Genomic DNA, 72,089 nt, shown 5'->3' on the forward strand with positions numbered 1-72,089 from the left:
TTTTACTGAAGGGAACTTGATTTATTAATATTTATTTCCAAATTCTGATATTAGATCTGACCAAAGACACTCAAATGTTAGTAGAGTAAATGAATAATGTCCCTCTCCCTGAATCATGATTGTCCTGAGACAGCAGGGCATATGTGTACTTAGTTCCGAAACACTTTGACAATGTCCTTCTCTTACTACCTGGTTTAAACTTGAGGTCATTGTGTACCTATTCATAATTTACTGTCTATCTTCTGTTGGCTCAAAAGTGAATCAAAAGTAAATTTTACATCCACATATTGGATGGGTGCTACTTTGTATCCTATCTTTTTTTCTTTTCTTTTGCTGTATCCTCTTTGATTCAAGTTTAACACTAACAATTTCCTACCCCAAATCCATTTTTCCACCCCATCCTACGTCTATACTTTATACATCCAAATTGAACCCTGTTTATTCCAGGGTCCACTGTCCTCTGTAAACGTGTCCTGAAAATCTTATTTATCTTTCCAAGGGATGGCTTGTTCTGATTCTAAGGCAAAAATGGTGGCTCCATCCCCCATTGTTACCTCAAAATGGTGTGAGATGTGGGTGTGAAGCACAATTTTGACTAGTAATCTTTTGGAAAGGTTTCCTCTCACAAGAAAGGTATCCAGGAAGAAATAATCTCTTGTCCCCTGGCTGTTCCATCTACATTTGAAATCTAGAGCTATTGCCAACATCTTGTGATGCTGAGGGCTACCCTTTGGATGAAGCCAACAGAGGCCAGAATAGCAGGGAAACAGAAGGAGCCCAATCCTTGCTGCCACTGTGGAATCTCTGAAACTACCCCCTCTGCAGCCCTCAGTCTCCTTCTTCTAGTCTTGTAATTATGTTCAACGTGGCTAAAAGGCTCATAATTGGCGCATACAAGAGTAGTGTTGTAATATGAGAGGGCCAAGGCCATTTGTTTAATACACACCATATGGTACTTCAAAGTTAAGTATAAAAATGCTTAAAGTCTACTTGAAATAAGGGCAGAAGCCAAAATGACCACCCAAAATAGATTTCCATTTTATCATTTGCTCGATAAATATGTTGAAGGAATGAATCAATAAACGAATATTCTGTTCAAGAAATTGTACTAAGTGCTTATAAGGAATATGAACTTGAAGTATTCACAGCCCTTCCTGTGTGAGCTAATGGCCTAATTAGTGAGCTGAGGTCATCACCTCAATTACTGTATGATAAAGAAGAAAGTAATAGATATTATAGTAGTGATAATAACATAACATTTATTGAGCAATTACTATGCACCAGGCACTGTTCTAAGTCCTTGCCAAGGACATTTTTTTTTTTTGCATCAGCTACATTTTCTCTCTCAAATATTTCCCTCTCAGACTAATTCTAAGCATAAAAACACTTACATATAAGTCTACTTAGGTAAGTCTTTTTCATTGTGTGCATGCACGTGCCTGTAAGAGAGTAAACCATCATCTTCCCTGACTTCTTTGTTTTCTCTTCAAAATTCCATCTCGTTGCTCTTCACTTTCACCAAGATATTTTAAAATTAAAAAGCTTTAGTCTTCAGAGCAGTTCTAAGTTCACAGCAAAACTGAGCAGAAAGTGCAGATAGCTCCCATGCATCCCTTCCCTAGTGGCCCCTGTCAACATTCAGCACCTCTGTGGGGGCCTTGTTACCACTGATGGGCTCCACTGTTGTTCTCTGTCACTCACGGGCCACAGATGATGTTCAGGTTCATTCTCGGTACTGTGCATTCTGTGGGTTTGGACATACATCCACCATTGCTGTGTCACAGCCCTGAAAATCTTCTGTGCTCTGCCTACTCAGCCTTCCCCTCTTCCTTGACCCAGTTTTCTGAACAAATAAATAAATGATTCCTTCTTCTGCAAGCCTTTGACTCTTCATATTACACTCACTCTTTAATTCACTGAATTTATTTGTATTGCCCACCTTTTCCTGAAACTTCCTTAAAAGGCCACCATTGACCAGGATGCTGTCAATTCAGTGATGTCCTCTGCTGGTTACTTTTTCTGACCTCCCTTCACCAACATGATCTACTTAATTCCCCAAAGCCACTTAGGCCCATGCTTGTCTCTGTTCTTCTTCACTTACTACCTCACTTGGTAATTCTATCTTCAAAGTTTCTGTAGCACAGATTTCTCCCAGGAGAAACTGAATGCACCCTGCCTTCATCTAGCTTCCCACCATCTCTCCTCTGAGTTAGCCTCATGCCAGTCCTCTGCAGTGATATCAGGGTAACTTTCTATCACATCATTCTCTTCTTTGCATTGCCTACTTGAGATCCTTTAACAGCACTTCTTTTCATGGAGTTTAGCATCTAAACTGCTCCACTAGGTCTGTGAGGACCTTCACGATCCTGTAAAGATTGTTACTCTCACAGCTCTGTGGCTTTGCCTAGCCAGTTTCCTCAGTGTGGAATGCTCTCCCTCTCCTATCCATGCAATGGATGTGTTACCCACCTAGGCACATTACAAATGTTTCCTGCTTGCCTATCAATCTTTTCCAGGCCCTTTTTTTTTTCTTAGCATATCTCCTTCATCAAAACTAGTGTGTTATTTTGTGAGCTGAAGTGTGTGGTTTTTGAGACAGGGGACTCTGTGTTATTCTTCTCAGTATCCCCTGCACCTGATTCGCTTCTGTTGAACTAAAGCTGTTGCAATGGTATCAAAAGCCTGGTGGAAGCGCTGAGAAGAAACAGGTAGTTGAAGAGTTTCATTCATTCATTCTGTAAATAGGTGTAGAGAATTTACAATGAGCCCACCATCCTTGTAAGCACTGGACCTCAGAGTGAACAAACAGATGGATGTCTTATACTTTGTGGGACATAACAATCTATTGAGGATTAAGACAGGGAGTGATAAGAGTCAATGATCAACTGGGAAGTCACTGACCTACCCAGAAGCACTTAAACATTCAAACTACATTTATAATAGCAGCTACAGATTACTTGCCCCACTTAGCATATTTTAGGACCATATTGTGCAATGGAAATTTCTTTTAAGGTATCACAAAGGTATCATTGTACCAGGTCTTTTTTGAGAAGCAGGAAGAAGCAATAGATCTTGAACCCTGGCAGAAATTCCCCAGGGGTCTTACTCTGGGTCTGTTGATGACAGCACCCAATTTGTCTTATCATCTTTATCCCGTGCTTGCAACTTTACATATTTTCTCAGCAGCCACAAAGTTGTCCTGAGAAAATGGTCTATTTGTGTTCTTTGGAAGGAATAACTTGTGCTTAAGAATTGAAGGTCCAGAAATCAGAGCTTAACGGAGGAAAAACAAAAACAAACCTGGATTCTCTCATACCAGATTTAGAAGTATGGATGTATTAAAAATAGTTTCTCCAATCATCCTTTAAGTATAGGTAAACAAAGAAGCATGCCATTAATGTGTGTAGGTGTGACTAGATGGTAAAAAAGCATAATATTTCCCTTGTAAACAGACAAGGAAGATACTATTCAGGAATTAGTAACTTACTCAAGGGCGTATACCTCAATACATTAAAATAGTAAGAGTTGGCCATCTTCTCTGTTAGTAGCTCAGGGTTTCAAATAACAGAAACAGATGTAAAATAACAGAAATTGAGGGCTCTAACTGACAGGCAAATTGTATTTTTCCCAATTTCTTTGACCTAAATACTCAGCTCTTTATGAAGAATAGAGGTGGGACAGAGGTGGCTGGAGATGGGTTTGGAGTGATATGAAGAGGGTAGGAAGGTGTGTGAAATTCATTTAACTCTAGCCTGAAAATTAAAGCCAGAGGCTTGCAGAATGACGCATCCTGACAGTGTGTGGGAGAATGGTACTGTTTGTCTATTAATGTATTCATGCATCCATTCATGGATTCATTTCCTCATTCCCAAATGCTCAGTCCTTACTACCCCTTCGTTCTGAGCGAAGTGCTATGGAGGGTATAATGTTGCAGAATGCTTCGCCCTCTATGGGCTCAAAAAGCTCAGGGTCCCATGCAGGAATCAGACATGCAGGCAAATAACTCATCACAGGGCACTGTGACATGCAAACATTGATGTTGTTCCTGAATAAAGGGAAAGCCCACCTGGACTCTGTAGGCAGATTTCTCTGAGTCAAGCGCTGTATTAAAAATTCTTTACTGTACCCAAAGAGTGCACTAATCATCCTCTGAAGAACCTTTCTCCCTCTAGCAAAAATAACCTGCTTAGAAGATATTACGAAGAAGTTCTGTGCTTCTTTGGAAGCTATAATACCCTCCAAGTGACGTACTCTGTTTCTGTTATACTGTTCCCGGAAGGACCAAGGCTCCTGAGTCATAAGATGGCAGTCATACTCTGTAGCCATTGGAGGAGCAGGCATTTCCCTCGTCTGCAAAAGGAGGAATTAACTGCCTGCTCGAATCCACCGTATGTGTGTTGGTTGGGAGTTGTTACGAGACGTACCCCTGACAAGAGCTGAGTTGCCCAGCCAGCCTCCCTCTATCGGATGGGCCAGTGCCAATCATCATTGTTCTTGCAAGGTGATAGCAGGAGTTGTTCCCCGTTAGAAGATGGTGGCATTCTGGCAGGGTCACCGTGGTGTTAAGATGCATAGCATTTGTCAGGTTTGCCTAGGACTTCTGGAGGTTTAGTTATGAAACTTGTTAATTGAGCTATAAATATAGCTGCAGCCTTTGCCTTCCAGTAAGGCAGTGTGTTAATTTGGGTTTGGCAGGGGGATTGTGCAAGCTGCCAATGTTATGTTAGGATTAGTAACGTGCAGTACATTTTAACTCCACTTCCCCATGTGCCACGCTTTCCTCCTCTGTTTGTTATCTTTGTGAGGGAAGAGAGAAGAGGAGAAAGCAAGCTCATCTTCATGGGCATCTTACGTTAAGAATATTTATCTGTGAGCCTACTTTTCACCTTATAGATCTGCAAGTAGCATTAGGAAGATAAATGAAGGAAATCATGTGCCCTACACCAGAGGGCTCAGCCACAGCCTTCTGCCCAAGATTAGTTTGGAACAGGGGTGTTTTGTTCTTGTTCCTTGAAAAGAGCCCCTCCCTGTATTCACAATAGCTCTCTGTACATTAAGGTGAAAGTTATGGTACATATGTTTTCCTTATTTTTTTACATGCATCAAATTACATGTGGGATGGAGTGAATTTGTTTGCTCATTTGCTTGTTTATTCCTCAAATAGTTATTAAAGGGTAGATGGGTCACTTGCTCATCTCACTGAGAAAATCAGTGAGGATTTTAAACTATGCACAAGAGCACCTTTGGCTTCATCCCCTGGGCTCATAAAGGAATGATAGAGGTGCTGCAGAAGCAGTTACCCATTCTGCCTGTGTAGAGATGCTTGATAAAAATCAGGTGAATGAATGAATGAATGGGTAGGTCGTAAGCAGTTTTGAAAGAGCAGCCTTTTCAGATTAGCCAGACAGCCAGGTCTGCTTTCTTTTCTTTAAACATACCAGTGACCTGGAAATAGGTTGGCAGAAATGTAGAATCCTGTTTGTTGGCATTGCAATAGAGGAAAGAGCTAACTTCTAAATAAATGGCAAAGAACATGTCATTTTGTTTTTTCCAAAGCACCCAGCTTGAGGAAGGATGCAGAGGGATATGACGGATACAGAAGCCTAACATCCTGAGATCTCTCTAGAGGCTGTGCTGATCCTGGTCGCCTGGGTGTGAACTGTTAGGGAGACATCATCTAAATATTCTTTATTTTTTATTCTGTTTTTTCCCTTCCTAGGCATGTCTCTCACCTCTGATAAGTAGAATTTTCCACTCCTTTTCATTTTGTTTTATTTAATTAGAGCCCTATGCCTTTTTTTTCTTCCTGGGTTGAAGTCCAGAAATTAAGGTGTTATATCATGGACACAGAAATATGTGCTACTCTAATGAAGATTGTATTTTTTTTTTTGCAATGAACATGGAGCCTGCCTCAACTACACCAGCTGTTAATTGTATTTCCTTAAGTCATTTTGATATTCATTTGAAATGCATTTTATAACCCATCCGGTAACCTTGCTGCTAACCAACAATTACAGTCTGACATCTGAATACAAAGAATGTGGGACAAGCCACAGTTGTACATGGAAACTTTTAAAACAATGTCTCCCTTAATATATTCTTTACTAAAAAACATTGTGAGGAAATGATTATAGCCTCACTAAATTCTGACATGCTGAAAAAAAAAATGGCTGTTCATTCTTTGGAAATTTGTACCAACTTAATGATTGTGAAATTGAGAGAACAATAATAATAATATAAAAAAGCCACAGGCTATGCCAGGCAGTCAACCTTTCCTCAGTTCCACCCCATTCACAGACTTGACACAGCCTGGACCAATATTAATTCCAACTGTTTGAGGTGGACAGTGGGTGGGTGCTCTACACCATGTGGTTACTTTGGAGACTGAAGATTCTGGAATCGAATTGATAGGATTACTAGCAGTCTGAAGCAGGACTGCTATGGGCAGTTGTGGGTTTTTGTACTTAGGCACCCGGCCGAGTAGGCAAGTGTGGGCTGGAAGCTAGCCCCAGTGCTGCTTGCCAAGTTGTGTGCCCCAGGCTGGGGCTGCATTGGCCAGGAGGAAAGGGCCCTTCTGCAATTCATCTGCCAGGGTGGAGTGCCTTTTTGTAACTTGCACAAAGATGCACTGTGTGCTAGAGGTGGCCTTGGCTGGAAATAACTGTTGAGGAGGATCCTGCCTTCCCCATCACTACTGGGTATGTGAAATACTTCTGGGTTCTACCAACTGCTTCACTCACCACTGCCACCCCCGTTAGTGGGAAGATGAATGGGTTATCTGATAGGAGGATCTTGAAAGAGGAACCAACTCTGGGAACCTCTGCCCCTTTGCCATCCTTCTCCCCAGATGCTCATGGGGAGCACATCCCCTTTGGGTGTTTGCCTGAGGTGAGGAGGAGTATAGGAGAGGCCTGACCCAGTCCTCCAGCAATCTTGGAAAATAAAATCTCTAATTCTAGGAATCTCAGCTGTCCATCATTCCCAGCCTTGCTTGCTTCTGCCCAAAAGGTATAATTTAGCCCCTATTTGCTCACCCCTTTGTCTTGTTTTTTTTTTGGGGGGGGTAGTGAATAAAGGGGTAGTGTTTATTACTATTTATTGGATTCCCAACAAAATCTTAGAGACTGTACAGTGCTTCTTCCCTGGTTCCCTGCCACACCCACATTTACAACAGAATTGTTCCTTCCAGCACAAGCCATGAACCCATGGGCCATTGCCCAGATCCACAGCCTACATTGTTTGTTCGGCTCACAGTGTCCTTTGAAAGTAATTGCATCAACATTTAAAAGTGGGAGATTGCATATACACATCAAGAATTCTGGTCTTAAAAAGTGAAGTTGGAAAATCCGGCCGTGCTGGACTTAACTCCTCCCCACGTGGCAGCAATCAGCTAGAGCCGAATTCTCTTTCCAGGAGGCATTTGGTCCCTACTTTTGCTCTGTCTCCTCTGCTCTCTGTTGGCTCTTGGGCTAAAGCTGGGTGTTAGCCACCATTTATCATTCCTCTCACTGTTTTTGTTTCGTGGTAAATGAATATCCCTTTATGTCCTTTTCAAAGGCTGATTGGGCAGGCTCCATTTCTGAAGAAACATGGGAGAGAGGAAATATCTTTATGGAACCTTCGATTCTTTCCATATGTTTAACACATATCTTTTTCCCAGGATGATTCATATATTATGCTACCTACCTGACTCCTGTAGATATTTGGGATTTCTTTAGCATTTCTTAGAGAAGGTCTTTATGTTTCTCTTAAAATAAACCCAGTGAAAAGGAATTTGCTACTTCCCTGGCCAGCTTATTCTGGAAAGCTATATATGGAAGCTCTTCCTTCTCTTTCTTAACTTGATACCCGTTCCCTGCACCTTGCACACAATGACATCAGCTCAGCTGTCTGCAACCAAATGAAGAACTATTCCATGGGTAGTTCTTAAGTTGTTGGCCAGTATTTCTTGTTCTCCTTCTTCTGGACATGGTAGAATTTTACTTCTTTCAACCCCTCAACCAAGGCAGAGAGATTTGCATTGGTCAATGAAACGGCATGGGTCATTTTCAGGAAAGACCTGTCAGAATCAGTGTGAAATGAACAATTCACATCTCTTCTCTCTGCTTATAAATAGAGATCATCCAAGTAGCAGAAACTTATTCAGCCTGTGTCCCTGAGAAAGTTGATTATCCCAATCCCATCTCCACTGCAGATCAGAGATGGACATGTGGAGCTAGAGTGTGTGGTGGGTGACTTTGTCCGCATAAGTTCCAGAGATTCCAAGGTGTGTGTTTGTTTGTTTGTTTTAGTGTAGCAAACCCAACCTGTATTGACTGATGCACCTCTGATTCCCTTTGGCAATTTTTGCATTTGAAGAACATTCCTTTGTGTTTATGTTTCTCTGGAATAAGAGGAGTCCATTAAATATATATATATATGCATATACATACATTATGTGCTTTCTGAATATGTGGCAAGTCCTCATCCAACTCAGTTTTACAAAAATCTCTCTTTAGATGATTATACCTGTGGACATTTCTGCCAACAGCTGCAGGACACTTCAGAACAGGGAGTACAATCTGCCTCAAGGCCAGAAAAAGAATACAGTGACCCATTCCTTATTTAAGAAGATGTCGCATTGGACCTGTTTGTTATTTTAGCTAGTCTGAGTCATCTCTAATAGGGGCACCAAGAAGCACATTAGGGAAAGCACAGTTGTCTTTCATGGCTAGGGAAAAAAAATGGTTATTCTTCAACCCCCCAGAACCCCACTGAGTTCATGCCACTCTTGAATATATCCATACTGTCCTTGAACTCGCTGGTCTATTAGCCTTTCTTTGTAAGCCTTGAGTTATTTGGTAGAGTGAGCTCCAGGGTTTAGACTAGTGTGCAAAGAGATAGTCCCTTTATTGTTTCTGAATGATGTCTTCCAAAATTCAGGAAAGACTCTCTGATTCTGGGACCTTGGTAATTTTATAGTCTGAACTATATAACCCCAAATTACATGAACCTTTCTTATCCTGCCATGAAAAGACTCTCTTTTCCATTGTGGTAGTATTTACAAGGATAAATGCATTTTTAATAATTCATTGAAATATACCATTTTTAAATAAATTTTCTCCCACCAATCCATCTATTTGTCTATTAGTGTCCCTTTTTCTGTTTCTTTCCAAATGTGTCCTTAGGATGGTATGAACAGTAGCAAGGAAGAATTAAATGGGAACTGTAAGGAGGAAACAAAATTCCTTCACCTTTTCCTCGTGATCTCTCCCCTCTCCCTGTCCCCTGTTCATGCTGGTGGAAAGATGAACACTGATGATGCTAAAAGTCAACAAGAAGTCTATGCTCATAACCATCACTTTGGTTGGAAAACCATTGGGATCTCTTACTTGCTAACTGTAACTTTGGGAAAGGCACAGTGGGAAGAACTTTAAATTCTGCAGTGAGAAGTTTCTGGCTCCTGCTCTGGAGGAGTTCAGCCATTTGACTTATCTATGCCTCACTTTCCTTTGTAAGCATTTTTTTTTTTTTTACTCTACCCACCTCACTGAGGTGACCTGAGAGTCAATTTCCACATGAAACCCTTCCCTGAAAGGCTGCTCTGAATGTGCTAAACTGATTTTTATTAGGGTTCTTCCTGGCTTCATGGCAAACGGAAACACACTTATAGGAAGGAATAATTTTCCCCAAAACATTTTGGATGGTCCATTTGGCCTTCTGCCCCTGCTCTGTTTGCCTTCAAACCCTTTTTCTGGGCATAGCCCCAAGGAGTCCTAGTGGGGCTTGTCTTCTGTATCAGGTATCTTTGCCTCTTTTCCCACTTCAAATTCAAGTCCTTAAGAATTCAGGATCTCTGTGCCCCTCCACATGCCGTTTGTTGGGTTTATGGTGGGGGTTGGGGGTCCCAGAGATCTCAGGATGTAGAAAAGCTAATGTCTGAGATGGCCAGGACCAGAATCTGGCTGTGTTCAGAGATTGGACTTCCCTAACACAGGAAGTCTCAATGGGAAGGCCCAGCACCCTGGAGACACCTGGGTACTGAAAGGGTTACCTAAAGGCACCAGAGTGCTCTGGGCCTGCAAATTTTTCCAGCCACTTCTATACCAGAAACTCTTATCTTCCTTCTCCACAGTGGGATGTGTCCCATCAGTCCATCTCCCACATTTCTCCTAAGACACAAATTTTCTTTTTTGGTTTGTAAATCAGACAAGAATGACTTAAGCTTTCTAGGTGCCATCCCGATAAATGGGCATTTGGTCAGAGTCCTTTCTTTGGGCAAGGACCAACCATTTTCCAGTGGGTTTTCTGGATACTCAGAAGTTCCCAGGGCATGACTACTAGAGCCATCTAGAAATCTCCCCTTCCTTCTGAGCTGTGAACTCCTGCACATCATTGATGCCATCTAATTCTCAATTTTAAAAATGAGAATTATGTGGAAGCCAGAACAGCTAGGTTGTGGACTGAACTGCTGAAGGAAAAAGAAAGGATTCCAGATGATTCAGTCAGTCCTCGCTGGAAAAGCAGATGATGGGTGAAAACAAGGGTACAATGAATCAACATATGTTACTTTTTTATTGTCCATATCATAAGCATATTCCCTGTACCAAGCATATATGCTGGAAGGAATATAATGTGATCTTTGCTTTACTTGTACCACCTGGAGTCTCTGCCTCATTAACCTTGCCCTGCCTGTGCCAACTCCATCCTTCCAGAGTAAATAAATGGGGCTCTCAGCTTTTTTTTTTCTTAAGTAACTATCAAAATTTGAGTTGTCATCCAGACATTGCAAGCCCCACTGACACTGTTTTAAGAACATGGGGTTTTCCTGCTACCCTTGACCAAGTCCCCTTCCCCTATCAGCAGTCTCCGAGATGAACGCAGCCACACACACGTTTTCTGCCTTGGCTCCTTCCACCAGTTTCAGAGATGGCGGAGCTCCTGGCCTCTGTTTGTATATAGAGCTGTCTGAAATGCATTCGGGATCTCTTGAGGTGAAAAGAGTTATATAAACAGAGAATGTTATTATGGATTCTTACTACAGATGGAAATGACTGGGTATTCTCAAAATAAATAACATTTCACATTTTTATAGATATGTAACATAATATGCATGTGTGTGTGTATTTATATTCTTTCCATCTTGAATACACAGCCTCTCCTTCCTCAGCACTTGGATAAGCCATTCATTTTGCCTCCTGCTTTTTTGATTCTCTTCTTAAGAATTCATTTAATTGTTGCCAGCATTTGGAGAGTTCGGATGAAGCGGTTATAGGCTTCCTGCTAGCTCCCGCCAGATAAGCCTGCCGTGGCTAGAGCAGTTAGGAGAGCTGAATGCTGAAAACACTTAAGTTCTGTTTTTCCACTTCCCCTCTAAAGAGAGATCAATCAGCTTGTGGCTCAGCATAATTACAAATGGAACTTCCTAGAAGAGGTGCCCAGAGGTAGAGGATTCGGTGTAAAGCACCCAGATCCAGAAGATGCTTGCATAGATATTTAGGGTGTCCCCCCTTCCCCTCTTATGGAATCTGTATATTTATTTTCTTGGAGTTCTGGAGGGCAAAGCGTGCCATGTCTCATTTACATTGATGTACTTTCAACAAAACAAACGTGTGAATGTAGGTAAATGAAAGATGGGATTATCACTTTCCGTTAGGTGCCCATCCCACAAGGAAAATCTCAAGTATTGGGACCCCATGCCTGGGTTTGCAGAAAAGAGCAAAGATGCCAAAGATTTATCCTGAGCCAGGGAGGAGGAAGATTGGCATCCACAAGTCCAGGCAACACAAGGCGGACAACAGCTGGCTTTGCCAGCTCCACCTGGCTCCAATAAAGGACTGGCTAGCATCCTTGGCAGTGGCTGTTGGGAGAGACAGACAGAAGCCAACTGCCCCGAGGCTGGCCAGTTCTGGTGGAAGGAGGTGGAGGAAGGAGAGGTAACTGGGTGAGAGGGCCTCGGGCCCTCAGTATGGTGCTGAGAAAATGACTGACTTCAGGGAATTCAGGCCAATTAGAGAGTGATCCTTTCACACCCAGCCATCTGGAGATGCCTGTAAGGGGACTGAGCCTATAATTGGGAAGCAAACCTAAATGACAACTTCCAAATTTTAAGGGAATTTGATAAAAATTTTAGCTAAGATTTACTAGATGCCTAATACAGAAACAGACCCTTTGCTGGGTGCTGAGGTCAATAACAATAATCATAATAGTCACAATAACAAGATGATGTGATTGTTAACCTTTAATGAGCACTTACTAGGTGCCAGATTCTGTTACATGTGTCAACCCATTTAGTCTTTGCAATCTTCTGTAATGCAAGCATTATTATCATCATCATCATTTTATATGAGGAAATCAAGACTTAGGAAGTCTAAGTAATATTCACAGGGTCACAGAATTCGATGATGTAGCTGGGATGTGGATACAAGCCACTCAACTCTTCTATTCTCAACTAGGCCGGAAAGTAGATGGTCTTGGATTTAAAAAGCAACTAGTCTAGTAAATTAGACAGAGGTAAAAAAAAAAAAAAACAACTACATAATTATTATGAAATAGCTAATAGTAATAATATGATAATATAGTAGAACTCCACAGTAACGCACTATGCAGGAAAGCAAATTCAGATGTAAGGCGATTGACTATTGGATTTCATTCCTGGCTTCAAACTCATCTTTATTCAAGAATTAAATGCACAGAAACTCAACCTGTAATTTTTAGGATTAAATGTTTTGGATCCCATTCACAGAGATATGGAGGAGTGTCACTGTATATTAGTAACATACTAATAGGAATATGGGTGATTTGAATAGTATACAAGAGTAGCTGGTTTTATTGTCATTGCACCATAAAATCGTTATTAGTTCTAGTTTTTACAACCATCCAGTAGAGTAGCTATGTTATCTCTGATGTCCAGATGAAGATCATGAAGCTTACATGATCTGTTCAAGTTCAGGGTTAGTGAAGGGGAGGAGCTGGGACAAATCATGCAGTTTGCAAAAGAAAGAGCTGGGCTTCAAACCCATTTCTTTCTGGCTAATGCTCCATATTTATTTTATAGTCTCAAGGTGTGTTGTTTGAACCGGGTGCAGTGTGGCACATGCCAGTCATCCTAGAGGCTCAGAGGCTGAGGCAGGAGGATGGCAATTTTGAGGGCAGCCTCAACAACTTAGTGAGAGTCTATGCAACTTAGAATCTGTCTCAAAATTAAAAGAGTTGGGGATATAGCTCAGTGGTTAAATGACCCCTGGGTTCAATACCCAGTGCAACAAAGAAAACATAAAGTTGTGTTGCTTGAAGAAACCTAATACTGAGACTGGGAAGGAAATGAATACAAAGAGGATGGATAGAAGATCTGTCAGACACTTCAGATCTGTTCATCTGAGATTGTTCTATTGGCCAAAAAGTTGCTTTCTTTTCATAGACTTTTATGAAAGTTACCAATATTATTATCACCTCTGTGAATTTTTTAAAATATCAGTCAAGAAGGATGATGTTGTAAGTTGAAGCCACATTAGAAACTGAAGAAAATGACCAATTCCACAAAGGTAGAGCTTCTCTCACTTCTTCCATTAGCCAACTTACCTCTAAGTTTAGAAATATTGGAGAATATTCAGAGAAAGGGAGCTGACATTTACTGAGGGCTTACTATGCGCCAGTCTGAGCACATAGTACTGAGCACATAGCACTTTCATTTAATCTTTGTAAAAATGAAGTTAAAGTTTATGGATGAATAGAAGTCACCCCAAGAGGCTGTGGGGAGAGGTAGCCAGTTCAAGCAACAGACTGCCAAGAATGTCCTGTGCTGGTCATGCATGCACAGTGACATCCAGTAGGATGAAAGTCTTACCTGAAATCCTCCTGTCTGGTCCCACCACTGAGCTATCCCCAACTCAAGGAAAGGATCCATTTTTCTAAACTACACGAAAGTGCCCTTTGTGACTTTGGAAGCCATCTTCATGAAAGAAACATCAACAAATTGCCAGTTCTCTTTAAAAATTTGGCCTACCTTCTACATTTTATATTAAGGAGCACCACTGTAGTATCATTTGCATAATTTTTACAATGATAGCATTTAACTTCAAACTTAATGATACTTTCAACCTCTTTACCAAATTGCTGTTAACCTTCCCGTGCATTTTATACTCTTGACATTCCAGATTATTTTGTTGGGTTTTCACTTTTATTTTGTCCTGATAAGTATGGCAGAGAAATGTGATATGGGAGTTAAGGGATTCTCTCTTCTACTCAGTAATTGGCTGAAGTTGGCCACATTAGTTGATTTCTCGGAATTCTACTTCATTCAGTTTTGAGTTGTGCATATTGGTACCTACTTCCTAAGGGTCTTCAGGGGGCAGCGCCTGGATTGGAATGCGTTCAGAAGCAGCCAGTCATTGAAAGATGTTGGTGTGTTACATGGTAGTCAGGATAGCACAGGTGCATCTTCACCCAACCTATGGAGCTGTTATCCTTCCAAGACCCCAAGTGACAGATTTACTCCAGGGACAAATAATGAATCACGGATTTAAAATATGGACATAGGGAGGAGCATGTAAGCACCAGTCTTCTAGATGATTTCCTGACTCCACACCATCTCCAGCACATGCCTTTCGCTAATCTGTTTCTGAATCTTTCTTTAGTGTAAATTCCGTTCCTCGTCCACTTTTTAAGTGATTCAACATGTGTTATATGTACCTAGCTATATATTAATAATATATAAAATTTGATTATATATTAATATTATTAACTAAATTATCTCCTTCAAGTCTTTGAATGTTCCTTCTCAGTGTGGTCTACTGTGACCACCCAATGTCAAATCCAACCTACCCCACAAAACTCCTTCTCCTTTCCAACTTCCTTTTGTTGTTGTTGTTTTGTTTTTAGCATCTCTCACCTTCTAATATATGCATTCCTTGATTGTTATTTTGTTTGTGTTTTCTTTGCCTACCCCCACCATATTAAATGCCCCATGAGGGCAAGGATTTTGATGTCTTCATAGCTTTCCCCCCAGTGCTTAAAGCAGTCCCTGGAATTTAGTAGAAGTTCAATAATGTTACACACACAGAGAACGTTATATCACTGTGACTTTTATCCTTTAATTTTCAGGACCCGGTAGCTTGTTTATTTTGTATAAACTTTTCAATAAAATGCTTTTTTCTTGTAGTCAAGATACAACTCCAGACAGAAAAGCTCTAATTAACATACTCAAAAATTTTCTTTGGCCCATTTTTTTTTAATGAAAATCAAAATTATTTCCCAATTGAGTGATGCTGTTTCCCCTGGGTAAGAGACCTGAAGGTTGCCTTTGTCTATTTCATGGTAAGAAATAAAATTTGGAAATATCTTCCATCTATGATTTTCTTCTCATTTTATTATTAGTAGAGATTTCTAAGATTATAATGTCAGTCTGAGGTATTGCCTAATCGAGAGTAATTAAAGACTTAAATCTTGACTCAAACAATGCAGTGATACTGCTCTGAAAAGGAGAAAGAAAAATTAAAGTCTGTTTCAAATCTCTAGAAGTGAAATACTTGTTTGTAAATTATCAACTCTGTGTGTGTGTGTGTGCGCGCGTGCATGTTGCTTTTAAAATGATGGCTACTTGAGCAGGTTAAGAGCTTTACTTTTGTCATCTATGCATAATATTTATATGGACATGATGAGACTTTTTGGTGACAATCTACCCACTGAATTGTGAGATGCTAGTTACCCGGCTAAGGCAGAGTGAAGTGACAACAGAGATTTGTATAAAATCTGTTTTCAAAGTATGTAATGGAAACACAAATAAATCACAGTGTTTTTGTGTTCTAGAAACATTTAGCAAGACAACATGTAGATGTGGGTGGGTTGCAGGGGAAGAGGGGTAGCCCTGTTCCAGGGAAGTGGAAAATGGCGCATGGTTTAAGATCACATTCTACTTAACACATAAATATAAGAAGAGACAACCCATTTTATTTGCTGATGTCTTGCTCTTCTATCATATCCTGGAACTTCATTTTGTTTAATTAACAACAATTTTCTCTCTGACGCCTTGACAAACTATTTTCCATTCCAGTTTGGGGGGAGTGGAAAGAGGCATAAAATAACAGTAAGAAAAATAAGAGGAAGGGCTAAGCTATCTTTGTCTGTAGATGACAACCTGTGTGTAAGATTGTGAAGGGGTTAAGATCCAGCAGCTCTGGTATCCAGAGAAGGGAGTCATGTTGGCTGGTTCCTGTGTGGAGGGAGCTTTTCAAGCCCAGCACAGAGGGCTTCCCACAGTGCCACCCTCAGCTGGTACAAGCTGAGCTTGGCTTGTAAGCGGTGCATATTATTGTATAAAATTTACTGCAAACGGGAGTGATATGAATAGAGAATGTATACAGTAGCTCACTGCGAGCTAGCAGGTCTTTTCTGGGCTCCTAAATGTTAACTGGATAGTAATGTAAGTTATTACACTCATTAAATTAGGCCACAAACAAGTCAACAGTGATTCAGCAAAATGGCTTTGTTTGTATAGTGCAAGGAAGTCTGATAGATATCCAGTCACACATTTATGGCTAAATGGATGAAGATTTTAACATTACAGCCTAATAAAAACCCCATACTGTGTGATTAAATAAGAGGGAAAGCAGTAAAAAAGAGAACGCGTAATGACGGTAACATGTAGGTCAGTTACAATTTAATTGTCATTGCACTTCATTGCTAACATATCAATTCTCTGCTGCTTAGCTGAGCAGAAAACAACAACTTAACATGTACACTGGGCCCACTGACGAGTCGTCAAACCCCCACTTCCATCACCTGCTTCTGACTACTTCCTTAACAACCGCATGAAGTCTTCCTGCTTTAATAGGATAATCTCGCTGAAAGCTCCTGCTGATTGTTTCTTCCTATGCTCAATGCATCAGTGATCAGTAAATTTACTTCACACTCTACATAGATGCTAAAATTAGATTGTTTGCATTACAACTTTCAATACTTCTGCAACAAGAAACACCTGCCTGCAGATTTATATTGTTTTGTTTAATGATTTAAAATAAGGATAGCCTCGCAGAGGCGATACCTTGATGTACTATATCGGAGGCATACAATGGCTGATCATTTTTCTTACTTATCCAATTTGTACTGTATTTCTTGCCATATAAGGTATGGCTTCATTATCATTAATTGCAGCTTTAGAAAAACCGAGGAAGTATTTATTCTTGCCAACTTTGCTGCAATTTTACTTATTCAGTGCAACTAAGAAAAGGGGGTGGGGGTACAGAAGCACTGTATATTTAACTTTTTTTTTCCCTGAATCTGGATAATTCACGCAGATCTCAAAGGGGCTTTGGCACCTTTTTTAAATGTTAGCTCTAAAGAATTGTCTGTCTAGCACACTTATGCTGATCTATAGTAAAGACTTAACTGAGTACATAACCGAACTATTAATTCAGGTGCCTAAGGTGACATTTTTTATCCAGCCTAGCGTAGTCTATTCCATATAGAATAGAGCACGGCTCCTGTTATAAAAAACGATCCAGCAGAAGCTAGATAACTTTATTAGAATGATTAGAAACATCAACAATTTTTTTTCCTCATTCCAAATCTCATTTTAATTCCGATTTCTGGGAATTGGGCCCATAGATTCCAAATGTCGTTAGTATGTTCTACGGATAGATTTTCTTTTCTTTGCACCTCATTGTACCTATTCAGATAGATAGAATCATGCATCACTAGAGGGCAAGAATACAGGCCTGAAGTTCAAGATCATTGACAAGTGAAGCAAACCCCAGGAATAATCTTCACCTCTAGACTGAGGTCTAGGCACAGTCTCTGAGCAATAAGAATTTTTGGTGTGCCTTGCAAATTTGGGGAGGGCCCATGGTTACTTCTAAGACTGGCAGCTTAAGAATCTTCACTTCTGATTGAAGGGTCAGAAGTGGATAAATACTAATCCAAGACTGTGATCATTAAGAAAAATATTTATAAGAGCCACCTTCCTTGTGTTTTTTCATTTCTTTATTCACGATGGAACAGAAATTCTTTCTTTGAGTTCAACCAGGGAGAAGACCAAAGTAGTACAGTACTTTTGGTTTCCATGGTGCTACTTATAAAGATTATGCAAAGTGCTTAATGAATAAGTAACTCCTCTTAACACTTTGCAGATGAGACACTTAAGAGATTTGGACAAAAATAACAATATGAATAAAAAGTTAGCTTGGTGCACCAAATGCCTGATTTTCTGTGTATACTTAGTCTACTCAATTGCACCAGGAAGGTGGCCATGTTCTTTTGCTATTATTCTTTAATATCCTTTCTAAGGACCAGAACTGGCCCAAATCTGTCCCTCTACCGAGGGCAACTGTCATGTCATTGTGGAGGATCATGCCTATTGGAATTGGCCATGCTCATCCCACTGAGGAATGAGTGCTGGGACCTGCAGAAGTTGCTTGTCTAGGTAGGACATGCTGCAGACTTACCAAACCACAAGGGACAATGCTGAGGAAGACCTGTCATCTCAGAACTACCCCATTAGACTTTTTATTAGTGAAAGTGTCTTTTATCCTTTTATTTTAATTCATTCGTTGAGTGTTCATATACATTTTTCTCTGCCCCTGTTAGGAATAAATTGTAAGTAAAAGACTCATTTTCACAACTAACATATATTATCCAGGGGGGACAAATGCATCGATTTTTCTATAAAATTGAGCTTTGTAGATTTACAAGTGCCTGGCCAGCTATATATAGAAATGTGATAAATCCAAATTTGCAATGGATTTAACAATATTACTGTCCAAAGAGTTCATTTAACCATTTGTTAACTTATTTGAAAATTACTGGAAGAAGGATTGAAGGAAATTGAGTTTTTAGGCATTTTCAGATGATCTTATTGTATCATACTTCCCACTCACTGAACGTTTAAGCCTCAACCGAATCATGCCATGTTCATTTTATCTTTGAATCGAAGAGAACTTGGCAAATTTCCTAATGACAAATTCCATTCAGTGACTTGAAGAAAGGATTCATCAGCCAGAATATTTACTATCTTGATTCTTGATCTACTTAGCTGCCTTAAATGGTGAGGCCAATAATGTTCTCTTGGGGCTATTTTAGATCTGTCTCTCTCAAAGCCATAGATAAGTGTGTAGAGGTGGACATAGGGAAGGGGAGCTCTACTAAACATTGTGTGTGTGTGTGTGTGTGTGTGTGTGTGTGTGTGTGATATGTAATGCTTGGTGAAATGGACAGACTTTCACCTTCTCCAGCTGTTGCCTTTTATAAGCCTATCTGAAACCTTGACACAATTTTTGGAAGCTCATTAGACTTAAGAGTGATTGCAAACGGAAGAGACTGCAAGCTTACTCACTGACATTCATGCCTGCTTTTTAAACCTCATGCTGGATTGTTGCAGATCTTGATTTCACACTCAGATGCTTAACCCCACATTAATATGTGTCTTCTTCCTCAAGATGAACACAGTGGCCTTCTCTGTCTGGCATTATCATTCCTCGCCAACAAAATGGATTGCAGGAAACTTAGCAAGGAAAACAACAACAACAACAACAGCAACAACAATAAAGACGTCTCAAAACTTTAACCATGATTTTTCCATTTACTCTTTAATTCAGTACACATTTTTTGAGTGCTCACGAGAAACAGCCCTGTACCAGGTACCATGTAGCTTCTTTTGGGCAGTTAGTTTCTCAAATAAAATGGCAGGTATTTTCATCTCCCTAGGGTCATGCCAGACGTATATTTCTTTTTATCTTTCCTTATTAAATTATGTTTACCTGAATACATCAGGTTCATTTCACCTAGGCAGGATGTCCCATTAAGCATGACAAGAAGAAGGTTGCAAGATTAATGCCCTTCTTGAGCTTGAATTAGTGTGTCAGCATCTTTCCAGACCTGGGACCGGAGTCTATATAGGAAGTATTCCATAATGGATCTTAGCCTCTAACTGAACTGCTCTAATATTATTCCTATAACAAGACTACTTTTAAAGAGCCTCATTATTGGCTTCATTAGATATGTTACTTGCATCAGTGGCTGTAGTTACGTGTATAATATAGGAGAGGTTAACATAGCATATTTTTTATGTATTATATGGCATACAGCTTGAAGTAGCCAAAAGGTTTATGGCGATGTAATTGGTAGTTAGTGTGAAATTTGTAAGACAAATAGACAATATCTAGGGTAACCCCTCTAATCCTCTTCTTTCAGTTTTTTACAGCCACCAAAGGGCCTCATTAAAACAGCAGTCAGCACCTTAGTGAAAAGATACAGTGCTTAGAGTGCCCAAATGTGACAGAAAATCTGCATTTTGTAAATCTGACACCTTTGATAGATTATACAGTGTGAAGCCATTTCTTCTAAGCATTATGATAACGCTTAAGGTTCTCTTCTGAATCCAACTTTGCTATATTCACTAGCTCTAACAATGTGAAAAAGGGCCGATTGAATAAAACGAAGCTCAGAAGGTGGAGAGGAACCTTTTACTATGGCACAAAGCGCTTACACGCAAAGGCGCTGGGACACAGCCGTTGGCATTTCCAAGGACCACTTAATCCTGGGGGTAACGTTGCTTTAAATATGAGGAGGCTGCTTATGAACACGCCAGCATTTGTGTGAAACAACATGGAGACAGGAATGCTAGTTTTATATTCTGCATGGGAAAGATGACTGGCTTTTCATCTTTTTCTTTTTCTTTTTTTTTTTTAAACAGATTAATGTTTTACAAGTGTACCCTGGCTAAGGGAATTAATGAAAACCTTACTCTTCATTTCACAAAAGAGACCTGTGAAATCTGAGACTTCAGAATGAGGCGATCCAATGCAAATGATGCAAAACTAGGCAAATCTTCTAATTTCGTTCTAGATGACTGCAATAGCAGAGCAGGACATATTTAAATGACACCAGGAATTGTGCAAGCCTTACTGCAGTTATCCAAAGCAAAACTGCCTCCCTGTAAACCCTCATCATCGCCTCTTCCCAAAGCCAACACAAGTGTTTGGCCTGGTGCCTTTCCCTCTGAGTTTAGTCCCCAGTACTCCATTCAGAGAGATTTGTGTGGATGACCAACAACAAAGATGAAAGCTAAAATTGGAAAATCTACATAGATGAAAGAGTCTTTAAAAATTCTCTTATATGTGAATTTACATTGTTACCATAGCCGTAGGGAAGGAAGATGTAGAACAAAACTTTTCTAGGTTAACCCAAGATTTGAAAATGTTTACAAATTTTGATTGGACCAGAAGAGATGACCTTTCTCGAGACCTTTGTCTTTGCCTGGCATCGAGAATTGTCCTTGACAATTATTTCCAACCATTCTAATAAAAATATAAAAGCCTACACCCCACTATCCCAAGCCTTCCATCTTTCTAGTAAATGGTACTAAAATGAAGTGTTTTTGTTTATGGAAACTTTTAAATAGATGGCCAGACCATTTTGACCTATATGCTTTATGCATTTTATGATAACTACAAACAGCTTAACATAGTAGGAGAGTATTCTTATTAAATATTAAAAAGTAGAAAAAGATGACTTGAAAGCATTTTGTGTTATTTATGTTTTTAATCCATAGCATGACAATAGAGTGTTATGTGTTAGCAGTTATAATTCAAATCAAGAAAACACATCTCATCTGATCATTGTTTATATTTTAGTATTGAAAGTCATGGAGGACAGATTGATAATCAGTTTTAAACATGCCAAGGTAATCACCTGTCTATCTTGTTAAATATACACAACCATTTATTCCTACTGAAATTTCCTTTTCAGGATTTGATGTATATTTGTTTTGAATCTATTTACTAAAAGGGTTGGGTTTTCTCTTCATTGTGATAAAAGAGACCAGTTTCCATTTAAATGATTTCCATTCAGATATTTGCAATTATTAATACAGCTTACAAAAGGAAACATTTCAATGACAGGAACCTTGAAATGAATCCTTGAGAATTTGGAATGGATATTGCTTTCTCTTACAATAATGTGGGGCAGGTCTCCACTTTTGTTGAATAGAGTGGGCTTTTTTTTTTTTTTAGGGTCAGCACTATTAAATTTTAGTCAGTTGCTAGAGGGAGTGGCAAGCTTCTTGGCTGAGACATCTACTTGAAATTACTCTTTGGGAGGAAAAAAAGAGAGAGACAGAGAAAATTGCCTCATCAGACCCATCTTTCAACCAACAAATCCTGCGACTCTCACTGTTCTTAATTGTTGACCTCTACCATCTGTGTCATGCAGTGTGGTAGGAACTCTCCCTTCAAATAAAGATCCATGCTACCTCATCAGAATGTACTTGTTAAAAGTGATAATGGTTCACAATCGGTACTTAGCCATGTGAAATACAATATCCTCTTAAAATGTGGAGGTTCCAGGGGGCCTAAATTAATACCTTGGCATGTGAATCATTACATTATCTGAAAATCATTTGATATAAAGGCAAAATATATGTGCAGTGCTTTTGTTATTCAAAGAGTTCGAGCTGCTGAATTTATTTAATTTGGGAGAGGAAGTTACTGTGTGATGTCTGTTGCTAATTGCTGAGTATCCTTTAGCCTTTCAAAACCACCTATGTATAGTTTAAGTGGTACTAGCACCTGAAAAAGGTATTTTTGGAAGTTCTACTTTTTCTCATCAAATTAATATTTGAAATAGAGGTGGCATTATATTTGTGGGGACTGGACTTTTAAAAAATCCCAACCTTTTACAATGAATTCTCTTAGTGTACGTGGCTTGCTTTGCCCTGAAAAATGAATTTAAAGGGGCATCATGAATAGAATGTGTGGGTTTAAAATTCAATGGATTATTCACATCTGTTAGGTGAGAATTAAAGAACGCTGAAATAATGTATTCTTATGTTTTAGAGCTATCACTGCCAAAGGCTACTGACTAGCAAGTATCAACATCTGTGTTACTTCTTCTTTAGATTTCCTGATTCAATGTGTCTAAACATTTCATTTACTATTGGAATTTTTTAAAGTAGTTTTAAGCCTCTGCTTGATGTACTATTTCATTGCAAGTTATTATTAGCAAATATTAGTTAGGGATTATGTGTACAATTAGCCCTAAATAACATTAACCAAATGTTGTGATTCGTATTATTGAAAGGACGTCAGACTCTTGAAACGGTAAATAATGGAATAAAAATAAATAAAGGTACCTGTATTTTGACAGTGATATTCCACCTCTGGTTTCCTCATGCGCAAGCATAAACACACACACACACACACACACATACACACACACGCACTTTCTCTCTCATACACATACTCACACATACACACACAATCATTCAAATGCCTTTTCTTTCTCTGACAAAAATATTCATTAAAAACATTTCACTGTGCTGCCTTTTAATATAGCACGGGCATTCAACCTGCGCGGGAAGCTTCCTGGAACCGCACAAATACTGTGTAATTATCTGGTGGCTCCCTGCTGGCTGCTGCATATTCCAGGCACAAAGTGAGCAGCGCATTTCCAGAGCCGACTCCTGTCTTCATTGTCCCTGCTTGGAATATGAGGGCTCACTTCATTATAGTAGACCTGATCAAACTTGATAGATTTAGCCATTATTCTTGACTGTGTCAACTTTCCACAGTTTTTTTTTTTTTTTTTCCCTCCTTCCTTGGGCTCTTTTGTTTTGCCACCCAGGGAATGCAGAATATTCTGAGTCTGGGTTTCTCTCTTTCTCGCCTCTTCTCTTTCTTCCCTCCCTCCCTCCCTCTCTCCCTCCCTCTCTCTGGGCTCTCTCAACCCCCCTCCTCCTCCCTCCACCCCATTTCTTTCACTCTATCGCCCCCCCTTCCTCTCCCCCCTCCCACCCAAACAAACCAAGGATTCAACAAATAATGTTCCTTCCACATCATGTGATTCAAGGAAAATAAGGCTTGCAATTTTTCTCTCAATTGTCCTCTTTGGTTTTGATTTTTTCAGTTACTATAAAAGAATTCTGCAGCAATGTTGACACACAAGGCAGAAATTCTTTGAAAATCCTTTTATATTTCCTGTTGGTAGCACAGTAACTTTTGCTCTATGATGTTGTTGTGGTGATGGTTGGGGATTTTTTTTTTTTTTTGTCTGTTTTATGACAACTTTCAAGGAGCACTTCAGAGTTCATGTTTTCAAGGATCATCCACATCAGGGTATCTTATCAAATTTTATAAATGTTGCAGTGCATTTTCTTGGCAACAGGCATTAGATCATTCTTTAGGCAACTACAGATGTTGCTACAACTGCTTTAGCATAACGGATTGCTTTGTAGTTTTTTTTTTTTTTAATCATAGTTCTAACAAAAATTTTAAAGTAACAAAAAAAGGAAGCTATATTATCATAATTAGGACCAAGGTCATCTTTCAAACTGTCATGGAACAAGTTAACCAATATGTTAGGAATTGTTATTGAACTTAACATACATATAAGGTCAATTTATCATTAGCCCAGTTAGTGAATATTTTGTGGTGAGATTCTATTACCTAGTTTTATAGTTATTTGTTTCTGAGATTATGCACATACATGCACACGCACACACATGCACATCCCTTTGGTGGACATTTAGTGCTATTTAAAAGCAAAAAAAAAAATGCTTAATATTAAGGTTTATTTATTAAGTGTAGATTATTAATATGTCCACAACTTAAGGGTGGTAGAAAGTCTTCTCACTTTCCACAGGCCCTCCCTACCCCAAGCCACTCCCTGCTCCCTTTCTCTCTCTCTCTCTCTCTCTCTCTCTCTCTCTCTCTCTCTCTCTCTCTATATATATATATATATATATATATATATATTAGTATAGATTAACTGAAATTTGTTCACCCACAGGAATTCATTTCAGTAGCTGCCATCCCTTTTTTATTTTTATTTTTATTTTTTTTGCAAGCGAAAGCCAGGCTCCCAATATGATGCTTTTCAACAAGTTTGCTCATGGGATTCTTATTGTCGCTTCTTGCTTCCGTGCCACAGAAATAAGGTTAAGATGCCAGTGTGGCTTGAATTTAATATTACCCTGCGTAAATTAAAAATAAAATAATTATTTTTAAGAGTGGCATTTTCAGTCACACCAAAAGCTTCATGGCATCTTAAAATGTAAATTGCCGTGAAGCAACACAAAGGAGAAAGGGAAGATTTTGAAGGCAATCGCGCTGATCACTTAATTCACTCGCTGCATATCCACTTGGCATAAGGTAATTAGAGTGCCACATTGCTGTAAAGACAGAAAGCTTAGGGTCCCATTCTGACTCACCCAGACGATAATACATGATTAGAAGTCAGTGACAGATCACAACTGCTGAATGACCCACCAAGGTCTTATCAAGGGCAAATCGCATAATTAGCATGCACTTCTCCAGCAAGGAGTACAGTGCTATTGTTCCCGCACAATCAAATTAGCCCCGCCAATGAGGTCAGTGTTCTGTGACCTTAGAGACATTTTATGTTTTATTCCTCCTCCTTGTCACACATGCACACAGACACACACATACACACACCCATGCAACGTGCTCACATGCATGCACACTTAAACTGAACCTAAGTTCCACAGACACTAAAAACCTGTTATATAGAGGCATTTTGGAAGTACACTCCATTGACTCTTTAGTTCATCATATATGGAATGAGGAAAGCAGCTAATGTAGTCTGACCCTGGGGGACACATATGTAATGGAGCTACTTTGACATAAATTCAAGTATCTAGTGAGGCTTGGATCTCACATTATTTGCTCTTAATACATCTACAGGGTCCCCCGTGTCCTAATGAAGTCTTAATTCAAGCTATAGGTCTCTCCTTCCTTCTAGTAATCAGAGTGACCCGGTTGATCTGTCCATTGTAGTCTCCAGTGCATGTCAATGGCCCTAAGAGTCTCTCAGAAAGGACAATGTATTGGAAATAGCCCAGGCGCCTTATAACTCCAGACTATTATCAAAGTCAGAGTACCACCAGGGGCTTTCCTTGCTAAGTGACTTGTTGGTTTGTGGTCCACAAAGTTGGCACCTTCCTTTCGTGTTCAGCAAGGTGGGGATCCAGGCATAGTCTTTCAGCGGAACTGAGGAGCTCAGAGGCTATTTTGTTTCCCAGCCTGAAAGTCACTTTCCCGTTTGTTCTACACACTTCGTCATGTGTTCACTACACACAAGAAGTCTTTTGGCACTTGGCACTGAGAAGAAGCATATGTTACGCCCTGCCCTGTGGTTTCCATCATCCCTGTACCCTCCCTGAACCAGGACCTCCACTGCCCACACTTCTGGATCCCATTCTGCGGAGGTGACCTGCTACCAAACTTTCCATTGATTTATTTTAAAGACACATTTACATCCTACCAAGTAAAAGCCCAGCTTTGAATCCTTTAATGAGGATAATGAAGATATTTCTTCTCTTAAGAGCTACATAATTTCAAGTTTCCATTCTCTGAATCTTGCCCAAACATGATTCACAATTTACTACTATTAAGATAAGGCTCACATGAGCTGAGATTTCATGACATTTTCGGAAACATCCAGTCCAAATTTTAGTGCTAATGAGAAGTCTGGGGAATATTGATTTGTGTAAAAGGGAGGGGCTCTGGCTTTGGGCTGTTGTTGGGGGAGGGAACTGTAAGAGGTGCAGGAAGCTTTGGCTGAATGGTGCAGTCAAGAAGGACTGGACTGAATATCCATTGACTTGGGTGTCTCATCCTGGCTTTGAACTTGGCCAAGGAAGGCTATTTTTTGTTCTTGGCCTAGATGTCGTCATCTGCGAAATGACTAGATCTGGCAAGAGGCTGTCTCTGATCCCTCCCAGCAATCACATTTTCTATTTCTAAGGCATGTATGAAAACTTTACCCCAGCCCCTCTGGTCGTATGAACTAATCGACTGCGGTCGTCATGGTTTGCACATCAGAACTCTGACCACAGTGATTGACAGCAATACTGAACTAGAGGAAGACCTTGGAAGCCTGACACCCACAAGGAAGAGAGGGAGGTGAGCAGATCTGCTATTTACAGGATTTCATCCCCTCCCATCCTTGACACATACACCTTTTATAAGTAAATACTAAGGAAGGGGAGAAGTTAATGAATGCCCAATTGGCTTTAAGTTTAAATTATATGTTCCCAAAGTGTCATTGAGCAGGCAAGTTCATCTCTGAGCCAATTAAAGAATTCCAGCTCCAACTTGGCCTCTTGTGGAATTGTTCTCTTTTGTGATGCTTACATTTCAATAGGCAGTGAATTTCTGCAATTGTGGTGCTCCCGTGCTTCCAAACATTTTCTTGAGTAAATGAAGACTTGCTTGCCTTCTGAAACTAAACTCCATGGGTATTTTTAGAAAAGGAGATTTAGAATTTAGTAGTACAGGGTCCCCCTTGAGACTTTATTTCTAAAATATATTTTGTTTATTATAAATGCCTTAGCCATTTGTGCCATATGCAGAGATAAAAGTTTTTTTTTTTTTCCAAATAGTACAAAGATAATTTCTAAAGGTCTTGTTGATTGTGCAAACACTGGGACATTGCCCTTCAATGAAAATTAATACTGTGTGTCTATAGAATGGTAGCACTATTCAGCATGCCACAAAAGTTCCTGGAAACATCATATTTATAATGATTGTGATAAGCTATTCCATCCTCCTGGTATTTAGCCTTCATGCTAACTTCTTTTTGATGAAAAAATATAGAGAATTATGCACAAAGGAGCAGTTTTTATACTTGTAATGGAAATATTAAAAAAAGACCCATTTTTACAAATTGTCTATCTAATAGAGATTTTACAGCATCTGTAAAATATAGACACTGCATCTTACAGCACTGTATCTGCTTTTGAGGGTGTGTGCCAATTTTCATAAGGTGTATATTTTCCTATGTGTGCTCTGTGTACATTATATGTATCATATAAATATAAATCATGGTGCCCAAAGTCTCAGGGGGACCCCCGATCTTAGTCATCCAGTGCAAACCATCAAAGTCCCCTAACAAACAGGATTAAAATTCACTCCTTTCAACCATCCCAGGCATTTATTCCTTCCTTTTCATTGAGCTACATTTGTCTGATTTAACAAGATAAGATTTGAGTGCTGATGCAGCCCGTTGTTAATGTAGCAGCCGCATCCACCATACCATCGACACTCGGCATCAGAGGAATGCATAAATCAGGTATTCAAAAAAAATTAGATATGCAGCACACCAGTTTTATAGTCCCAGCCTCAGAAATTGAAATGGCCCAGATTAATGTATTATATCTTACACACTGTCCGAGTGAATCAACTTTAATATATTGAACAGATTCGCAGAACAAGACTTTGTTATCTAAGGAGCACTCGGAAGAAGGAATTGACCTGAGGATTTGATTTGGTTCAGGTAGTTCATGTTGTACAGCAGCATTTGAATAGTTTCACATAAAAATAAAATTTGTATTAGAAATATTTCACATCATTTCTGGGCTCATCCACACAGCAGCTTTGCAGAGGGCCAATATTATAGAAACAATGTCCGGCCAAGATATGATTTTAACCTTTGCTTCTGACATGGCAAAACAATATAATTGTAATTTTAATGCAAGCTGCTGTTTCTCTGCAAGGCAGCCTGTACAGGCTGACTTTAACTGGTTTGGATTTTGACTGGAAATGAAATGCCCATTGAATTGCTCATACAATAGAAGCACCACAATTTGTAGCATTCCATTCCCAAAGGCTCAATCGGGGCTGAAGCTGCTCTGTGAAGAAGCTGCTTTTTGTACTATCGGATGCCATTCCAGGGAAGGATTGGCTTGGGCGCAATGCAAGGTTGTCAGGACAGTAGCTCTTTTCTTTACCAGGCTGGGATGGCCATGATGAGGGAATCGTTTTGGGGTTTGAAGCCAGAGATGATAACATCTTTTCCCTGATTGTCTGGAAAAAAGGAAGGATGGGAAGAAGAAGAGCAAAAATTGAAGTCTGGAGAAAGACAGTCTGCATTTGAGAGAGCATGGCAAAGTATTTCATTCTTCCATGACTTTCTGTTTCAAATGCAAATATTCTAGAGGATTTTCTTGTGTTCCCCAACTCCTGTAAGATCATACTCTGGGCTCCAGTGACAATGGTGCAGTCTGAAATTGCACCTTATACTTCTTGATAACATTGGCTATGGGATCTACTGCAGACTGTCACTTCCACCTACACAGAAATTGGATTCTATCTATTTAATGCATTTGATAGAACAAATACTAGCCAACATGACAGTTTTCTCATTGGACTCAAAACCTTCAGTATTCCTAAAGTGTTTGGAATGAGAGAAATAGGCGGAGACAGCCACTTAATGCCCAGAGAGTAAATAGACACCTAACTGGTCACACACTAGTTTTGTTGCATGAAGGTACCAAGCAAGAGAAAAAGACCTGTGTCATCCCAGGATGGCATTCCCACAATTGTTGGCATACCTACCCATTGTTTTGATTGTTCCTCTAGTTAGTCTTGCTGGTTTTTCATCCTTTTGGTTTATTCTAAATTTTCAGGGTCCAAATAATCTAACCTGGTAATAACGATTATAAGTTCATTCATTCACTCTTGGGGACAGATGACTGATTTCCCTAGTTTTCCTGTGATTGGTGGAGCCATGGAGGAACATGCCTGACATCAGTAATCTGGCTATGTTTGTATGAATATTCTCACTTTTCTTTACATCAGTCTGAGTCTCATTTCGTCTTCAGGTGCCAAGATGTCATTCTTGACTGGGAACCAAACCTCAGTCCTCTTTCCCACCTCCTCTGCCAGGCTGGGTTTGCACCTTGTACTCTCTCATGGCATCCCGAATTACCCTTGCCACAGCCTTTGCCTGAGAGTTTGTACTGCTTTAAGTCTCTTTCTCTTTCCACAGATACAGTCCATATTCTGAGCACAGTGCCTGGCACAAATTAAGGTTTTGTTAGTATCAAGGGTATTCACTCATTCATTTTTGGTTTTTTTTGGTAAATATTTTTGAATGTATCCTGTTAGGCACTGTTCTCAGCTCCAGGGGCACAGCAGTGAGCATTATAAACCCCCTACTCTCATACAGCTTACATTCTAGGGTAGGGGAGAGACATTAAATGAGCCATATGAAATTGCCAATATTTGACCTCATGAGATCTAGAGAAATGACAATTTCATATGGTCTAACCTAATACACCGTATGTCATGTGGAGATAATGAACACATCAGTGCAGTAATAGTGTTTGACAGTATCTGAGCCATGTTACAGTTTGAAAGCTCCTGCTTGAGCTTATTATACTTTAACATGACAAACACAAAAATCATCAGGAAAAAAATTGAGTACCATTAGTCAGGTGGAATATAATAGTTGCTCTAATGATTACTAAAATAGCAATCATGGCATTCTATTATGTATGTGCTATTCCACTCATGTACACGGCACTGCCAAGCCTCCTGGCTTTTGTACTTTCTACTCAGACCCCTGGAGAGCCTTAGTGAGCTTCGTTCCTGTGTCTTGGGCACCTTTGGGTCTGTGACTGACAGAAACCCTTTTTCCTCATAACCTCAGGGCCTTCCCTGCTTTTCTGTAAGTCTGGCTGCTACTCTAAGAAGAATGGATTTGGGGCTGCTAAACCAAGGAGACAGGGCCAGACCCTTTGTCCCCCCCCTTTCTCCTCTTCTTCTCCTGAGCTGAGGAATGGATTCCACGGTCGTAATAATATTGCAAGTGGCAAGTGTGACCTTCACCTCTGCCCTCCATCCTGCACTGTGACCATCTGGAACTCCAATCTGTGTCTTCTGTGGAGTGGCCATTGCATGGTTCTCCCGACTAGGACACCAAAGGGACACAGTTCCCTGTAGCAGGGTGTGTGATTTCTCACAGCGTGTTCTTATAATATCCAGCTTTGACAGCACACAGACTCTGAGTATGTACGGGAAAGTGTCAAAAAAAAAAAAGTGCTAACATTTCTACAAGTTCGGATCATTAATTTTCTCAAGGAATTACTAAATAAAATGACTTTTTACAAAAACCCTCCTACGCTGGCATCTCTGAAGTTTTATTTTAAATACTGTATGCCCTCAAACAGCTTTTAAACCCCCCTCTTACTTAGCATTGTTTTTCCAGATTAAAGTTCATAGGTCTTCTATATAATACTTTGTTGTTGTTGTTTTAATTATACAACAAGCAGTGTTGTTTGGTGGCTTTTGACAGAATTATAAAAACTTACAAAAATAACAAAAATAAAAAGAATAATTAAAATAGTAATAATAGTAATATTAATAATAAAGAAACCCAAAGCAAAGGAAACAGAGGGGAACTGCTACACATGGGGGATTTCTGTCCCTCTCTCATCCAACCTTTAAAATGGGGCTCGTTCTTCCTACTTCCATCTTTTCACCATATCCATTCTTCCCTCAGAATTCAAGCCTCACTTCACCCCTCCCAGTTCACAGAGGAAAGCTGAAAATCCCTGTAAAAGTTATTCTGCAGAGTGATTTAACACTAGCTTTTCTCATTCTACATTTTGAATTGGTCTCTAGCAAAACCAAAAGGACCCACTAAATTGGCCATCTTCAACCAACAACATCTGCCACTGAGATGACTTGGGGGGGTTTCCCAGCCAGGATGAGTGCTCCAGTCACCTAATGTTTTGTATGGCATTTGCTCTTGGTACTGACTTCCACTCTCCTAGACCAATCTTGGTTTACCGGATGCCAGGGATCAGCAAGGAGCATGTCCTCTCCTTTCCTCAACCTCCTGTACATGCGCACACTTTGTTAACATCTTCCTGAGTCCAGAAACCAGGCTTAGGGATGCCTTGAAATCATTATTCTCCATAGGGACCAAGAGCTAGTTTTTGACTCAGTGCTGAGCCTGTTTTGCTTTTCTCTCTGCTCAGCTACTAGGTGATACAAATGCCACATGAACATGAACATAAGTCATTTCTTCCTATCCCAAACTAGTCTAGTCTTGATTTATTGTAACTCACATGTAAATAAGCCATCCAGGTGCCTTAACTAATCTGAAAGGCAACTGAATGTCAAAGACTATGTATAGTGATAATAATATAAATAACTACCACTTATTAAACAATTTCTACGTGAAGGCTACTATGTCTCGCATGCATCATTGAAGTTTTATCAAGCAATATGTGATAGACACTGTTAGCCTATTTTAAAGGTGAAGAAACTGAAGTACCCAGAGTTTCACAATTTGCACAAAGTTAGAGAGAAGAAACAAGAGGCAGGATTAGAACGTGACTCTTGGTTTCCAGAGTACAACTTCCTAGCCATTCTTCTCTATCACCTGGCTACACAGTTGATAAGTGGCTGTCTTCACATGTGAAGCAAATGGTTCCCATGGACTTAGGTTAGTAACAGGGAAATTCTAAAATCCATTAAAGCCACCTAAAGGGAAAAGGAGGTGCCATAGAGTCAAGCAGTTTATTTGACCCAAGAAAGCTTATCTTAGATGTAATTACTTATTGGAACAGTCTTTTGTATTCACTTAATAATCTAGTTTTATCAGAACATCTTATAACAACTTATTGCTTATTCATTTCCCTTTGTGTTTCTCCAGAAATTTCTTGTAGCATGTCCTAGCGTGAAGATCACCAAATGAGTCAATTTTCAATTCCAAATCAAGCATTGGGATAATGTCCAAGATAGCTAGTTGTGGGCGTTTATAGTCGATTTTATGGTGCTTCTAAAGGATGATGTTTGGACTGTGACTCAGAACTCTCTTTGCTGCTTATCTTACATATGCAGAATGTTTGAACTGCGCTTACCTGAACAGCATGGCTCTCTTATGTGCCTCAGTTTAAAAATGGTGCTCTGCTGGTGTGAAGCCTGGTGACAGTCAGTGGTACATAGTGTTGGAGAACTACACTTTACTGAAAGCAAGCTGCTCATAGGGTCACGGAGGACCGCTTGTGCCTGGGCTTGCAGTCACTGTGAGAATGTTCAGGGACCACTCGGAGAGTCCTTATTTTCTAAACATCCTTAAGAAGGGGGAGATTAGGATCTGAAAAAAGGCTAAGAAATTCTTCGCCATGTTCTCAGAGTTGTTCTGAATGCCAATATTCCAGAGAAGAAAGAAAGAAAGAAAGAAAGGTAGGTTAAAATTAAAAACTCAGTCAATCATCCAAAGGTTTTGGACGTTCAACATCTAGGTGCCTTCAACATTGGTATCATGGGAACATGGCTGTGTTATTTTCTTGACCAGTAGCTCTAACATGAGGGATGACCCAGACATTTTTAGGATGTTCTTTTTTTTTTCCCCCTTTCAGTTGGTATCTTGAAAGTGGGGTTTAGTTTTGAAAGGGACCTTGGAAATTTTCTAGTCTAAATGCTTCTTTATCAGGTGAGTGGTGGTGAGGCTGGAACTTGGCCAGTGTTCGTCACTTTGCTAGTTCCAGAGGCAATAGTGAAATGAAGTTGTCCTGCTTCCACTTGAGTTTTCCTACACTTAATTCATGCTAGATGTCTTATTTGAGGGGAAAGAAGAATGGCTAGCAATATTATTCCACCTTGGACATTGGGTAGATTTTTCTTTCTCCAAATATTGACATTACTTTGCCTGTGCAGGGAAGATTTACAATGCAGTTTGGTCCATTCCCATGGTCATCCCTGTGTGGAATGTATATGCTGTATATGTAAAGCTCCTGCTTAGGCCCAGGAGGAGAGGATGTACAGAGCTCTAAGGCATCATCCCATACTTTCAAGTTGGGTCATTGGAAATAATCATTTGTGCAAATCTAATATTCCAGAGAAAATAACACAGCTTCAAGAAAATCAGGCCTTGAATCACACAGTTCTTGAGTGTGTTGGGCCTTCCCTGAACAAACTTTTTCATGGAATATGTGTGTGATTTTGAAAAAATTTGAAGAATGCAAACAATTATGTTTTGTTAGTCTAATGAATGGAATTAAGTATGTGCAAATGGGCAGAGGAGGTAGGCTGTACCTATGAGCATGAGTCACACCAATGGAAATTTTATGGGATAAAGAGGGATTTTTGAAGTTAAGGGCTGGCATGGAGTTATAATTAAAGTATATGGCTTATAAGAAATATAGGAAGGGCCAACAATGAAGAGGATAGCCCATATAAAGAAGATAGGACTAATTTTGTGACTATCATCCCTTTTGTTTTTGAGAATATTATGAGGGGTTCTTATTTTAAAAATGACTTTGTTTCCATAGATGCCGTCATCCTTTAAAAATAAATGTGAATTTCTGTTCTTAATGTTAGCAAAATTCATCAAGTATTTCTTCCTGTTTCAGAGTTCTAGCTTTTATTATATGTCATTCACTTTAGAAAAAAAAAAATTGAAAACAGTCAGGATCTTGCCCCGCGGATGTGCCACATTGGAGTTGTTGGTGTCTGGGTGAGTCCCAGAGTCACTGGTCTTCAGATCTTCTCCTTGAGAAGAACTCCCAGCTCCTCCTCCCCCGCTCTGCTCCTACCAGTGGTACTGCCACCACCACACACCAGCAAGAAGCACAGATTGCTGCCCAGCTCCTTGGAGAGGGGCCAGTGCATTTGTCAGGAATTGAAAAGTTTTGGAGCCAGTTTCAGGACTTTCTGGTACACAAAGTGTTGGCTGGAAATGTGGTGAGTATTAAATGGGATGTTAATTTTCATGAGTATTTTCCCCATGGTGGTAGCTTGTGGTCACTGAGCAATTTAGCAATCACCATGTGGTCTGTTGGACACACAGCCTGGGTGAAGTTCAAAAAATTAACAGCCAGTCAGTGGGGAGAAGGCCAGAGCTCAAATTCATATGTATTTACACGTTTTCTTTCTTCTTCTTCTTCTCTCCCCCCCCCCATCTACCCACCTCAGGGATGGTTTCTTCTTTATTGAAACTTTAGACCACCATGTGCCTGAGATCTGCATGTACCTTCCATACCGATGTCCCTTGATATTTTTAGCCATTTTGTTTTAGTTCATGATTGTCAGACTTATGTTCTGGCTCTAAAATTTGTGATTCAGTGGCTCTTTGCTAGTTCATTCTCTGCCTCATCATGTAGGAGATATTGCATCATTAATTCCAAGAACATTTATGGATGGTTTGAGATATACTCAAGTTTCCTTCTTTTTCTCTAAAGTGATAGTGTTTGTTGGAGATCTAGAAGTCAAAGGAGAGTAAGGGGAGACAATTTGATGTAAGGAGAGCTGAAAATCATGGTCCCTTCTTTGATGTGAATACCACCTTACCTTCCACCCTACCTTTCCTATAGCATATGACCTTAATTAGCTCTCACCACCCCTTTTGAGGTGTCAAAGGCAGGAGGAGCTCCATCACACTCCCTTCTTCACAGGATCCTGCAGTCAGTCCTTTGAGGGGGATTGCCCAAGATCACACAGCTAGAACTGGAAGACACATCTGTTCAGCTGACTACCCTTACTCCCTGTCAGCCCTTCCTCACCAAGCTCTGTTAGGAGGAGTGTGTTATTGACAGCAGAATTGCAACGTCTTCCCATGACTTTCAGATTTTTAATAAGTTTAAACAAGTCGGGTTTCCTTGCTTGTTCATTTATATTCTCATATGTTTTCTTTCTTTTTCTTTTTCTTTTTTTTTCCCTGTCCTGGGAATTGAACCTAGGCGAGTTTAACCACTGAACCACATCTCCAGCCCTTTATATATTTTGGGGCAGGGTCTCAACACTTGTTGAGGCTGGCTTTGAACTTGTGATCCTCCTGCCTCAGCCTCCTGAGCCGCTGGTATTGCAGGGATGTACCACCACACCCAGCTCCCATATGCTTTCTTGAAAATGAATGGAATTATGACATATGCTCAGGGAATTGTATATGACACATGAACTTCAGTGTATCTAATGGGTACAACCAGAACAATGGATGGGGCACACAAATAGTGTCTGGCATCTTTTGGATGAGAGTTTGCCTATGCACAGATGTCTACTGTGGTAAGTGGAGCTATTTGACAGAGTCATTTCAACATTCCTCATTATTTAATACCCCCCCCCCCTAGTAGAATCAACAAATCAGAATTTTCAAAATTCTCCATCACTGGTTCAATGAAGGGAAGCTCTGATATCTGATATTGCCTTCTGAGAATTAAATAATAAATGATTCTGAAATAAATCTAGACCTAGGGATAATAACACATATAACTAATATATGGTAAGGTACATTATATGTCTATACATTGTTATAGGCACATTGGTACCTTATATAGTTATTCTCAAATATATACATTCATGTGTAGAAAATACATGAGCGTCACACTTTTTTTCAATATTGTTAGAAAATAAATTGATCTACATATATGAAATTGGCTGCCTAGGTTGGCTTCCTTTATTAAACTCTTACCTTTTAAGAATTAACTATTTTGATGAAATTTTCCATGAACGATTTTATATTCCCTCCTTCATAAGCAGAGAGAAATATGAAGCCCCTGTTATCTTCAAGGAAGTCTTGAATTAATATCATTGAGCTTCTATATTCTGTTCTCCTAATTCTTTAAGTTATGGTGGCCTTGGAGATCCTTTGAGACATTCTGTCTCTTTTATTCTTGTGTCTTTTCTCTTATTGGAGTAACCAGTCTAGTGTTCTGAAGTTTTCATCTGATATTCTCTATCATTCTTGAAATTTGCTTCTTCTTATCTGTCTTTGGCCACCATTCCTGGTATAAAAACCCGAATATTATGTTTAAAATAGGAGTTCATTGACTCTGAGTGATAAGGACATATGAATTCTTGGGGGAGAGAATCAGCCTATGGAATAATCATCCTGACTCATGGATTCCAGGGCCCCTGTCTCCGCTTTCTCTTTGGTGCCTAGGGTGGGATCTGAAGGGTGAAGGTTGCCTAATAAGGGAAGTGTTACTCTCCATTAAAAAACAATAAGGTGCCTATGAATGCTTTAAATCTTACCGGGATTAGCAGTGTTTAGTTTGGGATGACCGAAGGATAAGCACAGAGTGCCGCTTCTGGCTGTGCAGATGAGAGGAGTGTTTTTATTTGTGTTTGTCAAGGATGAACCTAGGAGCAAACTACAAAAGGACATTGCCTCTTTAACGGAGGCTCTAGGTTGTGTTCCTGGGAGCTCTGCAGCGTTCCTTCGTAAAGCAGCATGAAAGAGTTGATTTTCATTTTATGTTGTGCTTGTGAGGCATTAGCATGATGTTCTAACACTTGTAAATGAATACAGCTCTTGCCTAATCTGTCATTTTAATGCCTTATAGATTTTATTTCACTCGATGTTGTACCAGATTCTCAATAATAATAATCAACTGCTTTGTTCTTCTCTTGCAGAAATTAAATTTCTGCAGTGAGTGTGCAACTAATAAAAGATGTTGCTTGAGGAAACAAAAAATAAATATGATGAATCATAAAAGTTGGGTGGGGGGAGAGCGGAACTTGCACCCGAGATGAAAGACAATTATGGAACCAGTGGTGAATGTGTCTGATTCTCATCTTGTCAACAGCTTAATAACCCTCGCCAAGTCTTTAGCCACAGTACTTATGTCTGAGCATTAACCTCGTGGACTTGGTGTTTTCCACAATTTCATTTAGAAGCATTAAAATAAAAGGTGAGGTAGTAAAATAGCTATTCTCTTTGCTTTGCACCCTAGATAAGTTTGCTCAGGGTTTTTGCACTCATACATACCTTTTATCTTTTCCCCTGTCACAAGCTATCCAGAAGAGCAGCATTAAAGGCAGCGGTGTGGGACTCAGAGTATTGGCAAAGACTGTAAAGTGGAAAATAAACAGTGTGTCTATCACCAAGCTACAAGAACACAGCACTCATAGCAGAGAAATGACAGTCAGTGGCAAGCAACTAATTGGTCACGGGCTTTGGAGGAAATATATTTTTCCAGACCTCTGTCATTTACCATGTTCTTTAAACTCATGAAAAAACTACCAGGTTGAAGTGTTGGCTCTAACCCCCAAAAGAAAGAAAATGGAGAGTTAAGACTGGAAGGCTGGGTGGGCACTTTGGAGACTGAGTAATTGGAGGCATCTATCTGCTGCTAGAAAAAGAGCTGGTGTCCTTCGATATAGTAAATTCACCCCACCGTGCACAGGTAGAGTGTGGATCTGACACTAGACATGCCATGAATGTTGTATATCACACAGCTTCGACCTGAAAATCAGTCCAGCATGGTGGACAAGTTTTCATTAGTGTCATTCCTTTTTCCTGATTTGTCTGTCTCGGAAGGGTTGAGACATGAACAAGCTCAAAAAGAGGGAACATGCTCATTTACTAAGAGGAGAAGGAAGGCCTAAAATATAAATATTAAGGAAATTAAAGCCAAATGAGTAGTAACATACATTTGCAGGGCTAGACTTACAATTGAGGAGCGATATTAAATTTATGAATATTAAAAGTGAGGACATTAAGACACAATCAAATTTGCTTATGATTGCAGATCTCTACCCTAAACTTGGACATGTTGTATGAGCAAAAGTCAGAATAAAAGCAAACTTCTCACTCAAATAAGCACTGCAAGTATTTAAATGTGTGTTCCTGTAGAATGTCCCTGTTCAGTTTGACCTGGTTGAATGATACCTTAGTGTGCACTGAAACTTTGATCTGGCAAATAATGCATCTTCATAGGAATAATAGGTTAGTTGAATTATTGATAGGTGTTTAAAGTCCAAGAATTGTAGGATATATGAAAAACCTGTAGCTTAGTAGCTTTATAAATTTAAGCACTGGTGAGGTGTGGTAAGCCTTGCATCTGCTGGCCATCGTGGCCCTGCTGGAATTGGACCCCTAATTGCATGAACGTATGTGCATTTTAGGGAGGGAGAAGGTCACTGGCTTCTCTCAGATTTTCCAAGAAGTGCAAAAACGAGGATGGAATCTGAAAGTCACTTATTCATGTCAACTGAAGACAGAAAGAAGATTAAAGAAGGGGAGGGAGAAGGAGAAGAAGAAAGATATAATATAGTGTCTATCTAATTGTTCATGAAACTCAAAATAGGAGAGGATTGATTAAAAGCAGTTTTTAAAAGTTGTTTATTTTCATAACTTGCTTTTAATTTGAACAAGAATCATCTTAGAATTTCAAATGGTATCCCTTTGCACCCATGTGACCTCATTTTCATTTTTAAAGCAAATATATAACCTAGAGGATGCACCGACTATTACTACTCCATGTATATTTCTCTCTCACTACCCCACCCTCCCCTCCCACATTTGGTACAATTTTCCTTTTCAAAAGAAATAACACATGATTTTCCTAAAGATCTGCATTGACTAATAATTGAGTTGACCTTGAGAGCATAACTCTCAGACAGCAAGGAACTTGAGTAACCTGGGGGCTCAGCTACTCCATTGGAAACCCTTCCCTGTGTACATGTCTGTGCTTTCCTGTTGCTCCCAGGCCTGGCATTGTTATTGAGGTGGGCCTGATTCTGGAGACCAGGATTCTCTGATGGGCAAATTTAGCTCTAGGGCTGCGTGGTGGCCTTGCCAGACTTTCTTTGGAAATGCATGGCTGTTTAAAATTCTTCCATTCCATCTTCCTTTCTTCCTTCTCGTCTTTGCTTGGGAATCATACTTGCATCATAGCCTGAAGGCTCTCCCAGCCTCTCCTGTTCCTTCCCATTTTCTTTCACAGCCTATATGCTAACAAATTTCTTGCACACCGAGTCCCATCTTGGCATCTGTTTCTTGAAGGCTTTTAAAATCCACATTTTTAACAAAATAATAAAATGCATATTTTTTTTTTCACTATTCACTATATGCCAAGTACTGTTACTATGTTGTCTCATTTAATCCTCTCAAATTCCAAGAGATAAGAGTTACATTTATTTTACAAGAGGAAAAGCAGTCACTCTAAGAGGTAAAATAATCCATATGGCAGTAGATTGCCAAGTTATCATCTGAAAGTGGTTCTGTTTTACACGAGAACCCGTGGTCCCTACTACTAAACTATAGTCCTTTGAAAAGCAATTAGAATGACCACTTCCCTCCAAATCATACGAATCAATAATGATTAGTATGTGTTTGCTGATTTTCTATTGGATGTGACCATGAGTAAAAAATGAAGGGGGTGGTATGGAGTCAGGTATTCTATTTGTTTTTTTGTTTGTTTGTTTTTTTTGTCTGAGGATTGTGACCTGAAATTTCTGCTTTAACCTCTTACCCATGGGAGGACTTTGGAATTGATTGATATGCAAAGGATTTGAGTTTCTTGTGAGGACCTACCACCCAAAGATGCTGGTTCCCCTTATCCACGCATCTTCTTGGTTCTGCAGTGACCTCAGCTTCTGGGAATGAGAGAAAGCCTGCTGAAGAAGTGGCAGCCCTGCTTCTAGCTTTCCTATCCTTCCTACCACCTGTGACTTGGAGCACTGTCTGGGAAGCCATTGGGTCAGAGCTGAGTTTGTTGTTGGTAGTTTTTTTGTTGTTTTTTGAGAAAATGAGAAAAATAAATGTTCCTCTTTCAAGGTTTCTGTTTGACAGTGTTTGCTAGACAAAGTAGAATTTTCACAGCGAAAGTCCTTAGCTCAAGAGCTCCACTCAGTCAGCAGTTATTTTATGTGCTTTTTATCCAGCCTTTCTCATTTAGAAAAAGGAAAAAAAAAGAGAAATTTATCCACTCAAAGTGAGCTTTTTGCTAAACTTGTGTCTTTCCCTTGTTTGTCATGTTAATTACATTCCAAACAGCCCCCTTTCAGAGAATTCTGCAATCAAACTCTAAAGCCCCATCAGATGTACAATAGCTTTTCAAGTGGACTGGTTTTTCATGTAATAATGAATTTAGTGTTATATTTACCTCTAAATAAATGCAGACTCTATTTTTTAGTATACCTGCTCCTTCAAATACTTTTTGACCTACTGTAACGAGATATTTAATCTCTTACTCTTTCGTTTCCTTACAAATAGGTGGAGATCATAATAACATTTCCTCTTGTAGGGTTCCTGTGTAACATGCAGAATATGCCAGCATTCAATTCATATTAATGCCATATTAAAATATGCTAAAAAATACACATATCTTGCCCAGCTATTTTTTTTTTTGTGACACTGTTTAACAATTCTATTCTTTAACAATATGGCAATGCATAGTCATATTCAGTGGATCATGCAAAGGAAAGTTTATTTGAGGCCTCCTTGAATGGCAATAGTTATCAGGTAGGTTTAGGAGGCACTTTTCTCCAGAAGTGGTAGAATCTATGCATTCTTAACTGAATGAACGTAGTAGGTACTTAGTGATTTTTCACAAAAATATAAGGAAATGAGGGAGTGAGGGTTGTGGCACACCATGGATTTGGCTCTGTAAAGTGAAAAAGCTAAGGCCTTCATAACTTAAGGGTCATTCCTTCAATTTATTTTCAGTTAATAGAGGACTAATTATTCAAGTGTTACTCAAGTTCCCATTAGTCTTAATATTGAGGATGGAGATTCCCTATTACAAAAACACTTGAAAGTTAAAGCAATGAATAAATCACTAAAATTATTCTGTTGCAGAGGTAGGGGTGATGACTATTTCTAAACTGTGCAGAGATTTCCCTAATTTATCTCAAGTGAGATCATCCCTACCGTCCAACGTGGCCTACCTGTTTATAAACCTCAGCAGGTAAAACGGTGCCAAAGGACATACGGAGTTTTGCCAGAGAACTCAAAATTTAAGTGTCAAGATGGTGGCCCAAATTTTTATAGGACAAATGTATCCTGTGGTATGTCAACTATGGTTACAGACTGACTGACTTGAACCTAATTAGTTTAGGAGGAAAGAGGATAGAGAATTCAGTTTGTCTTAATTAAAGAATAAAACTCATTTCGGAATGAGAGGGGCAGGTTTCATCTATATTCTAGGGGAATCTAGAATTAAAGTGGGGTCCACAATTAGATTCATATGTACAATGGAACCACCTTAATTGGGCTTTATAGAACTCAATTCACTTTTATACTAGAGGAAATATGATTATAACTCAAATATTGCTTAAGAATGAGAAATATTAATTAAAGGAAAATATGGGTGGTCCTTGCCAAGCTTTGGTGTGGATCTTGGGACACCTTATGACAGAAAAAAAAAATGTTACTTTTAGCTATAATCGCATTATAATTCTGTCTGTTAGCACTGTTATATATACCTCTATTATGTACCTTCCTACAGGACCATCAGCTCACTAATATTGTTCATTGAATTAAAGAGGTATTACATACCTGTTTTGTTTTGAGCACTAGCAATACAAAGACGAAAAGGCAACATTGCTGGCCTCAAGAAGATAATTAGCATCAGGCATAGTGGTGCATGTTTGTAACCCCAACAATTTGGGAGGCTGAAGCAGGAGGATCACAGGCCTGAGGCTAGCCTCAGCAACTTAGCAAGGCCCTAAGCAACTTAGGGAGACCCTGTCTCAAAACAAAATTTAAAAGGGCTGAGGAAGTAGCTCAGTGGTAAAGCACTCCTAGGGCCCTAGTACCCCACCCCCCCACCAAAAGGAAAAAAAAAAAACAACCAAAAAACCAACTAGTGGGGAATGTGTAAATTTAATTAAGTATTAAATTTGTATCCTTTGGTGCAACTCTCTCCAAAGTGAGGTGTGCATACACATTGAGGATTTGGAAAATTCATATTTGATATTAGATGATATTAGAATATCTATATTTTAAGATGAGAAATTATTTTTAATACCAAATATGTGAATTTATGCATATTACATGTATATCATTATTCATAAATACATGCTCAAATACTTAAGGGATTGGGAAATAGAAATTTCTAGACAACTATTATATCACATGGTACTTTATACCCATCGGATGTCAGCAGTCAGTTGTTAAATTAAAACACCCATATTTCAGATTAGTAAGCTTCCTTTCCCAGATATGCCAAAATCCACTTCATGTCCCTTCATCTACTTGTGCTTCTTTGCTTGTTGCCTCGGTGACCAGCTTGCCTCAATAACCTATATAACTCATAGTTCTCTCCCACAACCTGTGCTTGTCATCATTGTCCCAATTCAGAGCTCTTAATTCAAATATTTGAGTTGGAAAGAATTGAATTATTTCTCTTAAATGCATTTCTGATAGTATTTTCATGAGATACCACATAGAAAACTTCTCAGAAGGTTCATTTCAGTTCCCAAGAGTGCACATTTTAAACTTAGTGTTGTTGGAGAACCTGCAGCTACTCTCCACATCAGTTGATCAAGGAGAGAACATCTCTGTGCCAATCAAAACCAAAACATGAAGTCAGGAGGAGGTTTCTAATCATTAGCCTCCAAATGCTAGCTGTACTTCTGATGACCCATCAAATAAGACAGGATCTGTTTTGAGTGGTTATAGCAAGGTTTCTCAGCCTCACCACTCTCAACATTGGGGCAGTGATTCTTTTTATTGGGGAACTGCCCTGTGCAATGTAGGATGTTTAGCATTATCTCTGTCCTCTACTTTCTAAAAGCCAGTAGCAGTTGCTTTCCTTCCCTCTTTTTTGGTGACCATAAGTGTCTCCAGAGGTTGCTAGATATTCTCCAGGTTGTAAAATTATACCTAGTTGAAAGCCATTGGGTTAGGATAAAATAATACCATTCATTTAAAAAAAGTACAAAGTAGTACAGAACACAATGAGTTAACCATGTACAAAAGTTCAAAAGTAACAGAACTATCTGAAATGTCAATAATCAAAAACCACTGCTAATCACAGTAAATTCAAGTTGTAACTAATAACTAAAATCTTGCTTCTCTCTGCTCTTGCTTGACACTGGGGGGCAGTAGAGATGGGCAGTGGTAGGAAGGGTAACGTGAAGGATCTATAGATAAAATAACAAGAAATGGTGAGGGGTGATTAATAGCCTATTTTCTGAATAATCAAATGAATCAAGGCTATCAGGAAATTCTATCGCTGGTGACATCATTGGGAGGAGTGCCCGGAAACAGCCAACAAAAGGTCACATAGTACATAGGAGAAGATGAGACTTCAAATCTTGTTATAAAAAAGTGGCTCAAGGTCAGTTTCACAGCACAGGAGCAGGGAGCGTGTTTTCCGAATGAACTACTAATTTTACTCAAAATGCTTCCTAAATTCTAATTGGGGAGTGTTTAAATCTTAAAACCTGGGCATCTTGGAGAAGTGATTATGTGTGGGTTGAAAATAGGAACAGATATGTTTGACCAATATATCTCTCCTCTCTTGTGAGAACTGATGGGAAAACAACCTACCAACCCCAATGGGCCAGTTGTCCATTTGCTGGATTTATGTCATATGGGGAATTATTAGAAATCCAAGGTACCACAAAAGCTACTTGGGTCAAAACTGCCAATTAAATGGAGAAATTATGTACAAAATTGGGATTTCAAAGACCCAGATCTTTTGGCAGATAGCTCAGTCCTGAAGCCCTTTGAAATCAGAATATAGTGCAATGACCCTCTGGGGTAAACCTTTCCATTAAATTTGCAATTCTTCATGTTTGATACTGTCTAGGGAGCAAACGAATTAAGACTTTCTTTTGTAAATTTTTTTTTCTTCCTACGTGGCCTAAATTCTGACTCCAGTTCCTCCAGGAAATGGGAAAGGTGTGTGTACTGGGCAAGTGCCATCTATATAATTCATGCTTTGGAAAATTAAAAATGGCTGTAGTTTATTTTTGGCCATTGTATAGTACCCTTCCAAATAAACAATTTAACAAATGACAATTTAAACAAAAAAAAAAAAGAAAGAAAAAGGGGAAAAGGTTTCTCTACATGTGCAAAGACATGCATATGCAAATGCATACTAGGTTAAAGAAAAAGACTTGGTTACCAAATGTATAAAGCTACATAGATTTTAAGTTATATTTATATCATATTGGTTCATTTTGTATCACTGTATGAATAGACTTTAAGACCATTTGAATATTAGCTTTTGCATAATTGGGAGTCTGTCATCACCTGTTCATAAACAAAAAGTCAAAAGGCATTTTAGGAATTGCTTAGAATGAATTGTGATTCATTCGCAATAAATTTGTGGAAGGCTTATTAAACTCTCTCTCTCTCTCTCATTTTCTTTTTTATTCTTTTTTTTTAAACTACAAAACACCCTAAAGATCATTTCTCTAATGCATCGGCGTGTCAAATCTGTATAAACAAGTATAAATGTTAAAAAAAAAGTAAAGAATACTAATCAAGAGACACAAGACATACACTGCTTAATAAATCTTGCCTTCAATTTATTTGTCTAGTATTACAAAGGCAGAGGAGATATCAATTAATATAGGCAAAGAGGACCCATAATTTATAATTAACTGGCAAGTGGTTTGTAACAAACAGCAGCACCGAGTCTAATAGCCGGTAGAAAAATAACTAGTGTTGATTTGTCCCTCGGCAAATTAATAGAGTGCTTATCAATGACAGGGTTACATAAAACTGCTAAATAAATAATCATCAGTGAGTTCGAGTGAAGCAGATCTTTAACAAGCTTAATCTGAACCTCTTGACATCTGTAGACTATGAAGAGATTAAATGGTAAGAAAGAGAAGCTACAGTGTGCACATTGTAAGCCTGCTCAGTAACTGTACAAGATCATGTTCTTATGTAATGAGAAATAAAGAAACATTTTTATTGCAAAATTACATTGAAAAATGATTTTCATTATAATTAGAGTGAAAATTATAAAAGATATATCAAGGAAATGCTGAATTGGAATTCACCAGATGAGAATTTCACTACATCTCTTAACAATGAAAACACATAATTTTAGTCACTTTTGATATATTTTTGCTCGTTTGCTTCACTTTTATTACTCACCTTTGTACATGCCAGGTGTTCCGACTCATATGTCACTACAGCTACATCCATGAACTTATTTTTGGTTATTATGGTTCTACTATAAAAAGAAAATTAGTCAAAGGTCCTATACTTAAGTGGACATTTCCAATCTCCCTTTCAGCCACCCCCAACCATGTATATGGATTTTAAGTTTTTTGTTACAAAGATCTTTTATTACTCATGGTTGATACATCATCTGGATTTCTGTGAATTAGCAGACCTGCATAACACCCCAAGGTCATATCTGAAAAAAATTACCTTGTTTGTAAATATATTAACATTATCATGCTACCTATTACACACACACACACATACACACACACACACACACACACACATCTTTACTAATGAATTCAAAAATGCCTTTTTAAGATTATGTAATTAAAGCCACTCACAAAGTAGGGAGCTGCTCCAAATCTTGAATAGAAACCTGGTTTCTAGTGCAATAAATGTATATTCTCATAGGTGTTCCTACCTGAGACAAAATACAGTGTCTTAGTCCCTTTGTGCTGTTGTAACAAAATACTTGAAACTGAGAAATTTATAAAGAACAGAAATTTTATCTTCTCACAGTTCTGGAGGCAGGAAGTTCAAGATCAAGGCATTGGCAGGTTCAGTGTCTGGTGAGGGCTGCTCCCTGCTTCCAGTGTGGCACCTTAAAATGACTGCTGTGTCCAAACATGGTGGAAGGGAAGGGGTCAAGTGCCTGGGTGAAGCCTCTTTAATAAAGACCTTCACTCTCAATAATGAAGGACCCATCCTAATGACCTGCTCACCTCCTATAGGCCCCACCTCTTCATATATTGCTTTGGGGATTCAGTTTCCACATGAACTTTGGAAGGGGCACAAACATGGAAACCGTAGCACTTGAGAACATGGCACTGGAAAGTCATGTATTGCCCCAGTGTCCCAGGGCTTTGCCTCCGAGGGCAAAACATGTCCTTTTCTCATCTGCTCATTCCTTATGCTTGGGAATGTGCCCCTGAAGGGTTCACAATTTTATTTGTCTTTTTGCTCCTCCAATGAGTTACAGTCAAGAGTCAGTCACAGATATGGCAGGATTTTATATTTTAGTTTTAAGAAATGTCTTATTTTCTTATATTAAATATGAGCACCAAGGAGAACTGCTAAATACCGAGTTTGAATATGCAAGGCTGGAAAAGGGAAGGAAATGGATTTACTCTAGACCCTCTAGAAGGGTGGCAATCTTGCCAATGCCTTGTTTTTAGCCCAGGGAGACCAGGGCTCCATCCTGGAGTGCACCTCCAGCCCCTATGTCAGCTTCTAACTGAAAGATAATAAATTTATGTCGATTTAAGCCATCAAGTTTGTGGTAGTTTGTTATGGCAGCAATAGGAAACTAATACAGCTTCTTAGCTCCCCTTCCTTCGGTTTCCTTATATTGTATCTATATTCCAGAATTTTCCCCAAGATTATCTTTAAAAAAATACAGATATGGCTAAACACACTCTTCTGCTAAATTGTCTAATGATTTTCCATCCGACCAAAGTCAAATTGCACCACTTTGTCATGGCAAGGCTCTGCATTGTCTGTCTTCAATTTCCAAATTTGACTCTAGGTTTGTCCCTCCATTTCCTCCTTCCCTTCATTCCACAAAAATGTATTCTGTATTCAACAATCATAGCTTAATCTCCATTTCTAGAAAATAGCCTTCTAGCTGCTAGGTGCTTGTGGATGCTCATCCGTTGATGTGGTGAGCTCATTCCCTTGCTTTCTTCCTGATGTATCTACCAAGCACAACACTCTTCAGTGCTTATTTCAGAGATGTCTTTCACAGAAGTAAGCATACTCCTACTGCTGCTTTTTGCTTGACTTAGTGAGCATCTAGTATACCCAGCCACTGCATTGTTCTAAACATTTTATAAGGACTAATTTATTCCTCACGACATTCCAGTGAGAAATATTATCATCTCTGTTTCAAGACTCATGAAACTGGAGCGCTACAAGCAGGTTAAGTGATGTTCCCAACTATATAGTCAGAAAGAGGTGGAACTCAAATTCATTCCCAGGCAGTCTGACTCTAATCTGTCCTATTAACAATACTTTGTACCTCTTCCATAGGTCCAAAGGGTCCAATTTGTTGAATAAGAAGAGTATCTGTTTTTTTCATGTTTTGGAAATAGGAAACTCAGTTATAGAAAAACGCTACTTTATTGGAGAAGTTGACCACATGATGTAATCATAAACCCTATGCTCTGTGGTCTCATTAGCTTTGATGTGTTTGTTTCATCAAGCAAGATCTTTCCTGGTCAAAATTACATTTGCTTAATTTTTTTGGAAAATATTTCCATCTATGTTCATAAGAGATTTGATCAGTAGCTTTCTTGCCATATCTGTTTTGGGTTCTACTATTGCTATAATGTTAGCTTCATAGAATGAAGTGGGAAATATTCCTTTGTCTCAGATTTTTTTTTATATTTATTTTTTAGTTTTAGGTGGACATAATATCTTGATTTTATTTTTATGTGGTGCTGAGGGTCAAACCCAGTGCCTCATGCATGCCAGGCAAGTGCGCTACCACTTGAGCCACATCCCCAGCCCCTTGTCTCAGATTTTATAGACATCATGAGAAATTGACACTATTACTCTTACTATTTTATGTTTGAAAAATTCACCAGCAAAGCCGTCTGGTTTTGGCATTTCCCTTCCAGGAAACTTTTAAACTTCAGAATCTATTTTTTAAAAATATTTACTATTATTCCGATTGTCTGTTTCTCTTGAGTGTGTGTTGGTTTCTTCAAGGAAGTTTTTTATTTCATGTGAGATTTTCAATGTATTGATATAAAGTTGTACAGAGTGTTACCTTATCTTTTATATGTCTTAAAAATATTAATGATGCCACTCTCTCTTTCCTGAATTGGTAATTTGCATCTCCTCTATCTTTTTTAATAGTTAGACTGACGGGAAATTTAACAATTTTATTGGTTTTCTTTCAATGAACCTGCTTGTTAGATTCATTGATTTTTCTCTATTGTTTTTTCTGTTTTCTAACTCATTGATTTCTGCTCTGATAGTTTTATTTCCTTTCTTCTGTTTATTTTAATTTACTCTTTTATGAGGCATTTTTTTTTCCTTGTGGTGGAAGATGATTATTGATTTAAGATGTTTTTTTTTCCTTTTCTAATATAGGCATTTTTATTATAAATGCTCTTTTCTCAAGTACCGCTTAACTGAATTCCCCAGTTTTTTTCTTTTTCTTTTTTTTTTCTTTTTTGGCACCAGGGAATAAAACCAGGGACACTTTACCACTGATCCACAGTCCCAGCTCCCCCCTGCCTTTTTTTGAGATGGAGTCTCACTAAGTTGCTTAAGGCCTCACTAAATTGCTGATGCTTGCTTTGAAGTTGAGGTCCTCGTATCTCAGCCTCCTAGTCATTAGGATTACTGGTATGAGCCACTGTGCCCAGTGAATTCCACAAATTTTGATATACTGTGTTTTTCCTTTTCATACAGTTTAAGTTACTTTCTAGTTTCTCTTTTGGTTTCTTCATTAACATATGATTTATTTAAAAATATGTTAAAATTTCTAAATAGTTTGAAATTTTCATGAATTTTTTTGCTTTTATTTTTTACTTAATTTTCTTATAGCTAAAAACTATGTTTTTAAGGCTTAAATTCTTTTAAATTTATGGAGACATATTTTGTGATCTAGAATCTGGTCTATCTTGGTGTCTGGTACATATTTGGAAAGAATATGTATTCTAATATTTGTAGGACATCTTTTTCCTTCACTTCTCTCCCCATCCTACCTCCCCCTCATAGTCTCTATGTCCCACTGATTTTTTTTCTTTTACCAATTATTGAGAAAGGAATGTTGAAATCCTAGATTTTACTTACACATTTGCTTATTTCTCTAAGTAATCCTCAGTTTTGCTTCACATGTTTTGAAATTCTTTTATAGGTCTATAAACATTTGGAATATTTCTTGTCTTCTTGGGCTGATCCTTCTACCATTATGATTTAATCTTCTTTATCTCTGCTAGTATTCTTTACCAATAGCATCTACTTTGTCTGATATCAATATAGTCACTCTAGCTAACTTTTGATTAATATTAGAATGGGAAATCTTTTCCCATCCTTTCTTTATAACATATGTACATATGTTATAAAGAATGGCATATATATATATATATATATATATATATATATATATATACCTTTATTTAATTTATTTATTTTTAATGTGGTACTGAGAATCGAACCCAGCACCTCGCACATGCTAGGTGAGCATTCTACCACTAAGCCACAACCCCAGCCCCTTTTCCCATCCTTTTTAAGAGTTTCTTTATATTTTGAATGTTTCTTGTAAATACATGGACCATTCTTTAAAGAAAAAAACAAATCTGATCATCTTTACCTTTTTATTAGAATACTTAAACTACTTTATTTAATGCAGTAATTACTGTATATAAAGTTGTCTATCCTCTTTTCATTAGCTTTTTATTAGTTTCTTATGTTCTTTATTTCTTTTGCCTCTACTCTTCGATGTCTTCCAGATTAACTATTTATGTTTTCATTTTCATATCTTATTGTCTTATTAACTATAACTCTTTCGTTTTTAGGGCTGATGATATACACCCTAACATACCACATTCTATATAAAACATGACTATTCCTTGTCGTGTAAAGTATAAGAACCTCATATTAGTGTCCCCTCCCAGTCTTGATGCAACTTTATCATCCATGTTTCTTCTTATTAATGTATGTTATAAAACTCATAGTGTTATTATTTTGTTGAAGCAATTCGTTATTCTTTAAAGAAACTTCAATAATAACAAAAAATGTCTTGGATAGTACTCCAATTGTTATCAATTGCCAATGTTCTTCATTCCATCTGCTGTCCACCTGGTTTAATGTTCCTTTCTCTTAAAGGGTTTTCTTTAACATTTCCATGAAGGCCTATTTGCCTTTTATACAGCTAAAAAAGCTTTTTTAATTTCACCTTCATTTTTGAAATATATTTTCTAGATTAGCATTTTTGTTTTTTATTTTTCCTTTTAGTAAGCTAAAGAAGTTGCTGTACTGGTTTCTCCTTTGAACTGTTTCTGAGGGGATATATGCTATAATTCCTGACTATATTCCTCTGTATTTATTATGGCCCTTTTTTTCTTTTTGCCACTTGTTTAGAGCAATTTGGTTATGATACAACTTGAAGTGATTTTCTTCATAATCTTGTACTTAGTTCTTTTGAGATTCTTGGATTCGTGGTTTGTAGTTTTTATCAAGTCTAAAGTTTCAACCATTTTTTCTTCAATATTTGCCCTACCTTTGCCCTCTGCCTATAGGATCCCAATTACATTTGTTTTAGGAAACCTGACATTGTTCTTGTGCTTACTGATACCTTATTTCTTTTCTTTTGTTCATTTTCAATGGTCTTTAATTCTATGTCTTCAAATTCACTAATCTTTTTTTCTACAGTGACTAAAATGTTGTTAATCCCAGCCAAGTTAGTTTCCATCTCTAGAAGTTTGATTTTGATCTTTATTTCATCATTTATGTCTCTTTTTTACTTGTCTGAAATGTAGAATAGTTACAATGACTGTTTTAATATCCTTGTTTTCTTTTATTTTTTAATATTTTTTAGTTGTCAGTGGACCTTTATTTTATTTATTTATATGCTGTGCTGAGAACCCAGCCTAGTGCCTCACACATGCTGGGCAGGTGCTCTACCACTGAGCCCCAACCCCAGCCCCCAAATCCTTGTTTTCTAGTCCTAACATCTATGTCTACTTTGGATTGGTTTTGATTAATGATTTTTCGGCTCACTAGTTGTTTCCTCCTGATTCTTGACATGTTTGGGAATCTCTGGCATTGAGATTTTACCTGTTGGGTGCTGATTATTTTTATATTTCCAAATTTTTTTTTCATTTGTTCTGGTGACTAAGTTAACTTGAAAGTTGAATTTCAGAGGGTTTTATTTTTAAGATTTTTAAGTGATTAAGGGTTTCTTGTAGTGCTAGTTATTTCTTACCACAGAGGCAAGAAACTTCTTTGTATGCTTCATACTACCCTGTGAATTAATCTAGCTTTGCTGGTGGAAATGATCACCCCCCCCACCCACCCCACCCCCCACCACCAACCCTGTATGGGCAACTAGCAGTGTTTTCTCTAACCCTTTGGCTGTCTCTTTCCCAGTCCTCAGTTAGTTTCATCACAGGCTTTTTCTGGTAAGTGCTCTGTGGATCTCCAGGGTGCCTTCTCTGGGCAGCCCTCCCTTCTCTGGTACTCTCTTGAAAACTTTAGCTGCCTTTGTCTCTCTATAACCCCAACTCTTTCTTTTCATCTGAGGATTTGGCTGGACTCTGCTGGCTTACCTTCCCTGTATCACAGCCTAGAAACTCTCCCAAAGTATACATTATGGCCATTGTAGAGTTCTCCCCATTTATTTCCTTTTCCTTCAAGACTTCTGTCCTTGGTTGCCTGGTATCTAGTGTCTCAAAAACTGTTTTTATTGTCTGGTCTTTTTATTTTTTCAAGGCATAGGTTTAATGTGTTCACTTTTACCCCATTTGGTAAAAAGCAAATTCAAGTTAACATTCTTGTTGCTCAATTAAGACCTTCCTGTCAAGGACAAAGATGTTGGACCCAAAGTCTAAGCTTTCTGTTTTGATCATCTCTGATAGATCAGAAACTTTCTCAACCTCAGAGATCCTTGTCTATTTGCAGTTGGTAGCCCCTGCAGAAATGAGGTGTGCAAGAAAGCTTCCAAAGAGCCTGTCCTGATAGTTCTAACACACTCAGCAATGCCAGGGAAATTCTGTGGTGCTTACTGTAGCTAAAGCTGATCTAGGACCACCTCCATACTAGGCTCTTATAATAAAAAGTCACAGCATAAAAATGGACATAGATTTTTCTTAGCAGACTCATGCTTCTGATCTGAGAGATTAAAAACCTAATTCTGCAGTTACAAAAAGTGTGTACAAAGTTTTGAGGTCTCAAAACTTTGAGAAGTTTGACTGCTTGCACACAGTACTTACTTTTGTCAGGTTTTTACCAACCACAGCTCCAAAATTGTTCCCGGGCCTGACATTTCACAGGATCATTTGCCTTTTAAATGTGTCACTCAATTTTGTATGACTGATCTGAAGAGCCTAGAACCAAACATTTTTAATAAAAGTTTCAGCAATTACAAAAGACAGCATTAAGTCCTCACGCCGTGTTTTGAAAGGAGTTGGGATGTTATCATTGAAAGGGATGTCAGGTTTGAGAAAGGGAAAAAAATCTCTTTTATTTTTAGCTCAAAATTAATGTTTCCACTTCAGGGCTGTCCACACTTTTCCAAGCGTGCTGCTCTTCTCGACTTATGTAACTCAGGCCTAGTGGGCTTCGACTATCCAGAGGAAGGTCATACTACAGCAATAATCATCAAAGTCTGTTTTCCAGAATTCCTTTCCTATGTGCTTTATGATCTCTTCAGGCTTTCTTATATGTCTAGTGCTGGGAATTTCTAGAGAGCAACTTGCTTTCTGCTTCCTGAACCAGCCATCTTACAATAAGATGTCTTTGTTTTCCTCTCCTCTGCTGCTGTTTCCCATGAGTATGTCTCTAGCTGCCTCCTACAGAGGTAACAGTTCTCATGCCCACTAGCAAAGGCATGTATCTTCCCCATGTCTGATGTATTGGGTCCCACTGTATTAATCAAGTGCATCGATGCAGGTGGCCTCACCTCTTGAAGGTATGCTCCCGACAGTTGTCACCAAACAATCCCTAACCAACATTCTCCATGCCCTCCTGACAAGAGGGTAGGGAGTTATTCAGGATGAGGACCCTGGCTGTACTTGCCCTTGCTGCTGACCTCTTGGATCTTGAATAGCTTCATGAAACTTTGTGAAACCATTCTTTGTCTTTGCCTTTTTACTAGTTGTAGTCAATGTACCCTAGGATACACAGGATGTAACATTTGAATTGATATGTGGAGAATGAATAGGAGAGAACAGAATTTAGTCACTTAACTACCAAAAAAAAAAAAGAATAATTAAAAAAAAAATAACTGCATGACTAGAGTCCATGTAAGATAAATTGGCCACAAGGGGACTAGAGTCCATATCATTCCTTAGCATCTCTGCTTTAACTGACTTTTCCATAGGTCCTTCCCCACACCTCAGGTATACCTTGGCTCTTCATGTAAATATATTAAAAAGAAATTTGTGCCACTAGTGCTTGAGACATTCCAAAATATGTCCAAATTCTCTGATGAACACATTTTGGCTCAAATGGAAGTCCTGCTACTCTTCAAACAAATATCTTAACCATGCATTCCCTTAGAAGTGATTAACTAACAACAAATTTCATGTGGCAGTGAAACAGTGCAGCCACATATAGGAGGGACAACTGAACACTTCATTAGAGAGGAGTGCTCAGGGCATCGGTTGTTCCCTTAGAATTTTGAGGCTTGTCAATATAGGAAAAGGTGTGTGTGTGTGTGTGTGTGTGTGTGTGTGCGCGCGCGCGCGCATTCACGCTCATGCTTATCTCAAATATCTTATCAAAGCTGAAATGATGCACCCATAAAGACAAAACTTTAATTGGACTGAGACTTACCCAGGATTGCATAGGATGCTTTCATATATTTTTTTTCAGGAAAAAATATTTCCTGGAATAATAGCAAAAGAAGGAGAAGCACCCTCCATTGAATGTGCTTTCTGATCTTCTTTATAAGTTTCATGTAATTGGTGGCACCTCCTGAATTGGGATCAGGGCCTGGCAGCTATTGGGAGAACTTGCTCTGACCATCTTTGTTGGCAGCAACATGACGCTGCCCCGAAGCTAAACCATTGTTAACCTTCTGGAAGGTTTTCGTCTCATTTTCCCATAACCTTTAGATATATCCTTTTAGAAGTGTATTTTTAAAAGTAGTATTGGTTTATATCTGATTTGCTAACTGGATGAGTTAGTCTTTGGAATTCCAACACACTGGACAAAACCAAGGTGATTAGAGAAAAGCAAATCATTAAATATTTACAAGAATATTGATGCTTTGTGCAAATAGTACCTTTCATTTGAACTAATTCTTGTTCTAGTTTTCTCCTCTTTCCATCAATAAGCCCTGCTTGCATTACGGGTACATTTTTAATACCACAATATTTCATGGCAGTCTTAAAGGAATTAAATCACATCTACAACTATCATACAATTCACAGGGTCACCCTTTGTCACTGTATTGCCGTTTGAGTGGAGTGGTTTATTTTCCTGGGCTCACTCCTTTATGTTCTCGGAGGTAAAGTTCTTCCATGTTTTAGAAAACACTCCATTTTTATTTTGCATTGACTTAGTGCTGCACATAATAATAATAATTCAAAATTTATCTTGGAGAAAAATTGTACTTCTCTTCTTATCCTGAGACTAGTTGAAGTGCTCCATTGGGCAGATTTCACTATAATTCTTTATAAGAAAATAAAAAAATTTGTATATCAATAAAAATTTGGTGGCTCACATGTAGTACTTCAGGTTATCTCAGTATGTTATACTGGAACTGAATAGAACTATACTAATATTATTGTTAATTTACTTAAATGTAAATTATCATTTGAAAATTGTTAAAATATATCCTGCATCTCTATGAACACATATTGCGATCATAAATAGACAATGTCCAAATTTTAAAAGTGCTTGCAATGAAATAAATAAATATCAGCACCATCCAATGTCCTTTGGAGAGATAACACAGGCTATTTTCATAGGTAACTATTATGTTATAATTAGAAGAAGAGGTCCACTTAATTTGTGGTTCACTGCAATTTTACTTTTCACTGGTGGATCGTAAGTGATTGATGCACAAACTTTAAAATATAGCCCAACATATGACAGCCTTGGTTTTTTGTTTTTGTTTTGTTTTTTTAGATTTGGCAATTGTCATCTTCTATACCCAACAATATCAACATTCACAAGTCACATCATCACCACAGAAACCAAAAAATAAAAACGCTGAGCTATCATTTCTCAGCTGTGCCTTTCACTAAAAGATGTTCTGTCTGTATTTGCTTGAGTGTTTGCCCTTGGATGTCATTTATTAATATTATGATCACCTGCTCATTCACATGCAGTAGGAATACCAGTGTCAGATACCTAGGCGTAGGGTCTAGCACAATCTATCAGGACTAGAGTTATCATCAAGCTGCTGGCTATATGCTGTCACATCAGTGATATAATCTAGCTCCCTCACATATGAAGGTAAAAAAAAAAACAAAAAAAAACTTGGTTTTTTTTTTAGTTCTGAAATTCATTTTGGTAATATACAAAAGAAGGAAGGGCAAGATCTTTAAGAGAGACAGAACAGAAAGGGCTGTGAAAATTCTGAGATGGAAAGCATTGGTAGACGGCCCCAACCCAGCCTCTCTGGACCAAAAGGGACTTTAGTGCATCATCAGGAGGCTGGTGTAAAATACCATCACATGCTGGCATTTTATAATTCCTCCCTTCGTGCCCACTTACACTATGACTCCAAATCAAAATTCACATGCTAAAAAAAAAAAATGGAAAGATCCCACTGTGTGTTGGGTGTATGTGTGTTCCTTTCCCAACTCCTTTCTGTCCCGTCACGTCATAGCAGGGACTCAGTGAACTGGCTTTTCCACTTATGGATTCTGGAAATGACTGATCCTTGCAGAAACAGTGTGTTAGGTTGTCTAACCGGTGGTGGACAATGAAGGCAAGGTCCTCTGTGTCGATCCATGCTCCAGGTGTCATGTGTGTGCCAACTGCATACTGACTTGAATCAGCTGGAAGACTGAGCTTGCCTTGCAACTCTCCTGACCTGTAACAGGTTATGTAAATCCTGCCTACATAGGATTATCATCTCGTGGTTCTTTATAAACCCTCACATTGTTTTGGTCTTCACTACTATGAATCCATTCTAAGCTTTCTCCTCCTGGCCTGGAGGTTCATCTAAATCCTTCAGTAAAACTCCATCCCAGAGGTTGACACAGCTGCATGGTAGACTCCTCTTCCATGACTATCAGCTCTGAAGGCTGATGTGTGCTTAAAATGAGGGAGCTTTAAAAACCCTTGTTGACATCAGTCTGAGATCTCTCTGTCTGAGGTACTATCAGGGAATTCACAGGGCATTCATCAAAATCAAGCTGATGCAAGCATGAATACTCACAAGAAAGAGTCCTTTTATGCTGAAAACTGCTGAAGGCTGGAAAAGGGGCTAATTTATTTAAATTATCCCTCTAAGTGTCAAGCCCCACACTTTCTGGAAGGAACTGACAACTGTGGGTTAAAGAAAGTTTCCTCAAATTTATAAATAAATTAGTGATGGTAGAAAGTTAACCTGGGAAATCAGAGTAGCAGAGAAGTAATCGCCATCGATGTTGATGCAGATTTAGGAAAATACAGTTTTCTGCTATTAAGCTTTTAAATGTCAGCAAATGGCAGTTTAGTAGATCATTTGCTAATAATGATTAAATTTCTCATTAAAATGTTTCCTTCATTATTCTTCAGGTAGAAATGTGTAATTCAATGATTGTTACATCAATTACACTTAAAAAGCTCATTAAAATACTGAAATATTATCTCTCGTAGTCAGAGTACTTTAAGAGTACTGTACTAATTATAAAAGAAATAAACTCTTATAATAGCACCATTTGAACTGATGCCTTATAAATTCTTAATGTAAAGCTAACATGTAAAGTTTAAATCAAATATATAGACCCAATAAAACAAAACCTTTTTAATCTTGCTTTACCTTCAAAAGGACTCTGATTATTGTAATTAAATAATGCATGATATAATAAAGATCTAGAGTGTGTGATTATTTCATTGGCAATTGAATATTGGTGCTTTTTATTTATGCAAGCAATGTATCATGGGCAATATGCATCAAGCATTAAAATATTGATACAATTACACCTAGACTGCCGAACCAATAAAAAAAATCTGTGACATGGCTCTGCTGATGATACTAGGACAGTTTGAAATCCTTTTTAAATTTTAATACTCTGATGTGCTGGGTTATGCTAATTTTGCTAAGAAATAATGCCTTTAAGATTCACTGTTGTGCTTTTTATTCCTGTGTGTGAACAAATCCAGCTTTGCTCACCACAGCTAACAAGTAGAGTTGGCTTCTCTACACATGTGGCCACAAATGTTTTTTTAAGAAAAAAAAAAAGGTTTAGTGTTTGTTTGTTTTTAAGGGTATCCATTCATATTAAAATGATCTTCCTCTAATGTGCTTATTTACTATGCTTCACAGGTTTTTTTAAACATTTAAATGTTTTTTGTCCTTAACTTCTTTATCAAAAGAGTGACGGGTTGGGGAAAGTCTTCCTTGTAGCTGTTTTATTATTAAATCCCTGCTAAGTGACCACATAGAGCTCTGAGCCCATCCCCGAAGTCCCTAACAGAAGCAATAGATGGCAGGATTTTTCTGCCATGTGCACACCTGGGGTTCCGTGTTATATAGCTGACCCGTTTTTTTCACCTGCAAAAATGGACCAAAAAATGCTTTTGTTCTATACACAAAAGAGTAATTTAACACATAATTATTGACTTAAAAACAACCACAGAAATAGACTTTCTGTTCATTCATTTGACCGCTAAAATGTTAGCTGATTCTGAAGACCTTCCTCTTGGCTTCTAAAACACTTGTAGATCTCCCTGCCATGGCTAGAGTAGATGTTTTCTGTTATACCACCTGGCGGCAGTGGATGCAGAAATTTGAAATATGATAGTTATGCAAAGAATTAACAAATAATCATGTAATCATGTAGTTTACTTTTTATTTAGTTCTTTTATTTTCTTGGAGGAGGAGGTGCCTAGGTCTTGAGAGGTGAAGGGGTTAAATAGTCATGATTTCTCTTGACCAAGTCTTAGATTGATGTAGGATCTGGTGGGATTTGCATCATTATCAGACCTTTCTCTCAGTGATAGTTATCTGGTAGACCTGATAAATACCCTGGTCCCCAAGCAAAAGCTGCCTAATATTTTTGCTTTTCAAAAAGGTGTCAGGTATAAAATGGAGCTCTGAAAGAAGCCTGTAAGCAGGACATATATATTAATTGCATTTTAAGACTGTGGAGTTGTACTCTAGGGCCGATAACTGTGTAAGTCCCATCTTCACCTGTCCTTCCAGGGACTATAGTTCCCCTTTTAGCAATGTCAAGTGTATTTGCTCCCTCTTTTCCTGTATGAATAAGTAGCAATGGCTGGCGATGATACAGCACAGTTGATCATCATGAATGTCTATAGGATGTCATATTTATGCTCTTCTGTTTAGCTTAAATCTTACTCAGGTTCTAATAGCAAACAGTCCAGTTACAATGGGCTGGCATTGCAAAGCATCTGCTCAATTCAGATAAATAAGACCAATGTGTTTGAAGGGCAAAGTTTCAATACAAGTGGTCTGCCTTTTCATTTGGAGATGCAATTCTTATGCAGCATAAATAACAGTGGGGAAAGGGATCATTTGCTAATTGATTAATTATCTTGTAAATGAATTGCAAACCTGTGGCATGTTAGCTAGGTGTGTGTGTGCAAAAGGCCTGGCTGCTTTCTTTTCTCCTTTGGGTTTGTAAGCACAAGTGATGATGAGACTCCATACTGCATCCTCAAAGCTGATGTCTGTCACACCAAGTTGGAGGCTGCGACCATGATGCACCTGTCATTTTTTTTTTCAGTACATGAAAACCACTCCCTGTTGGATGCAGGTACGAATATGTGCACATTTGTGTGTATAGGCATATAGAAAGAAAAGAAAATTAAATTCTATTCCAAGCACTCCTCTCACTTATCAGTTTTGTTGGGGACAAGGAACTGTTCTTTTTTGCTTTTAGTTTTACGTTCTCTAGATGAGCAGAATCGTGCTGAATAACAATCTTTTGTGGACTAAAAGTGCCAAGGATTAAAGATCAGAGCGAGGAGTGTTCACAAAGTGCAGAAGCTGGTGGGGTTGCTGAGCCTTGATAACCACAGAGGAGCCGATAATTAACATTCCCTCTTCTGAGCCAAAGGGCAATTGGCCTTCCAAAGGCGTACCCCTTGCACTGTTCCTCTCCTCATATGAAAGTAGCTGATTTAGTCAGGAAGGTGACAGTTAAGGCTCTTTGCTGGCGGAATTTTTGCATCTTCCCAGGGCCTCCTTCCGACTGTACCACAGAGACTGTCCATCACGGTTGTTATGTATGCAGGCTGAGTGAGCCCGCAGGGGATCCTAGTTATTTACACTCTTTTTCAAGCTTCGAAGCTGTTATAATCATTTGCTGTCAACTTTGTGCTGACACTGAATTTTACTTTGTGTTTTTTATGCTCGGTTTGGGTCTCAAATACTGGCATCCATACCCTACACTGTAATTCCATGGGTGACTGAGCTGACCAGCTGTATCCTGTATTACTAACAGAGTCTTGGAATCCTGCTACATATGGAAATTTCAGGATTTGTTGATGGTGGACAATAAACAGAGTCCCCTGGCTTTGTGTTTTTATCCTGATGGTGATCCTCCATGGTGAGCCCTGCTCCCTGTTTTATCTCATTACATTTTCTCTTTAACAACAGGTTAGGATCCGTTTCATTTGCCACTGAGTTGTAAAGTTGTAACAGGCAGACTTCCCCTCTGCTAAACCCCCTGTGAGTTTTCAGTGGTTACTTCTTTTCTCCAGATCTCTGTTAGAAGGACAGTGTTTGTGATTGCTCTTCCTCTTGCCCCTTCCCCATCCCATTCTGCCTGTGCGTGACAACATACATGCCAAAATGCATTCATGATTCAGATCAAAATATAAGTATTATCCTGAGTGGTATGAATGACAAGGGAAAGATTATAAAGACCCTGCATAAGGCCACCAAAAGGGTAGGAGTGATATGCTTTTAGACTTTATCGAGGGACATTTGCATGCTCAGACTTAAATGCCCTGTGTCCCAGTCATGCAGAGAATAAACACCTTCCTCTCACTTGTGAACAACATTCTTTCCATTAAGCTCAGGGCCTTAAACCTCTAATGACAGGGCAGCGAATGATTTCTCCATGTTTAAAATGTACTATGTTGCCATGCACCATCCCCATCTCCAATATGAAAATTTCATGTACGTTGGGGGCCCAAAGGGAATGATCCACAAAATGATATGACCCTGTTCTTAACTGGACTTGAAATAAAGCTGGTCAAGGAGCTTGTGTGCTTGGCCAATGTAATAAAGTAGACAAATAATTACCGAGCAAATCAAACACACTTACACCTCAGATGATTTTGAAATATTATCTATAATCGGGCACTTCTGTGCTAGGAGGAAAGGTTAATAAAGTAATTTAAAAAAGATTGTGTGGAGTATTATAGAATCAGAAGAGGACTGGCGATCATAATTGTTAATCTCCTGAAACACCAGTTCTGCATTACACAAAGCAGATATTTTAGTACATATTCTTATTGTGTATTCCACTTATTACTATATTAGCTTGGCTAATTATCCTTTATAAAAAATCTTACTTTAGATTTTTTTTTGGTACAAAAGAAAGTAGATATGATTATTCTAGCAGACCTGTCGTGAATATGTCAGTCTTAAGATATATAAGGAGAGTGATATTTTTGCAAAGTGTTTTTAGATCTGCTCCATAGACACTACTGGAGTAGGCACTGGGTATTCTTCTGGACGTCTTTGGCATTGGATAGACAGGAGAATGGTATGACTTCTGTAGGTGTAATTGTTGGAATAGAGAATAATTCTGAGTTTAATGGTGTTTTTTTTTAAATATCTTTCAGATAAAGCTGATGTATATACTTGTAAGATGCATGTACAGGAAGATCTGCTTACATTTTTGAAATTCTGTCTTTATCCAAAGTATTGTGCAAATTTAAGTTCTGGGGTCTCTTCTGGTGAAGAGTTAACTCAATACAGAAAGAAAGGAGAGGTTGAGTATGCATATGGGTTGAGTGTGAGTACCCATATCTGGGTGCATTGGTGCACGCCTGTAATCCCAGCGGCTCAGGAGGGTGACGCATGAGGATTGCGAGTTCAAAGCCAGCCTCAGCAAAAGCGAGGTGCTAAGCAACTCAGTGGGACCCTGACTCTAAATAAAATACAAAATAGGGCTGGGGGTGTGGCTCAGTGGCCAAGTGCTCCTGAGTTCAATCCTTGGTACCAAAAAGAAAAAAGAAAAAAACACAATCCTCATCTCCACCACTAACTAATTGTACCCAGGGAATATTAGCTACCTTCATTGGTATAACAGGAATAACAGTGAGACCTACCTCAGAGGACTTGAAGGAACAAGTAAACTTAAAATGCACTGGCTAAGAAGGTGAATCATAATGATGCTTTGTTTCACTGAATTGCCCATCATATGCATAACATAATATTTTGATTTATAAAATATTAAAAATTGTTTATGTTTAGTTTTGCAATTATTTCTTTTACTTTCAATTCAGCCCATACTGGCTAGAAATAGATTTTTAATGCTTTCCTGTGCAAATAATTTGCTGCTGGCTCTTCTGGAAAACCTCTACTATTTTCTTGTCACTTCCCAACATCTCAAACAGGCGCTAGATATATTCCTCCTACACCCTCACATTCATTATATCCTTGGGCTCCTTGAACTCATGCATCTGTCTACCACATTGCTGAAATGGACCTTGCATCGGTTCCCTGTGGCTGGTGATCACTTCCCACCCCAGACCTCTGACCTGTCTACAGCACCTCCAATGTTCCCAGCCAGCACATTGGAGCCTTAGGGTGACCCTTGGTGTCTCTGAGACACTACGCTCCTGATTTGCTGCCCACTTCTGCCTCATGTTCCCCCTTCTCCTTCCTGCCTGCATGGAGAGGCACACCCCAGACTCAGCCTGAGACCTGGCTCTCCTCTTGTCACATCCTTCACAGGCTCTGTGCACTCCAACAGCTGCTTACTCTGACTGGGTCCCCACCTCTAGTCTACAACCTGATCCCTCATAACAACAAAAATTAATAGAGGGTTCTGGCTGCATTTGTGCAGAGTCATGCAACTAGCAGGAGCTAGTATAGCTGTCAGGGTAACCAGATTTGGTGCCTTGTGAGAAAATTACCTGCTAAACATCATTTCTTACAACACTGGGGTTCAAAAAATGTCTTCCAGGGCTAGGGTTGTAGTTCAGTGGTAAAGCGCTTGCCTTGCACGCGTGAGGCCCTAGGTTTGATCCTCAGCACCACAGAAAAATAAATAAATAAAAATAAAGATATTGTGTCCATCTGCAACTATATATATATATATATATATATATGTTTTCATATATATATTTTGTGTGTGTGTGTGTGTGTGTGTGTGTAAAAAAGATTAAAAGATTGTGTGGAGTATTATAGAATCAGAAGAGGACTGGCGATCGATCATAATTGTTAATCTCCTGAAACACCAGTTCTGCATTACACAAAGCAGATATTTTAGTACATATTCTTATTGTGTATTCTACTTATTACTGGCCACCAATTGCCAGCATGCAGTTTGGACCGTGTGCGTATTTTAGTCATCTCTGTGACCAAAAGACCTGACAAGAACAATTTTAAAGGAGGAAAAGTTTATTTAGCACTCGTGGTTTGAGAGGTCTTACTGTCGACAGGTGACGTCCTTGCTCTGGGCCTGAGGCAGAACACCATGGTGGAAGAATATGATGGAGTAAAGTGGCTCAGGAAAGCAGAGAGGGAGAAGGAGGGAAGGAGGGAGGGAAGGGAGGGAGGGAGAGAGAGACTAATATGCTCAACAAGGGCACAATATAATTCTCAAAAGCAATAATGACCCACCTCCTCCAGCCACACCCTACCTGCCTAAATTACCACCCAGTTAATCCCTGTCATCAGATTAATATTCTGATTAGGTTAAGGCTCTCATAACCCAATCATTTCACCTCTGAACCCTCTTGCATTGTTTCCCACATGAGCATTTGGAGGACCTCTCTTATTTAAACCGGCACAGGGAGCATAACTTTCATGTGTGTTGATGACTTTCAGAATGAACAGACTGAAGTGTCCATTGCTTTGGGGATTAAGATTTTCCTTTTACCCAGCAGCAAATGCAGCCTTTATAATTTTTCACAGTAGCATTGGCAAGATTCCAATAGGCTCATATTTTTTGAGGAATGTGGTCCTCAAAAAGGATAATATGGTCTATGCTTTCAATTAAGTAACATTTGCAAGTAAATGAATTAAATAAAAAATACTTCCATTCTCAGGTGGGATTATATTCTACAAAAATTTTGGCAACCTCTCTCTCCTGAGAGATGAGAACTTTTCCTGTTCAGGCCTTAAAAGCTCAAGTCAGGGCCACAAATGTCCAGTCTGTGCCATTGAAAGCACAATTTTTCTCTAAACTGAGCACCTGACATGTGCTGTCTCTTGCCTTTTTTTGGGATCAACACCAAGTCCCTATGGAGAACTGGATGACTTTCTCAAGAGAAACTCGTGGACGCCCAATAGGATCATGGTACAGCAGGTGTCAGGGGAGGATGGGGATATTGCAAGTGGGAAGCAAGATCAAGGAAGCAAGGGCTTCTCTCTAATGACCATCACTTCACATGCCCTGCTGATGTACTTGTGCTTCCGGATCAAATACTGCTGTTCTGTCTATTTGCAACTCTAAGACATGAAGCCACTGATAGAATTTGCCAGATGGTAATTTTTTTTTTTAATTTGCCAGATGAGTAACTGGTTGGTCAGAACAGAAAGCTAATAGACAATATTTTTGTCAGGAATGTTGTCCAAATAAAAGTTCCAAATGCAGTGAGTTTTGTCTGTGGGAGTGAATTCTAGAGGATAGGAGATAGGTAACACCTGGTTTCAAATATGAAAATATTAACCATATAGCACTATATAATTTTGGCCAAGAATTGATTTTCTTTTCTTTTCTTTTCTTTCTTTCTTTTTATTATTATTATTATTATTATTATTATTATTATTATTATTATGATGTACTGGGGTTTGAACCCAGAAGCATTTTACCACTGAGCCAGATCCCAGCCCTTTTATTTATTTTTTTATTCTGATACAGAATCTCACTAAATTGCTTAGGGCCCTGCTTAGTTGCTGAAACTGACCTTGAACTTGCAATTCTCCTGCCTCAGCCTCCCGCATTGTTGGGATTACAGGTGTGCACCACCATGCCAGGCTTGAAAGTGAGTTCTTGATATCAGTTCTACTTTGTTGATTCTTCTTAATATTTTATTCTTCCCTCTCCCTTTCCCTCTCTCCTCCCCCCCATCTCCTTTGCTTTCTTTCCCTTTTTCTTCTTCTATCTCTACATCCTTCTTTCTTTTGTTTCTTCCTTTCATGGATATGATATAGATTGATTTTATTTAGTATTATTAACCTAAAATGATTTGTTGCATTTTCTTGCATATGATACTTATGTTACATTGATATGATACTTCTTACATTGTTCAGTGTTTCTTTTCTTTATATTTCCACACAAGGTCAGAATGTTCCTGCAACCTCTGGGAATGTAAAAATATACACAATAAAAAAAAGGAGAAGGAAAAAGAAAAAGAGAACCACACAACTGTTGTATGTCTTTATATAAGGTCAGAGCATAGCAGCATATGACATTTAAAAAAAAAAAGGGTGACAGAATTTCATACTATGAGTTCTTAGGATCCAAATGCAGAACAGGTTAGGAAAGTAATATAGTCATGGTAATTACTTTCATCTGGCAAAATATTTCAGTCAGCAATGACTAGCAATAAAATAAAATGATCACCTTTAGTATATCTATTACAAAAACAATTGTCTAAAATAAGAATGGTTTAAAATACTTGGTAGAATATAAAGCACTGATATAAAAGACTCCCCTCCCCCTTTTCTCCCTCTTTCTCTCTCTTACACACACACACACACACACCCCTCATGGTCCACATACTAAGTTAATGGCAATTTGCTTGAAATGAAGGGCTATTTTTAAGGGAGAAAATATCCCAATTAAGGATTTATAAATAAATATACTATTATAGCCACCATCTTTTTAAAAATGACTTTTCTTTTGGCTTTTAAGGTTTACAGAAATCACTTATCTGCTCCTTAAAAGATTCCGATTCTTTTTCCCTGCTCTTTTTATAAATACAGTGAATGTGGAACATCATTAATCCAGTCGTAATATCATCTGATAGTAGTTAATCCCTTCTTAGGCACAGCTTTTCTTGGGCCTTTGGAATATAGAAACGTGCTTTTACTGTTAGGCATTTTATTTAAGCACCAACCTATTCTTTATGTTTAATTGTCTTCTGTAAAAGAGCACCGAGCAAAATGAACACTGTCTTCAAAGTTCCTTCCTTGGGAGTCTTATGATATTCAGTAGCCCATTACTTTGTCTGCTAAGGTCATGGATCAAGGGCAGCTCTGTGCCTGTGGTTTGGACATGGCTATCGGCTCTGACAGGATGATGCAGCCTGCACCGAGATCCTAATCGGTCAGAAAAAGTCTATTAAGTTTGAGCCCTTAAGCTGTCTCAGCCAAATCAGGGATACCAAAGTTACATTTGTTTTTGTGATGACCATTCATTTTGGTCAAATGAAGAAATTGCTCGTGTGCATTTTGTGGCTTCAGGGCCAAAATCCATGAATGTCATGTATCTTTTAGCCTCTCTTGCTTTTTCAGAGACATTATTGAGAAGACACTTATGAAAAAAAAATCATTTTTATTGCAGCTGTTTATAAGTCACCTTGATGGTAAAAGAAAAGAGGGAGAAGAGAGGCTATCAGAAGCTTGGTTTCCTTCTGGTGAATGGCCAAGCTGGAGAATGTTGTGCTGAAGTTCTGGGTGTAAAGTAGGCGTTGGCTCTGACTTGGTTAACGGGAAGAAGGAGGATCCTGACTTTCATCTCTGAAATTCTTCATGCTTTTTAAAAACCAGTGATCTGGTCAAATCAGTGAAGATCTGAATCTTCCCTCTTAGATCTTAGATGATAGCTGTAATACTCATTTTTTTCCCCCTCACTGGTAAAAGATCTTTGGTTTTGGAACAAAGCTGCCTTGGGAGAGCATTCTGATCTGTACCAGACACAAAGGCAGCATTAATTTTTCTTTCCATTTTCTTCTTTAAAATTGTTAAAATTTTAGTTAGGCACGGAAGGGGTTTCCTTGTGATACACTTGCTGTTAATCTGAACTTGACTTTCTAGTAAGAAAATGTTAAAAAAAAAATAAAAACAGGGCATCCAGTTGGTGCCATGTCTCATCCTAGTGGTCCAGGAGAATTTCATGTGTTTGTCAGAGGAGGCCATAGGAATTAATTTTCACAGATGAAAAACTGAGGCCTGAAATGAGCAAGTATCAATCCTACACAGGCAGCTGACAGCAGAAAAATTAGAATCCATTGGGATTTTTATAAAATGTACTTTTCCACCAACATTCACCTGAACTTTGTCACTTCTTGTGAGGACAAAATTTTTCTTCTTGCTCATTATTCCAATAGTAAGAGGATACACAAAATAGACGTTAATGGACGGATCAAAAGTCAGGCTGATTTGACAAAAACACACAATTGTGAAAGGACAGGCTCTCCAATAATTAGTGTTAGGAAAACCAGATGTCCTCGTGCCAGAGGACAAAATTGGACCCTTGTCTAATGCCATGTAAAAAGTCCACACAAACTAGATTAAAGACCTAAATGTAAGACCTACTTCTTCAAACCTTCTGAAAGAAAGCATGGGAAGGGAATTTTTGACATTGGTTGGGGCAATGATTTTTTGATATGACCCTTAAAGCACAGACATCAAAAACAAAAATAAACAAGTGGGATTTTATCCTAGTAAAATGCTTCTGCTTAGCATATGAAACAATTGCTGTAGTGCAGAATGGAGAAAATATTTGTGAACCATACATCTGCTGAGAGATTAAAATGAAAAATATATGAGAAATGCAACTCAATAGCCATAAAATAATATCCCTATTAAGGTGGGCAAAGAGTCTGAACAGACATTTCTCAAAAGAATACAAATGGCCTACAAGCCATCTGAAATATAAGAAAAAAGTTCTGGGCATCATTAATCATTAAGAAATGCAAATCAATACCACAATAAGATATCATCTGCCTATTAGAATAGCTATTATCAAAAAGATAAAAGAAAACACATGTTGGCAAGGAAGTATAGAAAAAGGAACCCCTGCATATTGTGGGTGAGAATGTAAATTGGTATGGCCATTATGGAAAACAGTAAGGAAATTTCTAAAAATTAAAATTAGAAGTATCATATAAACTAATAATCTTGCTTCTGAGTTTATATCCAAAGAAAACAAAACTAGTATCTCTAAGAGATATCTGGACTCCTTATTCATTGTGGAATTACTCACTATACCAAGATAATGGAAAATGCCCAAGTATCCTTAGGCAGATGAATGAATAAAGAAAAGGTGATATTAAAGACAAAAGGATATTATTTTGCTTTACAAAAGGCTATAGTGTCAATTGTGACAATATGGGTGAAACTGGAGGACATTGTGTTAAGCAAAATAAAGCCAAGCACAGAAGGACAAATACTGCATGATCTCAGAATCTAAAAGAGTTGGTACTTGCGGAAGTAGACAGTAGAATAGTGCTTCTTCTGGAGTATGGTGGGAGGAAAGGACATTGGTCAAAAGGTACAGAATCTGTTATGTAAGATAAATAAGTTTTGAAGATCTGCCATATGGCATAATGATTATCATTACTAATACTGTATTATAGACACAAAATCTATGAAAAAGTCAATTTTAAGTGTTCTCACCACACACACACACAAATAGCTATGTGAGGTAATTGATGTGACAATTAGCATTAGTATAGTAGTCATTTATAAATATACGTGTGTGTGTATATATACATACACACACACTATATTTATCTATCTACATATATATACACACACAGAGAGAGATCAAAGTGTCCATTGAATACCTTAAATATATACAATTTTAATTTGTCAATTATATCTCAATAGTGTTGAGGTTAGGAATTTAATTAACTGGCATGGATTTGAGCCAGCTTGGATATCTGTGGAAGTTAAATTTCTCTAAGCCTCAGTTTTCTAATTTGTAAAGGGGTCAAGAATTCAGATATGATATAAAAATTAATTGTGAAAATGCATACAAAGTACTTCACATCAACTGCAGTACATTATTATTATTCCATAAAAGATAACTATCTAACTTTGTAGTTTAGTGCTAACCTCCTGAAAATAAGGAGGGAGAGGGCAGCTCTAAAGTTCCACCAAGGAAAAGAAAGCATGTAGGAGTATATGGAAAATAATACATTTTCTAAGATTGCATTGTAAGAACTGAAAAAGTATAAAAATTATGTTATTTCAAATTGGCATACTATTATGTTGCAGTACAGCTAGCAGTCAGATGTAAAAATAAAGTACAGATGTATCTTTTTTTAGTCAAATCTGATATATGGAAATCTAGATTTAGAGAAAGATTGGTTATAGGGTCATTATTTGCTTTACAAAGCAATTTGGCATAAGGTTCCTTTACAAAGGAACTTCCCTAGTATCTTTAATGTAATATTTCATTTACTGGGAAAAAACTCACACAACTTTACAAGAACTCATTTCATGCATAAAATGAAGCACATCTGTTGAATGTATAGAGGAAAAAATTGAAGTAGAGAGAAAAAAGAACATTGAAAGTTAGGAATAAGTCAGATAATAAGATATATAAAAAGTAAAGTAGCAAGGGAACTTGAAGTAAAACTTTATATTTTGTTCATTCTTTTATTTTGGGGTACCAGGGGTTGAACTCAGGAGCACTGGACCACTGAACCACATCACCAGCCCTATTTTGTGTTTTATTTAGAGACAGGGTCTCACTGACTTGCTTAGTGCCTTGCTTTTACTGAGGTTGGCTCAGCCTCCCAAGCATATTGTTCATAAAATGTGTATTCTGTGTATGTATTGGTCAATAAGACCAATGCCCAAAGGAGTCAGTTAAAGCCTTTATCAAGCATTCCATAACATATGGAGCCAGAATTCAAAAGTCAGTCCATACCATTCCAAAGCCTATAGTCTTAGGCCCCATAGCAAAAGGCCAATGTCCAAAAACCAGTGCAGTGCCCTAAGTATTAATGCAGATGGAATGCCATCCCAGGAACACTTTCCAGAAAAGGTAAAGCCCAGCTGGAGAGACATGTAGTACTATAGTTTAGATCTGGATGCCCCCAGGCCCCTCCTCCCCAAGGCCTCTATGTTGAAGGATTGGTCCTGAGTGCAGGGTGCAGTGGGAGTAATGGAACTTTCCATAGGTGGGGCCTAGTTGGAGGAAGTTAGGTCATAGGGGGCATGCCCTTGAAGGGAATATGGGGACTCTGATTCCTTCCTCTTTCTCTCTTATTCTGCTTGTGGCCACTAGGAGGTGAGTATTTTCCTCCACCATGCATTCTCACCATGAATCCTGTGTTGCTGCAGGCCTATAGCCAACGGGGTCAAACAATCACAGACTGAAGCCTCTGAAATTGTGAGCCAAAATAAACCTTTCCTCTTAATTGATTATCTCGGGTATTCTGTCATAAAGCTTCTGAGGTTTCCAGGCAGTTGAAGAAGAAACTTTAGGCAGAGAGAATGACATACACAAAATCAAAGAGATTTGAGCGTATGGGCGCACATGCCTTTCAGGTACATGTGCCAATGTCTGGGGGAACTTGGAAGGAGTTTGGTCATACCAAAACAGAAACCAATCAGAGAAGTAGTAGACTCATATCATTTTCTGATTGTAATCAGAACTATCACATACTCTTTCAGGGGGGATTTTATGAACTATGTGAAGCCCTTAGTATAGTGCATAGAAGAAAAGGTTGGGACACAATCAGTGTTAACGTCCTTCTTTCTGTCTCACGCTGTATTGCATCTGTCCATCTATTCAGTTACTCACTCTGTTTCTCCCATTAAACTATGAGCTACTTAAAGGAATATTAGATCTGACCCAGATCATCTTTCCAGAATCTATCTGATCTATACAGAGTAGCTAACAAGCACATATTTGCAAAATCAGATTGAAGCAAATACACAAGCATATATTTTCATGGAATATAGCAAGTTCCGGAATAAAGCTATGAACAAGAAGAAAAAAAAAAAGAAAAGAATAAAAGGGTAAAATGAAGTCCAAAGGGCACATATCACTAGAGAACTCTCCAGATTGCCCCCAATTAATTAACATGTATTCTTTGGGAACATTTATTCAACCGGTTTTGAGTCACACTAATTACTCAGGCCTCTTTTTTTGGTCCACTGATATGTTATTCAATAATGTGTTAAATGTCTTGATGAAACTGAGTCATTCCTCTGAAATGTTTGGCTAGTCATCCTATGAAACAGAAAGGAAGAAAACAATAACACCACCACCATCCAACAACACAAAACAAACAAATAAACTCAAAACAAAAACAAGGGAAAGAGAGAGAAGGTTGAGAGGGAAGGAGGGAGGGATTGGTGTGGTCTCAAGGAAACCCCTGCTAACTGACAGTGATTGCTGCTTCTTAACACAAACAACTCATGTGTATGATAATCAGTTGTAGCAGTTCCTGGGGATTTGTCTCTGGATACTTTTCTGTTTTTCCCCAATGAAAAGCTTTTTTTTTTTTTCTCCTAGAGCCCACGTGAATCCCTGGTCAGGCCTGATTAGACCATGATTCTAAAAAAAATATTGGGAGGATTTCCACCGTCACATCTGGAACATTTTTTTAGGTTCTCTCAGTAACCTGAGATAATTGGTCTGGCCTGGAGCCTTGAACCTGTTTAAAGCAACCAGGTAATACCTTAGTGTTTCTTGACTTATCTTGGGCCTCGGTTCCCTCTTAACTATTTGCTCTGCCCTCTCTGGTTTGAAGATCATTCTTCTTGATAGAGACCATAGAATCAAAATAGGAGTTGAATAGTTCTGTTTTCTCTGCGACATCTGTTAACATTTTGCTGTGTGCCCCAATCAATGTACCTATCCCTTTGTTCTTCTTTACAAACAGAGCTTAAAATAGCTTTCTGTTGTCCTTGGCAGTTTTTCAGCCTATAGTCAGGCTTTAACCCCCTTGACAATCTTCTTACTGCACTTTTCTATATTGGCTCCTACGATGTTTTCAGCCTTCCATTTTGGGCACATGTCCTTTTATATTCTGATTCAATAGCTTCAAAAAGGGAAAAAGAATGTTCCTTTCATGTTATATTGTTTTTTTATATGTGCCTCTGAAATAATCTGTGATTATTTTGTCAGAATTTTAAAAATAGGCTTATTTTCCCTTTAAAATGATTTAGTCATGGGATCATCTCTACAATTTCTCTATTTTGATGCCTGCTTTCCTAAATTCTAGGATAAATGCCTATGTCCAATTTTTTTTTCCTGTGAAACATAACAAAATCTAAAATGACATGTCACTTCCTTCCAAATTCCTTATCATTTTTAGCTCACCCACCAAATCACACTCTTTGGGCAAAGTTAAATTATATATTCATTATATTATTCATAGTCTGCTAATTGTTACATATGAACAATAGGATGAATACATGGTTTCTGCCTGTCTTTCCTGTGTTCTTTGTTGAAAAATACTCATCAACCCGTTTAAAATATGTTACCTTCTATATC

This window comes from Marmota flaviventris, chromosome 14 (genome assembly GCF_047511675.1).
Source record: "Marmota flaviventris isolate mMarFla1 chromosome 14, mMarFla1.hap1, whole genome shotgun sequence".
NCBI classification, from domain to species: domain Eukaryota; kingdom Metazoa; phylum Chordata; class Mammalia; order Rodentia; family Sciuridae; genus Marmota; species Marmota flaviventris.